The sequence below is a fragment of the Cucumis sativus genome, chromosome 3 (assembly GCF_000004075.3).
Source record: "Cucumis sativus cultivar 9930 chromosome 3, Cucumber_9930_V3, whole genome shotgun sequence".
Taxonomy (NCBI): Eukaryota; Viridiplantae; Streptophyta; class Magnoliopsida; order Cucurbitales; family Cucurbitaceae; genus Cucumis; species Cucumis sativus.
Genome location: NC_026657.2, coordinates 25906745 through 25978777, shown reverse-complemented (window position 1 = coordinate 25978777; position 72033 = coordinate 25906745). Strand labels below are relative to the sequence as shown.

Here is a 72033-nt window from a genome sequence, read left to right as displayed (position 1 = left end):
AAATAAATGTGAATGAGGAAATTGTTCCGACAAATTCCCAATAATTCTCAAAAAGTTACTAAATTATGTTTGTAATTAAAGCATGGAAGGTCCACCCCCACTAAGGCACTAACATCTCCCAGAACCACATTCTCTTTTTTCTATTTCTATTTCTTTCTCTCTCCCTCCTCCCTCCCCTTCTTTCATTTTTAGTTCTATCTCAAAATCAATTTACAAGTTTGAAGTCCCTATTTTAATATTCTCTAAAATCCTAATTGCAGCTTTTGTAATAAAATAAAAAAGAAACATGGTTCATGTTTAATTAAAGTTAATCTCAACAATAATTGATTATATACTATTTTAGCTGTATATGGTAGTTGAATTAAAATATTTATTTTGTTGGTGTGTGTGTGAGTGTGGCTGTAGGAGTAGGGGAAGTGGCACTTACATTAAAATGAGAATATATAACTTTGGTGGATGAGATTATATTGAAGAGAAGATCCCATCTTTTCAATATAGGAAGTAGGAAGGTCCATGTCTTGTGCACAATTACGGCAATAAATTATAAATATTCCTTTGCAATTATTTATTATAATTTAGTTCTTTTAAAACCCTAGTCAAACATGTTTGTATTTTTGTCTCCTTTCCTATTTTAAAATATTGCACGAAAAAGATAACTGCATGATTTTTTTAAAATTTTTTGTTTCTTTTTTATAACCATTTTATTCCTTGTCTTTGTTTTAAATTTGATAGGTTTTGAATTCTTGGCTAAATTTCAAATAAAAAATAATTTCTTTTATTTTTTAAAATGGAGTGAAAATAGAGGTAGAGGGCGTAAATTTAATTTGATTTTTATTTGATAGGTTTGATAAATTGAAAGAAATATATTTAGAGTTAAATATTAGGTGGAGGAAAAGAAAGAAAAGTGGATGATAAAAGAGAGAAATTTTAGAGAGAGAAAAGTTAAATAAAAAGAAAAAGAAAAAGAAAAGAAAGTTAAAGAGTAAAAGATAGGTAAAGATAAACGAGAAAAAATAATCCTTGACAAAAAAATATATAGATTTATTGGGGGAAAAATAACTTTATGGAGAAAAATTATAAATAGATTGTCCTAAAAAAAAGTTTATAAATAGATAGGATAAGATAATATAGAGAGAGAGAGGTAAGAAAAGTTTAGAAAGAGAAAATATTGTTTTTATTATTTTGAAGAAATTGGGAATAGCATAGAGAAATCAGTTTTAGGAGACAGATGAAAGAAGGAAAATTTTGTTTTTGGAAAAAGAAAATACATTTTTGAACTTTTGTGATTTAAAAAAAAATCTTAAAAAATACAAAGAAATAAATTAACAAATTATCAAATGTGATTACTTTGATTATTATTACATGTGTTTTTGGGAATAGAAAAGATAACGAGTTGAAAAAAAGTAAACACTAAAAAGAATTGAAATTATGAATTATATATTGTTCCTACAAACACAATATCACCCATATCTCAAGAACACAAAATTTCACCAATAATTTAATTTGTTTTTTGGCTTCTATTTTGTAAATGTGACAAATCCAACACAATAATTCATAACAACACCAACACATTTTACTTAATAAAAAGATATTGATTGCTCTACATTGTTACTCCAATCCATTATAAAACCAAAAAAAAAAATGTTGGATATTTGGACAAAATCCAAATTAAATAGGTTATTGAGTATTATAACAACTTACAAAAATTGCTCTTCAAAGCCTACCTGTCATCCATGTGAGTGTTTCATTGTTAAGCCATAGGGCAAAATAAAAATAAAATTAATAAACAGCATCTAATGATTAAAAATCATCCAATTTTGGAGTGTAAGGACAAGAAAATAAAATTAAAGGTTATTGAAACAGAAAAATAAAACTTTAATTATATCTCAACTGGAAAATAATTAATTTCTTCCATCTTTAAATAGGCTAAGTATCCATTTTCATTATTGCTTTATTTAAGTTCGAATTTTACATCATTGCTAATGAAATTATAATGTGCATGACTTTCTGCTTTCCAATAATTCATTAGAAATTTGTTAGATTTTTTTATATATACATATATAAAAATATAAATCAACACAATCTACTTGGTATTTTACTTATTTAACCTAATATTCACCTAATTATATTACTTCCTTTTGAATGAAGACATGAAGTGTCCTTTTTTTTTAACCCGTTGGAAGGTTTTATTATTATTATTTATTCTTTTCTTTTTGACTTGCTATGTAACGCTTTTGGAACTTTATTAGTTCTTAAAGGTATAAATATATATGCATGGCCTTAACTTATAGTAGGAAACCTTATGTTATATTTTCATTGTTTGTATTTGTATATATTTTAGTCAAAAAGTGAATAAGAACAATAAAATTCCAGAAGAAAAAACAACAAAGAATTGCAATTAAGTAAATTCCTTTTTTTTTTCTTCTTCTTTGGATTATTCAAAAAGTGAATATTTCATCAACATCAAGAAGCTGTTGGAATCACTATCAAGATAAAGATAAATAAAGCTGACGAAGGATTTTTTTTTCTTCTTTTTTTTGTTTTTTTTTCTAAATTTAAAGGATTTTATATATGGTATATGATTATATATTTTGTCCATTTCAAGTATAATTACAATATTGATACTAATATTTTCATTTTATGAATATATCTCTCTATCAACTAATAGTTTTGTAAGTAAAAAATATGTAAATTAATAAGTTGTTTTTAAATATATTATCATAAATATAACACCATATATTTACTGTCCAATAACAAAATAAGGTGGGTGGTGAAGTTGACCGTTTGTCTTTCTTTTTATCGTCTATCTTCTTTTATTATTCTTTTTTTTCAAATTGTTATTTGGTTTAAGATCATGTACCAAATATAAAAGATTTATTTATTTTACTTTTTTACCATCTGTCCAAATCTACAAGAATTCTTAAAAAGTTATTTAGATTTGAATAGTTAAATTTATACTATGAAATCTAAATGATTGTATACGAAATATAAATCCATGTTTAAAAAAAAATCCAATTAAATTTAAGCAATGTATACCAAAAAATAATGAAAAAAATTGTTTAAATTTGGCTATCCAAATTTAAACACTATACCATATATAAATGTAGCAAAGAATCTTAAAATATTTATTTGCCAAATATATTATGTTTTGTTTAAAAAAAGATCACTGTTTTTATTTTAAGCCAAATAATAAATATTATATTAAGCATATATATAATCATACGGGATTAATATATTACTTTTCAGTTTTTAAAGGATATATTTATAAAATGGACTATAAATATTGATTCACTTTTGATATATGTAATTTTTTAATAAACTAAACTATAAATGGCGAAACTTAAAAGTCATTTTTATGATTAACCGACACAAATCTTAAATAGGAAAAGGAGTAATAAGAAAAAGTGAAATTATAAAATATGCATGTCATTGAATTCTTTAATCTGTATAAAAATAATATTCAAAATTTTCATATAAAAAATACTTTTACGTTTAACATGAGATGAATTTGTTGTATAGTGTACATAAATCAATGCTTTTAGTGTTGTACCAAAGAAACTGCTTCAAATATTTTGTTTTTATAAATACAACAAAATATTTTGACGTTTTTGTGAAATGCCTGTTTTGAATATTTATTTTATTATATTTTATAACATTCCTAAATACAAAGTTAGGAGATATATTAGACTTTGTATAATAATTTTAACAATTTAATAAAAAAAAATAATAATATCAACATAAACCATAAATTTTGAGAGGTTTCAATTTAACTTTTGGATGGTATCGATTTAAACTTAATCAATAAAAATAAAAGGAAAAGAATGTGAATATGAGTATGGGTAGAGCCATTTTGAGGCCTGGGTGTGGCTTAGGCGTAGCACCGACGCCGCCTTATGAGACTTCTCAAGAACCATTATTAATATTAATAATATAATGCCATTTTCTCTATTATAATTGTTTTTTAAATACTATGCTATCAAACTACTTTCAAATCTAAATTTTTTAATTCATATTACTTTAGAAGGAAAGAAAAAGTTATCTTTCTAGAAAAGACAAAGGAAAATGTTTATTTTATTCTTATTACTACTCATCGCTGCTTTATTATTCATTACTTATTTAATTAATATTTTAACTCTAAAATGTTAAAAAATATATACATGAAAATTATTAATATTCTTTATTCAAATTTGATGAATTAAAGATAAGATTTATTAAAAGTGGTATGAACAAAATTGGACATTTAAAATCTACTACAAAATAAAGTATCAAATATAAAAATAAAAATGATGTTTTGTATTAAGATTTTTTTTGTTTAATTGATTTTAAAATAAGAAATATATAAAAAATGTTTAAACTCAAATAATTGATCTCAAATTAAGCTACTAGTTAACCTAACGGTTAAATTATAATATGATGGAAGTGACCTTTCCATGTGGCTAGTGTATACGAGCCCATTCAATCTCTCTTAACTATTCTCAATCACGTGTTAGTCTAACAACTGCTCAACTATATATATATATATAAAATGAAAAATGTTGAAAGTGAAAATAGTCCATCAAAGTTTAGGTTTAAATTGATACAATTATTAGTTAGGATTTTACTTGATTCAACAACTCATTAGTGGTATAAATTGTGGACAATTAATTGTAATTTGAGTCTTTTAGTTTATCAAGAGATATTCTACTTTTTCTAGGAAAAAATGTCGAATAAAAGTAAAAAAAGTCGGAAAGACTTTTTCAATGCTTTTTTTTACCATTGACAAGGTCGTCCGTAAAACCCTACTTAACATAAAAAAGTTCCCTTCATCGGAAAAAATTGAACTCATGTTGAATAGAATTGGGAGGAGATATGTCAATGCCAAAATGGTTGAGCAAGCAAAAGTCGCATTTCTCAACATCAAAAATTGGTTTATCGATGTTGGAAGAAATATACGTATATTTGGAATATAACCTTTCTCGACGCCAAATTTAAATTGTTTGAGCAAGCAAAAGTCGCATTTTTCTATCTACTTCTAAGACCAACGAACTGTTAAATAGTAGTTTGTTTTTTAGGTTGCTTCCTAAAAAGAACTGGGTTTGGCTCCTTGCTTAACATCCGATGAATGAAGGATTCAATCCCCTTCCACCTGCAGTAAGAGTCTTTCACAAACTCGAGTTTAGAACCTCATGTTCTTTCAAATATCGTTTGGTTTTAAGCCTTCCCCTCCTAACTAATGCCTACCGGTAAGCAGAGGTGAGTCAAGGGACGAAATAAATTGTAGTAGATTTATGTTTTGAATTTTTTGGTGCGGGTATTGGTTTTGAATCAGTCCATCCTTCTTTTTGAGAGAGACAAAAAATAAAAGCACTAAAGACAACAACAATTTTCAAAGAAAATAGAAAGTCCACGAAGATGTTGAGTAGTGTTCATTTGATCATCCTCCACTCGGGATTAAACCGATCAAATTAAAAAAAAATTTGACCGCTTGGTTGACCCAAAGTTTAAAAAATCATAGACCAAGATAAACATATCATCCTATGGAACTCCAGTTTTCAATTAATTCTTAATCAATTATTCCACTAATCTTTTCAACGATACAAACGCTAAAAGAAGATGGATGTAAGCATGAAATTGATATTACAAATTTATATGAACAGAAGGACACTGACGACTTAAAAATATACATGGGAGGTTTTGGTGTAATTTAAATGAATGGTCAATGTCATTGTGGATATTTTAGAAACTAAGCTTTAATTAAATTACTATTTATTGCAACGACTAATGCTGCTTTAAGAGTATTGGTGAAGTACAAATAAATGTGTCGGTGCACGTGTCTTCATGTACTTTCTTTCATAATTGCATTAATTTTATTATTTAATATTATCTCACACTCTTTTACATCCCTAATTATTCACCAAAATACATACCTACACAAATTAATCACATTCATTTGATTTTATAATCATACCATTTTGATTACACTGCCATGTTTCTTTTGTTTTTCATATAATCCCATTACTTTAAATAAAAACAATTTACAAAAATCCATTTTTATTATATCTGTTAAGATATCATAAGCTACTACAATAATAATTTAATCTTTAAATTTTAGTTTCTAATAAACTTCCAATTTTATGACAATTAATTAGGACATGTTAAGACACATGAAGTTATTTTAAGGTGGGAGAAAGGAGAATATGAAAATAATTTGAATGAATAAAAGGGTTAATTAAGTAGGGATTGGTTGTAACTTTTAAACAAATTTTGAAACTAATTAAATTTAAACTTTAAACTTGAAAAATGGAATATAAGGTTTGATAGATAATGAATGCTAAATCAGTGTGATTAGCAATGCCAAAATTGATAGTTAGGGTCTAGTAAATAAAAACTCAATTATATTATTTTAGTTATAATAAGCAAAATAAACCTATCATTAGATTTTATAATTTATAATTTAAAATAATATATTGTGTCCTCTCCATATTAATTATAAAATATGCAAAATATATAGTTATTTTGAATATAAAAAAAAAAACATCAATATGAATTTAAAAAACAATGGACACATTCAACTCATGAAAGTTTAAAATAGATTTGAATAGATGACAAAAACAATAACAATAATTTTAAAATGTACATAATTTTAAAATATAAAGCTAGACGAAAATTAATTTTTAGAAAAATGTGAAATAAATGTAATTTTAAGAATGATTTTAACCTATCCTATCCAATTCTTTTAAAACAAAAAGTTAAAACGATTAATACTTATTTTTGATGATCGATTCACTATTAAAAAAAAAGGTTTTGTTAAAGTCAACACTAGCAACCCTAAAAAATGTGTCGAGAGGAATAAATGCTAACGACACAAAGGGTGTTGACTTAAAGGGTCTTTCTCAATACATTAGTTTGAAAGAGTCGGAATAAGTAGTATATTGACATCGTACAATAGGTGTTAAGATAGATTGGGTGCATACCGACACAGATGATGACCTCAAAAAAGACCTGAAACTTAAATCCCTAACTATCGAGATAGCCTATTCCGACAACCCTAAATCGACGCATAAGACAATTTATTCAAATTGTGACTAAAACCATTTTTTAGGCAATTTATTCAAAGTCTAATGAATGGTTTAGGCAAAAAACCAATTTTTTTTTTTTGTAGTGATTGTATGTACTCCAAATCTATTCAAATTGTGACTAAAACAAGCATAAAGTGTATAGTTTAGATTCTTACATGTATGATATCAGATTGTCCAAGTAAAGAAAAATATTTAGAAAAATGTGAATATGTATCGTCAAATTACTTCTTATTGTTATTAATATATAGTATTATTTTTGGTTGGTGGTGGGAGGAAAATAGTAGATAAAGGGATATATACTTTTGTGAGGTAGGATGTTTTACTTTTAAATGTGTGCTTTTAATAAAATTCCATGCTTTTGATGTGCTTTGGAAAAAAAAGAAAAGGAACATCCAATGGTAGTTCATAATTATGTAATTTACACATGGCTTGCACCTTGTTTTGTCAACACACTTTTTTTTTTACTTTTCATTTTCTAGACAATTTATCTTCATTTCTCATCGTCCATACCCACCTAAAGTAGTAATAATAACAATATTAAAAGTTGCTCATATTTGTTGCTAAACTATTAAACCAAAAAAGGATGTACCCATCCATTAAACCTATTCAAACAAAAGTCATATTTGAATTGAGCCTACTTTTAATTTCAATCAACCTTATTATCATTTGAATTCTTGTCATATATATTGATCACACGTAGAAATATAAGTTATAATAATCTTTATATAGAATAATGAAGTAGAAATGAGATAGTACGTGATAATTCTTGTGAAAATGTAAAACTATGAGATCCATGAACCGCAAAAAATGCAACGTCTGTTTATCACCACTTTTCTTTGTCTTAACGCATGATTTTAGCATGAAGAATATAAAAGCGAAATAAAGAAGTTGTCTTAGGCGATAGAAGCTCTTCGCATCACTTAACCATGCGATAAACACGGAGATACCAGGTGATGCAAATCGTTAGATGACAAACGAGTTGGTGAGGATGTTAGCAAAGTACACGTGGCATTCAAAATGACACAAATTAGAAGTAGAGAAGCGTTGCAGTGTCTCAGAGCATCAAAAGAATCTATTGAGCCTCTCACCTCTCATTTTTAATCCTTGCCCATCTGCCATTGTCATCCTCAACTTTTCTTCTTTGTATCTTTAGGTGAGAGCTTCGAGCTTAGAGTAAGAAAGTAGAAAGTATGAGTGTTCAAATTGTTGATTTTATTATATTAATACCAATAACCCAACGACTCGAACAATCCAAACTATCCAATCAAAATTGTAAGGGTTGGGTTTGGTTAGTTTTTATTTTAGGTTGAATTGAAGTTCATGCTACATTTTTTAAAATTCGGGTTGACCCAACCCAACCCGAATTTTTAGTATTATTAAAATATATATTACAACTTATAAATATTATACTTCATACATATTATTACGAACTTTTTTAAAGTTTGTAATAAATATGTTGAATTTTGATATTTAACATGTTTCATTTCAGTTATTTTATGAAATTTTAGTTATTAAAATGTGTTGTATACAAATTTAAGTATTTTAAGTTAATAAAATAATATACTTCAAAAAGAAAATAAAATAAATAAATAAACCAACAATCCAACCCAACCTAACCTGAGAATAAATAATAATAAACAAAATTCAAGTTGAGTTTTAATTCAGATTTGAATTTATTATGTATATTGTCGTCTCAAAGAAATATATATTCTTTTTATATCGTCTAGTAGTATATAGTTAACTTTCCTTTATTACTTTCGGTTGCTAAGCAAAGTAAGTTCTAACAACATCCATAATCCTCCATAACCATACCACATCTCACATCACACTAGCAGTCATGTTGATCATAATAATAGTTAGATAATTGATATTGTGAATACTAAATATAGATATTTGATATTGTAAAGTACTTAATACTATACAAATACAACATAGTTCTCAATGGACGTTATAAACCAATTTAATCTGAAATCCTTGTGTTCGACCCTAACTTATCTAGGAAACTTCTCTTTTCGCTTGCACTTTGAAATCCATTTTACTTTTTAGGTACATAGTTCTAGATTTGATACTTTATTCGTTTGAAACAAGTAATTAAGATTTAGTATCTCTGGTTCTTATTCATTTTAGTATACCTTTTTCAAGTTTATGTATTTTGAAGATGTCAGGAATGACGTTTTTGTGAGTGAATACAACCTGATTGGGCTAACCATTTTTTTTTTTTGTGTGACTAATATTTTTTTGTTCATTTTGGTATACCAAAATGAAATGGAAACTAAAGAATTGTAGTTTGGTATATTTTGATAACCATATTAATGATTGAAAATATATATTTTTTTAATTTGTTGTTGCAATGTTCGATATATTTTGTTATAGAAAATTCATTCTCTATTTGAAAATTAATCTAGAAGCATATAATACTAATAAATACATGTGAAACAAATTAAAATAGTTTTTGTCCACTTTTTTTTTTGTGTTATGCTAGAAATATGTTGGTGTCATGCCCCGCCCCAAATGTCACTCTACGCAACCAAGTGGACGTGACTGTCTAGATACTCAACACGTATCTTTCCACGAGATAGCACGCTAAACGTCTAATAAGTGGAATTACTTCATCAACCAATCTCAACGCAACTTGAACCTTAGCTTTATCGCCTAGTTCAATTTAACTCTTTTAGCTATACTAAGCAATAAGAATAACTCAACACAATGAAAATTAACAAACAAACTCTCTTTATTAACTTAACTACTTGCATCCTATAATACAATAGACATGCTCTCTTTACAACAAAGCTTAAAACATAAACTACTTTAGGCCTTCAACGCCTAGCACAACTTCTAAATGCTTAGTTTTCTCGCCTCAACGCTTAGTAGCTCGTCTTACCCTTCTTTACTTGGCCTCAACGTCTTGATACCCGGGGAAGGAAAACTTAACACATAAGTCAAATACTTAGTGAGTGATGATTTTGAAATTTTTTTGGCGAATACAATTTAGTAAAAGAATTCATTTCCATTTTCATAAACAAGCTCTCAGAACCTTATTTCAATAAAACATAAATCACACAATGGCCTCTACTTATTCCTTTTTACCAAGAACATGAATCATTCCTACATGTAGTCCTGAGATTCATTTCACCAGCATCAAGGTGTATAGACCCGGAATTCACTACTTCACTAGCATCCTAAGCTTAGACCTAGGATTCTTTTCACAGCATCATTTGAAGAATTTTTCTGATTCATTTTCCGTTGCTTAGGTTGTTGACTCAAACGCCTTATCATAATAGTTAGCTCGTTAATAGAAATAAGGCTAATGGTTTACTCGCATACAATCATCACAATCATCATATAGAAACTTTAGTTTTCTTTTCAAATAACAACATCAACATCAACTATATATAATATAAAGTATTTACAACAACACAAAGACTCAGAAAGAATGTTTTCAAAATAATTCTTTCATTTAGAAAATCACTCACAAAATACTTAGCCTTAGTTTCCTTCTTTTTAGAACGCCTAACTTTAATCTTTTCAATCTTATTTATACTACTCCAAAATCGAATTAGTCATATTCTTTAACTTTTCATAGCTCGCCAGCTTATGTTTAACATTTTAAATGTGTCATCTTATAACTCATCAACCCATGCTTAAACTTAAACTCAACACGTAAACAACTGTCAAATCAAGATTAGACATTTTCTTGAAATGCTAAATCCTCAACACCGACTTTTGTATTGTGTTACACCAAAACGATTAACTCTTCTGGCATCAAAATGCCTACTTCCCCACGTCATTACTTGGATGCATACTTCTTCTCATCGCATCGTCTCAATTCAACGCCAACTCTCAAAACTCATACTTCTTCTTAAAATACCCACTTTTCATATTTATTCAAAATGAACTTTCTATTCCAGACTTTGACCTCATAGTTGGTAGTTAGAAAACTCGAATGATTTTGTACATGGGCAAAAAGGAAACAAATATTGTCTGTCCAACACATCATTATTCGTGGAAAAAATATGCAATTTCTAAAATAAATTATTTTATGTAGGCATATATTTATTTTTGCTTACGAATTTAGTGTGGAGAGAAGTCTTCTTTTGCCAACAAAAACATTTGCATCGGTAGAAACAGTTTTTACCCATAAAAAAGTGAGTAGAAATGCAAGTTTTGTCAACGAGACGATGTTTTCGTGGGGCAGGAGTTTATTTTGCATGGTCCTTTCTAAAAAAGACGGCCACAACATGGGAAGAGAACAAGACACAAAAATTTGGCCATGATGCATGTCCACGCAAAAATAATGTCGACAAAGGCTTTGTCCACGTTTCTTTGCATCGATAGAGACCAAAAATTCTTGTAGTATTTGTGTGTAAAATTATAGAATTGTATGCAATCAAAACCATAAAATTTAAAAACTTGAATTGTTCTAAAGTAGCACACTTTTGGTTTTCGTTTCCAGAAGTAGCACAATTTTTTAAAAAATTCGTAAGACTATTTTTCTCGATCCATCTCAGGCGAGATCGACTAGCAAGATTTTCCTAAAATATTAAATATTTCAATTTACTTTTAGGTTTTCTTAATGCATCCCGATAGACATTAGAACGAGGTTCTACCATTTTTCAAATATTTCCAATTTCTTTTAATCTTTTTTAAAAAATGATTCAAATCTTCCCAAATCTTACACCAAATCTTAACTTATTTTTTCTTATCTTGAATTATACTTAGAAAGCCTAAACAAAGTTGATTAGTTTACCGATAAAAAAAAATTAAGATTTAAAAAATTATTAATCTCAAAATTTTATTCAAATTTCCCAAAATCTTAACTACCTCTTTTATACATAAAATTTGAAAATATAAATTTATGTGAACTTTTTACATTTGAAAATGACCAGTTTTCTCTCTCTAATTTTATACCTAATCTAATTATCTAATTTTATAGGATTCTCAAATTTATATTTTCTACCATTACGTTGACAAGATTATAGTAAAAATCTTATATACAACCACAATTTTATATAAAATCTAGTAAGGTTATAATAGAAAATTTGGCGAACGTTAGGTAAAAGATTTGGTTGATCTAAATTCATCTCAAATAAAATTGCACTTACTTTCTCGATATAATTTTGCTCGAGATTATCAAGTTTCTAGGCTTTTTCGGTACAATTTTACTTAGACGAATCGAGATCTACAATTTTTTGAAAAGATAAAAAAAAAAATAGTTAAAGTTAGGTGTAACATTTGAGAAGAGTTGAATAATTTTTTTTGAATAAAAGAATAAATATGATTTGAAAAAAATATGAATAATGGTAGAATCCTAATCCAGAAAAATTTGAAAATAATAGAGTTTTAGGAGTTCGAAAAATAAAAACAACAAATAATGGTGGTGGAAATTAGAGGGAAATAAAAGGAAAATTTGAGATGGTGGTGAAAGAAACATATTTGTTGAACAATTTATATAATTTAATGGATGGGGAAAGAATAAATAGGAAAAGAAAGGGGAATATTATATAGTTATAGAAAAATCAAAGACTTACAAACGTCAATGTCCAATAAAAGAAAACAGTAACACCACCACTCACCTTCCTTTTCAACTCTCTCTCTCGCTAACACTTTATTCTTATTCTTATTATTATTATTTCTTTTTATACATATTATTATACTTTAGGTGTCACGTAGCATACTCATAATTAGGACATCTTTGAATTCATAATACTACCAATCTCAAATCATCTAACTATTATTCAACCATTTTTCAAGACACACACTACCAAATATACACATATACCATCAAGGTGGGAGCAACAAAATCATTACAGTGTAAAATCAATTCATTATCACTCTCCTAATTAATTGCCCATTCTATACCATCATTTTTAACACAAATTTTGAATGACAAAACTTCTTCTTGGTACTCTCTTTTTATATCATAACAATTATAGATTATTATACAACCTAATACTACTTTTAAATTTAATTTAAGTTTTGTTTTTTATACTCTAAAAATAATAATGTGCAATTTAAAAGGTAACTATTTTAATCCTTTTTTATTTACTTTTGAAAATAACAGTTTTTTTTTTACTGCTAAAATCAATCATCTTTAAAAATACAAAAATTAAAACCAACCTTAAATGAATATAGCAATCAAACCATCAAAGTAATATTTTGCACTAAAATATATATATTGTTAAAAAATTTAGAACACAGAAAAGTGAATTCAATGGCGGTGGCTGGTGCGGTCATCTGCCGGCGTCGATTGCCGAGGAGAAGACATTTTCGTCGGTGCACTCTCTTCAAAGTACCAAAATGTATATATATAATTTTTTTCATCACAGGAAAACATTAAACATATATTAAATTTTAACAAGGAGTCTGAGTTATTATAATTGTTTGTATTTAAGTGTTGGTTAGAAGAAACCGTAGTAAATAATAAAAAATAAAAAAATATCGAATTATAAGACAGTAGTAAATTAAGAATAATGTTTAGGATAATTAATGAATTAATATAACTAAAGTGATTATAACCTTCTCAAAAAGTTGGTTAAGATTCAAAAACAAAGAAATATTGGTCGAAACATTGCAAGAAAAAAATTAAAAAAAAAGGTCTATTACTATATACGTAAAATAATGGAAGGGGAATTTTATTATAGGAATTATATATTTTTGTTTCCATGAAAAGGATAAAAAGAAAAGGTTGAAAGCAACCTATATAATAAATACACTCTTTTTGAAAACGTATTGATTTTTTTTTTTTCCCCTAAAAAGGGGCATATGAGATTTATTTTATTTTATTTTTAATTTGAGTCTTAAACAATTAGTAGTAATCATGGCATTGCCATTTTAAAAGGTGATTTAACACTCACTACTCAAGTTACGTTTTTTTCTTTCTTTTTATGTTTTTTTAACACTTTATTCATTTACATCCGCTTCACTATTGGAACTTTACTTTTATTGGTTCTCATACTAATTACCTCCAAATTTAAGCTCGTATTTGTACTCTAATCATTTTCTTTCTTAATCTTTCAATCTTCAATCCTAATTTGTAGTCTAATCATTTTTCACACAAGTTAAATATAATTCAAGTTTGAATCTACGTTGTACTAATTTAATTTGGTTAAGTTAGATTATGTTGAAATAATTTTTTCAAGATAACCGTTGAAACGATTATTTTTTTTAGAGCCCATTGCAAAAATAGTAAAATAGTTTATGATAATAGACTCATGTGACATATTTTTTATATTACAAAAAATAGCAAATTTAAAAACAAAAAGTCATAAGATTATCATTTGATAGTGTTTTATATCATTAATTTTTTCATATTTTCAATATAGAAGAAAAGTGGTATGAGCACTTCTTTTTTAAATGTATTCGTCATTTGATGTAACTATTTATTTAACAATTAAAAATCAGTAAACAAATTATTGTTCATTTTGGATTTGGACTTTTATTATAGGTATGTTATGTTTAGGGTCTAAGAGAGATGGTGTGTATAAACTCGGACAAAAATTGTAGTGTATCAGTGCTTAAGATGATATTCTCTTTTTAGTGGGTGAATATAGTTAGGAAGCATAATGATATACGTACTGATTTGTTGTTGATGAATGTTTAATAAAGAATGAATTGAAGTAATTAAGGATAATGAAAGTAATTATCCATCTGTTGTAGGGATTTGAATAAAGGAAAAATGGAGGAGAAGAAAGTGAAAAGGGTATAGAAAAAGAAGGAAAAGAGAAAAGAAAAAGAGGGAAAAGAAAGAAGATGATGAAGATTGATGTTGAAAAACAATGGAGGTTAAAGATGATGGAAGAAGGAGAGAAGAGAAGGCATTAGAGACGAGACCAGCAGAATCTTAGCTGGATGCATCTCCCCCACACCCATACACCCACTCAGAAAAAAAAAAAAAAAATTACTCTATTATAACTTTTTTTTCTTCTTCTCACACTCTATGATTCCACCTTTTCACAAAATATTATCACTCACTATCTCTCTTTCTGTCTGGTAAGAGAGAAAATGAAGCAAAGAAAAAGAAAAGAAAAAGTGTCCCACACAAATCACTGAACCATTACTGCAAAACCTTCCTTTCTTCTTCCATTTCTCAAACAATTTGTCTCACAATATGTTTAATTCCTTCTTCTTCTTCTTCTTCTTCTTCTTCTTCATTCTGTTTTTTCAATGTAAATCTTCTGAAACTCCTCGTAGATTGCTTCACCAACCATTTTTCCCCCTTGATTCTGTTCCTCCGGCGGAGCCACCGTCCACTCCGACACCCCCGCCCCCCAATCCCAAATACCCATTTTCCACTACCCCACCTACTAATCCTGATGGCTCTCCATTTTTTCCCACTTATCCCGGAACCCCACCTCCTCCGGCACCGGCGAGTTTCGCATCCTTTCCGGCTAATATCTCTTCTTTGATTTTACCTCATTCGTCTCAGTCTGGTTCAAGTTCAAAGAAGGTTGTTCCTTTGGTTATTGCGGGGGTTGTTTCTGCTGTTTTGGTTCTCTGCATTGCTGGGTTTTTGTACAGGCGGAGACGGCGTGCTCGTGGGTCGAGCGATGACAAGACGTACAGATCGGAAAATAGTAGCCGGTTGTGTCCGGTTACGAATGTTGAAGTCGGTAATGGAATACCTAAGTTGAGACATCCCTCTGCTACTAGCTCTGAGTTTCTGTATTTGGGTACTCTTGTGAACTCGCGAGCGATCGATGAGCGTTCTGTTGGAGGAGCTCGTGTTGCTGATCCTAGACCGTTGGATTCGCCGGAGCTTCATCCGCTTCCGCCGTTAAATTTTGGTCGGTCGAGTGAGAAGCAAAATGGTGGAAATGGAGAGGAGAGATCGATGGGAGATGAGGAGGAAGAAGAATTTTACTCGCCTAAAGGTTCTCTTGGCGCAATTGGCTCGGGATCTCGAAGAGTTCTTGCAACAATGGCGGCTGAAGAGTTGCTTGGTAAATCCAGCGACTCGAGTACCACTTCGTATTCCACATCCAGCGGTTCCGTTTCTCCGGCTAGATCACGTTCTAAGAGTCTCTCTTTATCTCCACCGGCGAGCTTGAGCCCTAGAAGATCTGTTCAAAATGAATCTTCTAATTTCTCTGTTTCTGCTACTGTAGCGACGGAGCAGCATTCGCCACCATTAACGCCGCCCCTTTCTCACGGCGAAGTGGAATCAGACGATGGCGTTAAATCCCATTGCCCATCTCCAATGCGTTTATCGACGGACAAAGTTCCGGAGAAGAATTCCACCGCATCTTCATCCCGGAGATATTCTAATGTTTCTATTCACAGTGTGATGTTCCCAATTTTAACAACCGATAGGGATTTGGTTAATCATGCTGATACGAACAATAGTCACGAAGAATCTCCAAGACAATCCGATAATTCAGATCCAGACGAGCCATTTCCCTTTTCTCCTTGCTTATTTCCTCTTTCAGATGGAGTTTTAGGGCAAATTCAGATTCAATTGCCCACAGTTTCAAACATTCCCGATTCGGATTCTGATGCAAAACTTAAGCAACTTCCTTACTCTTTTACTTCATCTTCACCTACATCATCACCGGAGAGAGTTGTTATGGACTCATCTCCGTCAAGAGCGTCCATTATTTCAGATCAAAACAGGTCTACTCCACTATCACCAGAGAGAATTGTGTTGACTGATTCAGATTCATCAAAGAAAACTTTAGACCATCTTGATGATGTGGAATCTTCTCCTAACATCAACACCACTGATTTGGGTCGTCTACAATTGCCTTCGGGTTCATCCGCGGCTCCTCCACCACCTCCACCGCCTCCGCCTCCGCCTCCACCACCCCCGCCACCCCCGCCACTGGTAGCTCCTCTGCCAGAACGACGGGACATACCTGTTTCTCCTTCAACACCAATGGACCAATCCATTTCAAAGACTCCTCCTCCATTAATGCCTCCATTAAGGCCATTTATAATGGAGAATGTGAATAATGTCTCACCAATTCAGTTGTCATCCTGCAAAAGCAATGGTGAATCGTCTGAAGACACCCCTAAGCCCAAGTTGAAGCCATTACATTGGGACAAAGTAAGGGCTAGTTCTGATCGTGAGATGGTGTGGGACCAACTTAGATCAAGCTCTTTTAAGTAAGTTTTTTCATATTCTCTGTCTTCCAATAGCTTTTTTTTATGGCTTTGCTTTGTTCGATGAAATAGTGTCTTTTATTGTTGATCTTGAGCTTACTAGAATTGGTTTTGTTGCAGAGTAAATGAGGAAATGATTGAAAGTTTGTTTATTGTGAACACTTCCAACTCAAAGGAGACAACTCCACGCACTGTTCTTCCTCCACCTAACCAAGAGATCGGAGTTCTCGATCCCAAAAAGTCTCAGAACATTGCAATTGCATTACGGGCGATTAATGTGACCATAGAAGAAGTTTGTGATGCCCTTTTAGAAGGTATGATAAAGATTTCTTGACACCATGCTAAAGGTTTTGCATCTTTCATTTTGCTTTAAGAAAGTGTGCTGTTGTACATACTAGATGTTATGGGCATGCTAAGAGTAAGTTGCATGTCTGTTGACTTAATCATTTAAGAAACCATTTAGTTTCTGAAACTCAAAGCTTATAAACCTCCATTCCACTTCTTCATTTCTTGCTTTGTTATCTACTTTTTAAAAATGCTTTTAGTTTTTGAAAACTTTTATTTGTTTTTGGAATTTCACTAAGAATTCAACTTTTTTACTCAGGAAAGATGAAAACTGTAAAAAATTGAGAAGAAATAAATTTATTTTTCAGAAACTATGAACCAAAATCCTGATTACCAAATGGAGCCTTAGAAGATGGATTATTGTTTCTGATTTCTGAACTTGAAGAGAAAAAAAATCTTTCTTTTCTATAGTAAATGTTCTGGTTAGTAACAGCCGATAGGAAATCTACAAGTTTCTCAGATCCAAATAGAAGTCAGCTTCTAGAAAAAGAACAAGCCAACTCTCGATTTCTAATTTTTGCTTTTCGGAGTATCTGATTTTGCATTAACGATCAACACCATGAAACAACACTTCCAATCGGATAGTGAGGATTAAAACTTGAGTGATATGGATGCAGGTAATGCAGAAGCACTTGGAGCAGAGCTGCTTGAAAGTTTATTGAAGATGGCTCCAACAAAAGAAGAAGAACGTAAATTAAAGGCATCCAAGGATGTCTCGCCTACAAAATTCGGCCCCGCTGAGAAATTTTTGAAGGCAGTTCTTGATGTTCCTTTTGCGTTTAAAAGGGTGGATGCATTGCTTTACATTGCAAATTTTGAGTCTGAGATTGAGTACCTAAAGAAATCATTCGAAAATCTCGAGGTAAATAAAGTATCATCACGTCGTTTTAATCCCATAGCCTCTTGAGAAATTATGATGGTCACTCCTATGATTGTTGGACGCATATCTAAAATGTACTCTGACATCTCTTCTGGGTCCTATAGTTATAAAAAGGGCGACTTCTCTCTTCCTTGTGAAATACTTTGATGTCCTTAACGTGTTTTACTTTTAGATTTTGATGTCAATTCGTTATCTCAAATTGTAGACTGCTTGCGAGGAATTGAGGAATAGCAGGATGTTCTTGAAACTTTTGGAAGCTGTGCTCAAGACCGGGAATCGCATGAATGTTGGCACCAACCGTGGCGATGCCCATGCCTTCAAACTCGACACACTTTTGAAGCTTGTCGATGTCAAGGGTGCAGATGGAAAAACCACTCTTCTGCATTTTGTTGTACAAGAAATCATAAGAAGTGAAGGAGCTCGTCTTTGTGTTACAAGTCAAATTCCAAACTCCAACCCGATTGATGATGCCAAATGTCGGAAACTCGGCCTGCAAGTTGTTTCAGGTCTCAGCTCGGAGCTCGCCAACGTAAAGAAGGCAGCTTCAATGGATTCCGATGTGCTTAGTGGCGAGGTCATGAAGCTTTCAAGAGGACTCGACAACATCAGAGAGGCTTTACGTCTAAACGAGGCCGGTGGGCCAAACGAAAACACGGTCAAGTTCTCGGATTCAATGAGCAGATTCTTGAAAATGGCAGAAGAGGATATCATCAGAGTCCAAGCCCATGAAAGTGTTGCTTTGTCTCTAGTAAAGGAGATCACAGAGTACTTCCATGGCAACTCTGCCAAAGAAGAAGCTCATCCATTTAGAATTTTCATGGTTGTGAGAGATTTCCTTACAATTCTTGATGGTGTCTGCAAAGAAGTCGGGATGATAAACGAGCGGACAATTGTAAGTTTGGCGCATAAATTTCCAGTTCCAGTGAATCCAACATTACCACAAGCATTTCAAGCTCTTCATAGAGTGCAGAAATACCATTCTTCTGATGAAGAAAGTGAACGATCCCCATAAGAGGAGCTGTAAGGGGAGGTAAAATATGAAGATCAGATAGCTTTTTCTTCTTCTTTTAGCTGTATCCTGTTTTCTAGAAAATTGTGTGGAAGTTGGTGGTTTGAGTAAAATTCCACTTTCTCCTCAATTTCTACTTGTATAAATGCATAATGTAAAAGATTTTGAACTGAGTTATTTGTAGAAGATATATATAAAGAAATGATATAATACCAAGTTCCTATTTGCCCTTCCTTCACATTTAGGTTGGATATTGACAAGTGCTCAACTTGTTGGATTTACACAAATCTAGAGGTCTTTTTATAATCCTTACAAAAACAAGGTTAATTACTAAGTGTGATCAAATACTAATCCAATAATAAATTGAATCATTGAACCAAAAGAAAGATATGAAAAAACCAATATGAAAGGGGTTGAAGAAACACAGTTTTGGTCAAATCAATACGAGTTTTCAACAGCAATACATGCCATTTTGAAGGAACTTTCAAAGGTGTAAGAACTCAAAAGTGATTAAAAAAATTAGCAAATGAAAAGGACAGAAAATAAGACTTGGGAAACTGAAACTAAGTTGCACATTAATTGAGAAGTTAAAATACAAAGCTAAAATTGTAAAATTGCCCCCAAATTGAGTTGAATATCTCCTTAAGAAGTCTGCATGTTTGACAAAGATTGACAGAATGAATTCTAATGCACTGCACTCTTGACAACACTTCCTACACAATATATGTACATTTTCTTTTGTCCTTTGAGCCATCTTCCAAACTATACGTTTTTTTATGTGTCATCTTCACAAATTTACGTGTAATGCACAAAGAGGAAAATAGTATTAAGCTCAAATTTATGTCTAATGCAATGAGTGTAGAAGATAACTACAACTAAAAATGTCGACATGCATTACAATGCTACCAAACCTAAATCTAATAGCTTAAAATGTCTATTTGAAAATTTGGATCAAAAGTTTACACTTCACTCAAAATTATTTTTGGCAAATATTTTTAGTTATGTATGTTTTCTTTAGTTCAGTAGATCAAATCATAGCTTTTTCGATGATATTTAGTGTATTTTCCATGAAGCTACAATTAAATGTACCAAAAAAGATTTTTTTAAAATGCTTTGGTCTAACTTTTAATTTTTTTTACTTTTAATTTTCAAGAGAAATATGAAGGAAGATAATTAAAATTCATTTAAATAAAAAATTACTTTGAAGTTAGTTTCTATAGTTTTAAATGTATCACTTCAATCATATTTTACAAATTGTATTAGAGTTGTTACATATCTCATATTATTTGACTAGTATTGTTAATTATTATAAAAATTTAGTGATAATTTAAACTCAAGATTTGTTTTTCATTATTCAAGCATTTATAATCCCTTTTGTTATACACAATGACAAAAGCAATGATATATATATATATAGGTTTTAAGTGGAAAATTAAAGTTATTCTTATGTTTGCCCCAATTTCAATCATATTTTCTATTTCACCTATTTGGAATCCAATTTCCATTAGAACTCTCCTCCTTCTTTGTAGTCCAACCCATCATGTGCAAATTTGAGTATGTTCCACAAATGATCACTTTCAACAATATTTGGTTTCTTTTATGTAAAAAAAAAAGGGAACAATTAAATTATATAATATTTGGTTTCTTTGATAATTATACAAGGGTTTTGAATTTTGCATGATAATAGGTTGAAATTCTTGAGCTTATTTAACCTTTATTTAATCCAAAAATAAGTTGCTATGATTATCATATGATTAGGATAAGATCACATACTATCTAACATTATTAGATAACCAAACTTCAACTTTCATAACTTCATGTTGAGGTTCTTAAGCTTAATTCTTCCTTTGTTGCAATTTTAGTGTTAGAGAGTTATCTTTGACATGACAAAAAAAAAAAAAATTAGTAAATTTGGATTTTTATTTTATTCACCATCTTCCTCTCTTCCTTTTTCTTCCCATTTTCCATTTACATGGTCAATAATGACAGCAAAAATTGCAACTGCATTTTTCTTTTCTTCCATCATATTACTTTGTTCCTTTCTTGACGATTTCAAACATCATACCAATCAAATAATGGTTTTGGATTGAATAGAGAAACAATCTTCTTTAATCATACATTTTTATTTTAAACCTTTTTTAAATAAAAAATAAAGGGAATTATCAAAAATAGAAAAATAGACAAAAACTCATTAAACTTATGTAACTAATTTAATTTGTTTTTCTCTGTTTTTAAAAAAATCCTATATAAAATACACTTTAAAGTCTTTCAAAACTTAATTTAATTGGGTCCCAAATATTTCAAATTCACTTATTTTTAAAATTAAAAGCTTCAAAAATTTACAACATAAGGATGCATTTAATTTTTAACTTTTCAAATGTAATTTTGAAAACAAGTCACTTTGAAACCAAAATTTTCAAACTTTAACTTAGGCCCTAAGATTACATACCAGGATACATATTTATGCCATTGGTCTATGAAAATTAAGAGAGCAATGCCTTGTGAAAGCATTAAGGAGTATATTCAAGGTCTAATGTCACGTCCCGAGAAACGTTTCCAATTTTTGCGCCAAGGAGGAGTATGTTTATGAGGCGTGGCCTGCGTAGGCCGCACGCACATGGTGTCGCATGTGTCGTGCTTTGGCATGTTGTGGCGACCATCTGGTGAGATGGTGGGCTGACTGTGTATGTTCAAAAGGAGTATGTGTGCGTGTGGGTGCATGGTGGGCTGGCTGTCGAGACATGCGCACAGTCCGTGCGCATGGGCTGTCTAGGTGGTTTAGTGCCTAGTGCTTGTCTAGTGGTGCCCATGGATTGTGCGTCCGTACATGCACATAAGATTATCATGGGCACGTGTCGTGACATGCATACGTGGCTCGGGCACTGCCTTCTGTGGGCACATGCTAGTGGCATGGGTATGTGTCACGGGCACATGTGGGCTATCACATGGCCATGTTGGACTGTCAAATGGGCATGTTGGACTCCTCTTTGGCTTTTTGCTACGGGAGTTTTGTGTGAATTAATTGTATAAGGGTAAATCACCATGTAATCTCTAGAATGTCCCATGGCCGACCTTCTAATTCTAAGGCCCTAGGTCGATTATGCAAGTCTATAAACACTTGTAATGGACCTCATTTTTATTCACCTTAACTTTGCATAATCAAGGCATAAACCTTATACACCCAAACTCTCTCATTCTCTCAACTCTCACTTAGTCACTTGCCAACTTTTTCATAACTCCTAAGTGCCTTTGTTGCACTTAACTACTTCCGCTGCCATTCTAATCTATATTTTCTCACAGTGCTTAGTACACTAACCTTCTTAAAGGCTTACTTGGCTATGCAGATGTTATAAATTAGTCAAGTGTCGCACGTTGGGTTAGCTTGAAAATATAACCACGTGACACTAATTTAAGCTTTGAATTGTGAGTATTTTCGGTATCTAAGAGATTTATCACATAACTTAGAATTACATGTTTATTTGAATTGATTTATTTTGGTATGCTTAAGTTGTTTCTTGTAATGATGAAAATGGGAAAATGACAAAAACAACACAATTTAGGTTTACATTTCAAAAGTAGCGCACTTTAAAAAACTTACATTTTTTTTTTTGTCAAACAATCTCAGCTAAAATCAACCCAAGATATAATGTAATTTTGTGTGTTGGATATTTGTCTCAATATTTTGTGAACATAGTAAAATGCATCTCAGGTTAATTTTTCAGTTATGACGAAAAGACTCTCGTAACCAAATATATTATTATATTAAAAATCAAATGACTTGCTCAAGAAGTTTTGCCACCAACTCCCAAGAAACTTTTTACAATTGTTTGAGCTTTCTCTCATTTCTCTCCTCCCACATTTCATATATTTGGAAGCCATCAAGGAAAATAGGGTGAATATAGCTTACTTTTGTTTACAAATTACGTTTTTATTCTTATTTTCATACTGATTAGCCTAGCAATAATTTCTTTTAGGTATTTTCATACGTTATCTCGGTTCTTAATTAAAGATTTCGATTGAGTTGTTTTATATTTACCCCTAGATTAATATAGAGGTTTCCAATCTTGACCTAGTTTAAGTGATTTCACCTCAAGATTTTGGTAATTGTATTTGTTATTTTTCTTTACATATTTGCAGAACGTCTCGTGTATTTGCTTTTTTTGGTGGAGTGGAAAAAGATTGAGAAATAATATGTTAAATGTCAAATGAAAGAGTTGAATTTCAACGTAAGTATAAAATTTGAAGAGTTTTTAAGAGAAATTTATACAATTAATTAGTGGCAAAAATCTATGACTACTTCAATATCATTTACGATTCCAATGGCAAAAAACATTAAATTATCGTCACTTGAGCCCAACGTTCTATTAATTTCAAAGTACAATGGTGTCTTGAATGAGGTTTGGGATTTGAGTCTATTGAGTATTAACGTGCGTCCTTTAGAGTTGGGAGAAGATACATATGGATTAGCTAGCATGGTACAAGTAGAGTCATTAGACGATTATGATGTTGACGTGGATGCTGAAGCATTTAAGGTATCTGAGGTGGATACGTACTCATCCTGCAAATCATATTCAATTGATAGTTTGCAACAGAGGTTGAACGTACATTTGATGTAAATCAAGTGAAGAAAGACGACATGTGGGTGATAGAAACTTGGCTTGTGATCATCAGCGAGAGTGTCTAGTGGACAGTGACGACAAATAATCAGTCATTGTTAAGAAGTGGAAACATATTGAAAAATTGATGGATTGCACTATTGATACCTCAAAGATATCCAAGCTGGTTATTTGTTTCTAAGTAAGAATGACTTAGCGAATAAACAGTTTGTATTTTCCATTAGGAAAAATTTTAGGTATTGTGTTCATAGATCGAATAAGAAGTTATATATTGTAAGATCCATTGATTCAGTTTATTTATATTAACTAAGGGCCACTAAAATGAAAGATTGTGATATGTTTAAAGTTTCTAAGTATGATAGTACTTACATGTCAAAAGATTTTACGAAAGCAGAATCACAAGTAAGCCAAGAGTTGGATAATAGCCACTTTAATTATAAGTTGAAGTACAAAGATGTTAGTCATGGTTATATGCCAAAGAAAATAATTCAAGATTTTTGAAAGGAATACGAGATAGACATTACTTATGTGAAGGCATGGAGGACTCGGGAAGTTGCATTGTCCATGATCAGAGGTTTCCCTAAAGACTTTTACACTTTATTAGCTCAATATGGGGAGGTATTGAAGATTTGTTACCCTAGTACTTACAATGATTTGGAGACAGAGCCCAATGATCATTTAAGTACATGTATATGGCACTTGGGGCATCTATTAAAGGTTTTTTAAATTGCAGTAGGTCAGTCATCGTGGTTGACATTGAACATTGCAAGGAGAAGTATAAGGGTATCATGCTCGTAGTGGTATCTATTGATGCTAATAAGCAGGTATATCTGATGGCTTTTGGGTTGGATGATAAGAAAAATGATGAATCTTAGACGTCGTTCATGAGAAGATTACGAACAATTATCGATGCTATCAATGAGCTAGTGTTTTTATTCGATCGCCACAAGAATATTGCTAAATCCATCACGTTAGTCTTTCTGAATAATTTTCATGCATTGCGTATCCATGATTTGAGCTTGAACCTGATGCCGAAATTCAATAATGATAACATGTGTGCAAATTTTATGTTAGTCGTCAAAGCATTTCATGAGTCAGTGTTTTAGTCTTACTAGAACAAGTTGGCTCTGTCAGGGAGTTCAAAGACATCTGACCAAAGTAGGGTTGTCGAGGTAGGCTTGTAACTAGTGTGGTATGTGGTACGATCATATGACTACTAATATCGTAGAGTGTTTTAATACAGTTTTAAAGGACTCGCAAGCACTACTTGTCACACCACTTTCTTTGACCACATTAAAGGTATGCACGAAAAATAGTTCTCTGAATGTAGGAAAATAGCATCAAAATGAGATTCATTATTGTCTGACTACGAGGAGCCCTGATTAAGCTAGTTGATTTAAAGTCTAGAGGGTAGGGGTGTTCACGGTTTAGTTTCAAGCTAAAACGCACGAAACCGCAAAATGCAAATAAATCTCATACGAAACCAATCTGAACCGCATATTTGTGTCAAACCGAATCAAAACCAAATCATGTATATGGTTTGGTTTAAATCCCATAGAATCTTAGGCCACCAAAACATTGAATTCGATAAAATTTGTCTTTTTATTTTAAATTCCAAAAAATCTTGGGCCACCAAAACATTGAGTTTTATAAGATTTCCTTTTCTATTTTAGATCTTAGTGGATATCGGGTCAACATATTTAACCAAGCTTTAGAAACAAAACTTTTATGAACGTTTCTTTAAATTTATTTAATTTTTTTAAATGAAGCGGTTCGATTCAGTTTTAAAATCAGTTTAAAATATTAAACCGAACCGAACCGCATAAGAAGCAGTTTCAACATAACACAACCCGCACCCAACGACATTCAATCGATTTTGGTTCTATGTTAATTCGGTTCGGATTTTCAAATATTTTATGAACACCCCTACCAGAGGCTATGTAGTTCGACCTATTGACCACCCGAGTTAGAGATTATAAACGGTAGTCTAAACCCTCACATTAATTTACACGAAATAACTTGCATGTGAGGGAAGTTTGGTTACTATGAAATCTCGTGTTCACATGCACTCCATAAATAGTTGGTTGACCAGTTACACCGAACCTATCTTTTCGATTTACCATGCTTCTGAATGGAAAACTACATAAGATTTGTCGATAGAGTCATCTTACCATGACAAATAGTTGGTCATCGTCAAACGGTGCGAATTCTATCGACTGGTGACATAGAGAAAGAGATTCACTGATGTTCTCGTTGAAAGGCTGTAGGTCACAATCGAAAAACATTTAGAGTTGAACTTGTGGATAATGCATAGTTATATTGTTTGGATTTTGAATTTTTGTAAATAAATCTACATTCAATACGTTTACGTGTGTTTTTGTAAATAAAATTTATATCATGATGCACATGTAGTCGATCGATTATCTGTTTTTCACTTCATTCATATACATTTTCCAGATGATCACTGGCGAGAATACATTGAAATCTCTTTCAATATGTTTTATATGTGTTTCTGTTTAAATTTTGGGCAAACTTTATCCCTAGACCAAACGAGATTTTAACATGGAGATAAATTTTGTCATAAAACTCGGTCTAACTCAAGGTCACCTTCCATCGAGATTTAAACATAAAATCATGTGTTTTTCGTTATAGTGGATTTCGAGAGAAGTTTGGCCTGAGTTTTAATAACCTAAAGCCTTCTATGTTTTTCATCTTAGGTGATCTCGAGGAAACTTTGGCTCGAATTTTAATAATCAATGCCTTCTATTTTTCATCTCGATGGAATTTTGGCTTAAGTTTTAATTAACCTAAACCCTTATGTTTTTCATCCCGAATGATCATGAGAAAATTTAGACTCAAATTTTAATAACCTAAAGCCAAGTTTTTCATCTTGGGCGATCTTGGATAAACTTTGGTTTTGGAATTTAATAATATAAAACCTTATGTTTTTCATCTGAGGAAAACTTTGGCCCAAGTTTTAATAACCTAAAGGGTATTGTTGTTGGTTGACTTGTTTTCTTTATTCCATTCATTGTGTTTGGTGTTAATATTATATATAACCAACTTTCTCATTAGTTACATCTTTTCAATCTTCTTTTAATCTATTTATACTACCAATTAAATAGATTAAAACACAATATTTACTTTGAAAAGTGGAAATTTGACGAAATTATAAAAGTAAATGTTTTTTCATTACAATAAGGCTTTATTAATCCATAGTTGTATTATTAATTGTCTATGCAATAGGGGAATGTTATATGGAATTAGGGTTAAAAAAGAGGAGCGGGTTACATCGTATTCAAAATATTTACAATAATAAATCCTATAGTCACCCGTCAATCAACCATCCACCATGAAAACATTCTAGTATAACACACTTCCAGTCAATTTACTCAATCTATCACAATATCAGTTGAACGTATAACAACTAGTTAGACAATCAAGCTATTTATACAAGTACATTGTTCATATTTGACAACCACATATTCGACAACCACACTCTACATTTGTCATCATATCTATACCTATATATATCGGTCAACCATAGTATACATTTATCATTATATCTTACTTTTATATACACCAATCAACTTTAGAGGTATTCATAAGTCAACACATTTCAAACTTATTAAGGAGTCTAGTAGTAGAAACCCTTTACCTTATCATTACCTGAGATCCTTAATCGAACTAAAGTCCAACGAAAAAACATAAAAATAAGGATAGGAAATTCGATTATTTTCACAATACTTTCTTCCATTTAATTTCCTCAAAAAAAACTTCTACACTTATCCAAGTATTAGCGAATTGAGCTCCAACTAAATTTAAATTTGCTGTGAACTCGTGGAATTCAAGCACTACTTTCAATACCTTCAATGATCGAACAACAATTCAAATAATTAATCCAAAACACTTGAATTAGTTATGAAACTACTATGAACCCAACTTAAATTTTAACAACAAAAACTTCGACGATTCAAGCAAGACAGAGGCAGCGGCACACAAACCTAAACGAAAAAGATCGTAGAAACAGATCAAAGTGTGAGTCGGCTTGCGATTCGCGGCTGGGAGACGAAGAGTCGCACGGCAGAACAACGATGCGACGTGACCTTCGGCAGGGAGACTGTGCGCGAATGAAGCTTGAGGTTCGACTTGATGTTGAACAAAATGTGACGTGCGTGGGCAGTTGACAGAGGTAATCGAACAGAGAAGAAAAGAAGAGAGGGGAGGGGTGGCGATGTTAATTGATTTTTGTTATTTTTTCGATGAAAGTCTCTTTTAGATGTTAATTGACATTTATTTATGGTTTATTTTCATAAATATAATAAAAATATCAAAATGTTAACAACCAACCATTTTTTTAAAATATTGCAGGTTTGTCATTCCTTTCCATATTCTTTAATAAATTTATATTAAATAGTGGATGAATACATTTGAGATGAATATGGATGTAGGACCAAACAAACATAAGTCTAACTATTATGGTGAATAAAATGATGATTCTCAACAAAAACAAAAATGAAAAGATTGCTCCATCCTAATATAAAATATGAAGTTGAAGTTAGAGTTTAGATTGCTCCATCCTAATTGTCAACAACAAAAACCAACAAATATAATCCATAGCTATATTAAGTCTTTAGCTGCTCTCCATTTTCTCCCTTCACTCAGAGAGAGAGAGAGAGAGAGAGAGATAAGTGTTTCCATTCCAATGGGGGACGCCACTGACAGAGACCACCCTACACCTCATATCCTCATCGTCACCTACCCATCGCAGGGCCACATCAATCCAATGCTTCAATTCTCAAAGCACCTATACAAACGAGGTCTCAAAATCACCCTCATCTTAACCAATTTCATCGCTCGCGTTTCTCACTCCCTTCCTCCTTTCCCCATCCTCACCATCTCCGATGGTTACGACCACGGCGGTTTCGCCTCTGCCGAGTCCGCCCAAACCTACCTCGATTCCTTCCGCCGATTCGGTTCTCAGTCGCTGCGGGAGCTTCTCCGCCACCTTTCCTCCTCTGCTTCCCCTGCCGATTGTCTCATCTACGACAGCTTCCTCCCTTGGGTTCTGGATGTTGCAAACGAGCTCCAGATTGCTACGGCGGTGTTCTTCACCCAATCGTGCGCTGTCGCTAACATTTATTACCACGTTCATAAAGGATTAATCGATTTACCACTTCCGAATAGAGAAATAGAGATTCCTGGGTTGCCGTTAATGAAACCGGCGGAATTTCCGTCGTTTATTTATCAACTAGGAACATATCCTGCATATTACGATCTGCTTGTGAATCAGTATGCGAATGTTGATAAAGCCGATTGGATTCTGTGCAATACGTTTGAGGAGTTGGAGCGAGAGGTAAGAAGAAGTTGGTTACTGAAATGGGCGAAATCGAGTTCGAATATTGGAGTAATTTGGTTGAAATGATGATTGATTTGTAGGTTTTGGAGTATTTGAAGAAAATATGGCCGTCGATTAGAGCGATCGGACCGAGCATTCCTTCAGGATACTTGGACGGGAGGATTGAAGGGGACAGAGAGTACGGGATGAGTATCTTAGATCTGGATGGCGATGTTAGTCGGAAGTGGCTTGAGGGCCGCCGGAAAGGGTCGGTGGTTTATGTGTCGTTTGGGAGTATAGGGAAGGTAGCGGCGGAGCAAATGGAGGAGATGGCCGGATGTTTAAAGAGCATTGATCGGCAATTTCTATGGGTGGTAATCTCAAAATTATTATTCTATTTCCCCCTTTTTTCTAAAAGTAATATTATTTCTTTATTAAAATAGAATTTGGTATTCCAACACATACTTAACCCCACATTTTTTAATTTTTTATTCACATCACAAAATATAATTTAATACAATTATCATATTTTGTTTCCATTTCAATTGATAACTCAATCTTAAAATGAGTTGAGTTAGTATGATATATCTTTTATTTATCAAATTTTAGATCGTGATCAAATTCATGAACAACAATTAGGAATACTTTTTATTTTTATTTACATTTTATTTATCTATACTACTCCAAAGAATGTCTTCTTTTAATTGTTATTCTAAAAAAATAAAAGAAAAAAATGTCCACATTTATTCTAGGAATGATTATTGGTTATAATATTTTTTTAAAAAAATGGTATGAAAGCAGATTATTTAAAATTTTAAAATTACACAAAATCTCTCACATATGAATTCAACTGTGTATAGTTCAAACAAAGACATATGAAATTAGACAAAACAACTATGCACTTTTAACACAAACAAGTTATAATTGAATTGTAATGATTGATATTTCAAACGATTATTTATAGCTACAATTAATTTTAGTAGTAAACTTTTTGTTTCTATTTTATAACGTTTACTAAGACTTTAGGAATAATGTTTTTTTTTGGAAAGTAACGACAAAATGAAGGTAGTTAGAAAAGAAAATATACAAATTGGGTGTACAAAACTATTTTTAAAAAATAGATTAGTTTGAGATTTGGAAGAAAATGGTATATAGAACACAACTTCCATTTATGTAGTCACAAATATTTTGACTAGTTTGACAGTCTTCAGCCATGTGAAGTGTAATAGTTTAAAACAAAACTAATTCTCTAAATTAACCCATATGATACTTTTTAGATTTGAAATTTGGACTCTAAGAGAAAGAATAATATCAATGATATTGAATAATAGTGAGCTCTGGAACTTCAAATCTATATATTATGAGTATTCTGCATACAACACATGTGTTAAATATAACTAAAACAAAATTTAAAAAAAAAAACCATTAATTATATAGACTTTTGGAATCTTTTTGAATTCATGTATTATGTCAATCAAATACTATACGAACCATTGAATTCTTTTGATTTGAGACTTTTGAAGGCGGGGTTTCAAATTGCAGGTGAGACCATCAGAGGTGGTGAAACTTCCAAAGAATTTTATGGTAGAAACGGAGGAAAAAGGACTAGTGGTTTCGTGGTGTCAACAATTGGAGGTTCTAACGCACGAAGCAATTGGATGTTTCGTGACACACTGTGGTTGGAACTCCACATTGGAGGGAGTTAGTTTGGGAGTTCCGATGGTCACAGTGCCTGGATGGACTGACCAAACAACAAACGCTAAGTTCATCACCGATGTCTGGAAAGTAGGTCTCAAAGCTCTTGCTAACAGCGACGGAGTTGTGAAACGAGAAGTTCTATTGCAGTGCATCGAGGAAGTGATGGTTGGAGAAAGAGGCAGTGAGATTAGACAAAATGCCACCATATGGAAGACGATGACCCAAAACACATTTGAGTCTGGCGGAAGCTTCAACGGAGTTGTCGATGAATTTCTTGCTAAAATGGTTAGATGAAATGTTCTTTTCTTTTTTTTATCCTTGTACTAATTATTTTCATTTTTGAAAATAGGAGGATGAAAATGTACCAAAATCTAAAATTTACTTAAGCACACCTATATTTTGTTTCCAAATTAGCTTGCCACCACACCCATTTAGTCTAACTTTTGTTTAAATTTTATAGTTTTGCTTGTTCGAGACCTTTTTAAACACAATCTTAAAAACTTATTTTCATTATGGACTCAATAAATTTATTCTATAAACACCGCAATAAATATGAGCTTTGGTAACACAAAATATTCCTTGCAAATTCTACTTTTTCGTAGCAAACAATTTTTAGCATAAAAAATATTCTATCATATGCACTTGTCTCCCAAGGGGTCGGTGATAGTTTTCTGCAACGATTTATCGTAAATTTTTCACCGTGCAACGAATTGATAAACGTCGCATATTCATGTGACGAATAAGGAACATTGCATTATGTGACATTGTGCCGTTTGTTGCATAGTACGATGTTTTGTAATTTATCACATTATGTAACACCTCATTAAGCACTATCTCTTAGTGGGTTAGGTGTGATTATCTCAAGCGTCCACTTAAACTCACTAGTGTTAGTGGGATTATCCAACAAAATGTTGGTTTTTTTCACTAATTTTAGTTAAAGGGTAAAATGGTCTTTTGTTAATTTAGTTAAAGTTAAACTTTGACTTTTCAAACCAAAAAGTCAACATTTTGAATTTTTTTTCCTTCTTGCTAATTTTGACCTTTTGAACATGAATTCATGTTCTTTTTTTCCAAAATTCAAATCACATTTGAATATTAAGCAAATCAAAAGTCATCAATTTGACTTTTTATAACTTTGACAATTTTCATCATTTATGAGCTTTCAAATATGAATTTGTTTTCATATTCTTGATATACAAATCATACTTTAATAGAAAGCTCTGTATCTTATCCAAATAACTGATAGCTATATCAACCAATTCGAATTAATCATATATATTGTTCTAATTATTCCATATAAGCTAGTAGAGGAACCTAATGGACCTATAGATCATGAATTCAAACGATCTAAAATTAGTTGGCTAGACTCTTTAAATTGAGTCTATCAACATTCGTTAACTGACGGATCATTCCATTAAAGTCTCGTAGTTGCACTCCCTCTCACCATAGATATAATTATGTCCATCTGATATAACCATGATTGGTAAGTTAATCATTCACCAGTTATTCGTTATCTTGGCTACTAAGTCAAAATATTGTTTTACTCTAAAGATCACATCTTGTTCCTTAAGTCTCATTGATCCTCTAATGAACAATTGGTTTTTGGTTAAACCTATAAATTATATCCCTCTTAAACCAACAAGAGGGTGGGGCCCTTGTTCAAGACTTGGATTTAGTACTTAAGAGAACAACCTATCTACTGAACCTATAAAGGGCATGAGTGAATTCCATCTTGCACCATATGTCTCTGACTGTCCACTCAATCTCACCCCTAAGTTGGGAAGGTTATAGATCCAGTGCTAATGAGCTGCCCTCGCCTATGAAGATTTAAAGATAATCACGTGTGAATAAGAGTTCATAGTTAGCTTAGGATTCAGATCAAGTTATCTAGGTAATCAATAGAAAGATATAGTCACTTTTAGACAGTAAAATGACTATTTCATGGTTTAGTCTTATGTAAACTCTTTAAATATGATGCCCCGCGTCTTCATGAACAAATTCATAATTACATCATTTGTACAAATTACAAAGCGAACTGTATCCAAAGTGTTACCAGAATAAGGTGTCCAGTCGTATTCGTACTACAAACTGTTTAGACTATATACTCGAACTTAACCCATGGTTATATCTATACATAAAGTTCAAGTTTACACAAGATAACCTTGAGACCTTAGTTTATTGGATTCAAGAATATAAAATTTTCACTTACAACTCTTTAATATAACCACTATATTTGAAAAACAGAATATGGTTACAAACTACGAGTTTTAGAACATAAAATCCAACAAAAAGAACTTGCGTCTTTATTGGAACGAGTCTGAATCTACAAAAAAAATTTTTCAAGAAACTCATCATATTCTTATTCAAAGAAATTTTCATATAATTGGAAAATATGTCACCATCATTCTTCCACACCAGTAGTATGAAAATTGATGTATCCATAACATTAGTTTGTATGCTAAGTGAAAATATCATGGAAACTACTATACTAAATAAACTTAAACTTAAGTAGACTTGTTTCAACTTTACGTTTTCCTTCAAGCTCATATTTTCGTGCAATATCATATATTAGTGAAAATGTGTTTAGTCTAGCCTATCAATTTTTGTGTACAGCTAATCGTATACAATTTTTTGTTGTTTTATCCTGAGGACATCGTGGTACCTTTAAAACTGCTTGCTCAAACATGGGTAGAGTTGCAAAACGTCTTAAAGAGAGCGACCTTCGACACTTATCCGTTAACAAATTTTTGTTTTCCAGTTTTTCATTATTGACAGTTAGTTGTTGCTTCCAATTGTTGACGATTATAGATTCTTACAACAACAATTTTAAGACGAATTCATCTACTTTGATTCGATGTTATGTTTTTCAAACTCAACCACCCATTTTATTTTGAAGGGGCGAATTTCAAAAGGTGGAGAAATTTTTCCTTTTTCTTTGACTTAATGGCTACAATTCACTTCACATTATATTTTCTAAACTCAACCGTTCATTTTGTTTTGAATGGGTGAATTTCAAAAGATGGAGATAAAAAGATTTTTCTTCTTCTTTCTAACTGTCAAGAAGGTTATTGATGCTTGTAACATATAAAAAATGAGGTTCTAGAGAAAAATCCCACCAACGAACAAACCAAGGTGACTATCAACTAGAAGACATATTTTTTATGAAAAAATTATATTAAATGGATTCATTCGTGAGCTATATGATTATTATAGCACAATGAAGACAGTGAAAATACTTTGTGATGCCCAATGAAAAAATGACATCGAGGAGGCTAGATCAAACAAATACATTGTTGGCCGTTACCTGAGATTTCACATGACGAATTACAGATTAGTGGAGTTTAAGTCCCATGAAATGCAAAAAATATCCCATGGAATAAACTGCGAAGTTATTGATAACTTGTAGAAATACGAGTTATTATAGGTTTTTATAAAGAATAGTGAAGCATATACACGATATAAAGAAGGATAGTGCATAACAGAATAGGTTGAAATTAGATAAAACTTCACCATATACGCGATAGTTGCTTTTGCTTTTCCTTTTTTAGAACAAACCTTCACCATTTGCTTGATCTATTTTCTGTGAATTGAGCTCTAGTTTTCTAGTTTTTATTGCTATAATAACATCGTCTGTGGTGATTGTTTGCCTTCCATATTTGAGAACCATCTTTACTTCTTTGTATGTTTATGGAAGTGAGTTGAGTAGAATAAATGATTCATTTTCATCATTAATCTTGTCTCCCAATTCTTTGAAATCTGAAGACAACTTCTTGAATTCTCCAAGATTTTCTATCAAAGATTTGTTGCCATCCATCTTGAAGGTAAAGAACATCTCCCTTACGTATACATGGTTAGGTAGATCTTTGGACTTATAAATTTTATCCAATTTTGTCTACATTTCATAAGTTGTTTCTTCATCAATGACTTCCCTAAAAACATTTGTCACTTATGTTTAAAACTATGGCACCATAGGCTACATTCTCCATAGTTTCTTTGTCTTCTTGAGTCATTGTTTTAGGTAGCTTTTTTGGATCCTTGAGGGCTTTCAATGTCTTTTGTTGGTCAACTATGGCTTTGATCTTGGCTTTCCATAAGGTAAAATCTCCCTTACCATCAAACTTTTTAATATCATACCTTGCTAATGCCATCTTTGAGTTTCTTGAAATCAAGAATGTGATTCATGGAGTTGTCTTGAATCTTTCTGTAGGCTCTGATACCAATTTGTAAGGGAAGCTACGTGTATGGACACAAAGAAACCACCTATTTGCATGCAATGGTAGGTTTTCTCTCCATTTGTCTTTTAGTTTCCCTTTCTTTTCACTTTGCGTGTAGATATTGATAACATAAGATTAAAGAATTCGTCTCCAGGACTTTCTTCTTATTTCTTTCTTTATTATATTTTTCTGGGTTCTGTTCTTTGGAGCTTTCTTTTAGAAGATGGTGAGATGAAGAGAAGATGAAGAGAGGAAGAAGGAGAAGATGAACACACAGGATTTTAGAGTGGTTCAGCAAGTGCCTATGTCTACTGTGCTTGAGAGTAAGATATTATTTCAGTTTTTTTTTTTTTGTTATCATCAAATATCATAGTGATATATGGTATTTGTAAACTTTTCTATGACTCTTAGTTAAAACTCTAGTTAAATTAAAAGTTAAAACTAACAAAGGATAAACTGTTTTAGTAAAGGGTCTCCCACAAATGGTTTGGTTCCAAATTTGAAACCAAAACATTTTCGGTTTCTGTGGTTCAACCCTATTAAGAACTGTCTTTTCAGTTTGTTCCATGGTTTGGCCCAAAATTAGATTGAACCGAACCATGTAGACCTGTACCTCCTAAAAGACTCACTTGATATACATGGTATACTACTAATATATACCTTTTACACTCGATATTCTTGATACCATTGATATATTACTTATACTGCTAAAAATATGTCAAGATATTTAAGGGGTTGTTTGCCCCTCAAATTAGCTGGAGGTAAACTAATCTAATACTAGGATTATGGTTTCCCTAATTTATCTCACTCATCTTTCTCTTTTCTTGCTACAGACAATTGTACTTATTCTCCACTCATTTCCTTTATCATTGTTCTTCATTCTCCATTTCTCCTTTGTCATTGTTCCTCACTCCCCCCTCTTTTATTCTCTCTACTTTCTCCATCTTTTCCTTCTTCGAATTGCTTATCTCCCTCTATTTTTTTCTGTTTACTTTCTGTCTTTCGCTTCTTCGAATCGTTCATCTCCATCTTGAATCGTTGGCCAAATCGTTGGCTATTTTATACCTCCCTCTTGCTGCTCCTATGGAAACCCCAAAACGATTGTTAATTTTTGAAATTTCTATCGTTGGTGTTCATACCATGGTGGATTCAAAGAATGGTAGGGTTTTGGCTTTGGTTTAAGCAGGGTTTAGGGGAAGCGAGCACGGTAGGAATGCAAGGTCCATCACTTCTTAGTTTGTATCCCAAACAATTATCGATGATGAGGTCGATAATTTGTGAAATTTATTTTTCTCTGTTGTTATATTTTCTGCCATTTGTTGTTTTTGTGATGCCAATGATAAGTTTTTTTTTTTCTTCTGAAAAATACTTCATTTCATTTTTGTGTATTTTATTGATTTTTCAGATGTTGGTAATTCATTCATTTTGAGTGTTCTGTGCTTTGGGGATTTTGATCAATGGATCGATATTTTATATTTGAATTCAATTTTCTTTCCTTCATCAATTCAAGTTTTTCATTAGTGCTCGAAAATATGTTCAACTTTAGATTTACGTTTGAATTAATATATGATCTCGACTAGAAAAATTCTTTCGTGTTGAATTGATAAATTATATTAAAATGATCTAATGTGGTTATATTTCTATCATAGTTTATCGTACAATATATGATCTTCGCTTACTTCAATTTTGTCGTTTGATTTGTGATTTGTTCTACAATAATTTGTTCATCTTGTTTGACATTTTTTCCTAGAGGCACTTGCAAAAATAGCAAAACAAATTATAATGATTAAGTTCATAGCACACACTTTTATTATTTGCAAAAATGGTAAAAATGAAGCTCAGTCCACACATCAAGAGGTAAAATGCCACAAATGCCCTCGTTACTAATATACGTCTGATACACCTAATATACCCTCTGATACACATGATACTTCTTAATACACCTGATACATATTATTGATACACTTGATGCACTTGATATTTTTTTATACACTCGATACCTTTTGATACACACCTGAAACACTACCTAATATATGTTTGATACACCTGATATACTATAGATACATTTAGTATTCTTCACTTATACAATTGATTGATTAAGTGCACTTGATATGCTTGAAGCTCTACTTATATAATTGATATACTATTGATATACACTTATAAACTTGATTCATATACTTGATAATGATTCACTTTACTGATATACTTTAACAATATATTGTGTTGATATACTTGATAATGATACACTGAGTTACATCATTCATATACTTAATAATATTCTAATGAATTGCATAAAATTTGAAAAAATGAAAAATCACGTAATAAGTATATTAACCAACTAATACATATAATATAAGTGTATCACAACACTGATATACGAAATTGAGACAAAGTAAAACCAAAAAATTAATGTAAAAAAATAAAACAAAATCATTTGGAATCATATTCAACTCAAAATACACATCGAAGAAAGTAAAAAAAAAAAAACAATCACAAATGAAATTAAATTACTTCGATCAACAATCATTATATTATATTTCATATTGCAATTATTGTACTATTTATATTTTAAAATTAAGATTAAGACAAAAAGAATAAATAATTTTTCTAGCATAAGAATAAACAAATAATTATGACCTTAAAAGTGATAAAATAAATAAATAATGAGTAGAACATTAAGAATAGAAAGATAAATAAGTGATTGACGAGTAGTTTAGGAATAATAACAAATTTAAGATGGAGAAATGAAAATTTTGCCATATTTGCAAAATTCTAAAACAATGTACTAAAATTGCTATATCATATTCTCAAAATGCTATCCCATGTAATTTCCCTAATTCTAACCCTTATCTCACGTGAATTTTAAAATTGACTCTACCCTTCCATTTCCTGAGGTACGACCCTCTATTTCCGATATCTAACGTAAAAAGTAAAGGACCTTAGTGCTAAAAATTAAACCCCTTTCACTTAATATGTTTGAGTTTCACCACTTTTCCACAATCTTTTTAACCATTTGTGTATCCCTATATATTGTAATGATTTTGTTTTTTTTTTTTTACGTTTCGAAAGTTATTTTTAAAATAAATATTAGTAGTTTTCATTAAAACTAATGAGATATTTTTTTCTTTTGCATTTTAAAAGTTTAATATATTTTAAGGGTTCTTCAAAAATAAAACAAAGCACAAAAACTATACCTTATAGAACAATTTTAAAAAAAGAAAAAGGTCAAGATCCACAACGTGAAATAACAAAAATATTCCTACTATTAATCGGTCACCGGTCTAAATGATCTTGTACTAGTTGTATATGATCTTGTACCCTTATATCAAGTCTAAACAATTTTGTACCATTGTACATAGTCTAAATGATTTTATATCAAATTTAAATGATTTTGTACCAAATCAAAACGATTTATTAATGATAGTGATCTGTCTCTGTCTATTTGGAATAGACAACCGATTGTTTAGATATTGGTACGCGATCGTTTATTAGATCATGTAGCAATATTATTTAAATCTAATTCCAAGAAGAAAAACAAAGATGAGAAATGAAGAAGAAGGAAGAAATTGTGGAAGAGAAAATGAAAAATTGGTAAATATTTACCTAAATAATCATAATATTGTAATTAAAGAAGAAATTAATAATACGAAAAGAAGAAAAATAAATAGCAAATAAAAATAAAAAGAAGTGAAAAAACGTTTGATGCAAGAGGAAATATGAAATTTATAAAAGTAGTAGACACCTTTTTGAATAATTGAGTTATTTTTTCTTCTTTTCTTTTTGGTAATGGTTTGTCTTATTGGTGATGCACAAAATAAAAAGAGACCATCTAACTTCCATAGTCACCAAGTGTCCTACGGAACTTCAAATTCAAATTTAAAGAACACAAAGAAAACTCAGAAAAGTAGTGCCAAATTTGGAGTACCATAAATTAATATATTATTTGATCATTGTGAATGTTACTCATTTTATTTTTATTTTTCTTTGAGATTATCTTTTCCATGTTATCACGTCAATTATACGTGTTTGTATTTATTACCAAGAAAGAGAAACCACATTTTATCCTATAAACTATCAAATATCCAGAGCGTTGGAAAGAATAAAGCTTGAGGACCATTTCCATGGCTGACGGAGACAGTAAAATGGTCGACAATGGTAAAAGAGTTCATATTCTAGTGGTAACATACCCAGCTCAAGGCCACATAAATCCTCTTTTACAATTCTCCAAACGCCTCCACCACAAAGGCGCCGCCGTCACCTTCGTAATCACTAAATACCTTTACAACAACAGCCCCGCCGCCGACAACCCTCCGCCCTTCCCCGTGGAGACCTTCTCCGACGATCATGACGACGGAGGATTTCTCTCCGCCGTTTCCGTCCCTGACTACCACCAACGGCTGGAGCGCGTCGGGTCGGAGACAGTCCGAGATCTGATCAGGCGACTGGAGGAGGGAGGGCGGCGCATCGACGCGGTGATGTATGACGGATTTATGCCGTGGGTATTGGAGGTGGCGAAGGAATGGGGGCTGAAGACGGCGGTTTATTTCACACAGATGTGCGGCGTCAACAACATTTACTTCCATATTTACAAAGGGGAAATTAAGCTTCCATTGGGAGTGGAGGAGGAGATTAGGATGGGGGGAATGCCGGCACTGAGGGCGGAGGAAATGCCGTCGTTTGTAAAAGATGTGAAATCGTGTCCGGGGTTTTTGGCTACGGTGGTTAATCAGTTTCGGAACATTGAGGAAGCCGATTGGTTACTTTGCAATAGTTTCTATGAACAAGAACAACAGGTTATCTCTCTGCCTAACTTATATTTATCTCTTTCCTTTTGCCCTTTTTCTTTTTCTTTTAAAATTATATTTTTAAAATTACAATAATACCACTCTATTTTCGATATCCTTTTTAGAATATGTTTAATTTAGAGTGAAAATACGTTTGATGGAACGTTTTGATTGTAACATCTAACATCCAATATTCTTTTAGACTCCATTTTATTCTCTAATTCTTTCTCCTTTTTGTGCATTAATTACTTCCTATTTTACATTTTCAAAACTTTTAAACTACAAAAGGATAAGTGGTTAATCAAATTTTTGTTCTACATCATTTTATATACTTGTTTTTCTTCAATATTTTGAAGAAAAAAAAAACTATTAATCTACTTTTTCAAAACATTTATGAAAGTTAGGAATAAGTTTGTAATGTTTAAAGTATATAGTTCTTTTTTAAATTTTTTAAATATGTCATAATTTTTTTTGGGTGTTTTCTTTTGAAAATATAACCATATCTTTTTATTACAAAATATACTTCAAATTGTAAAAGCTATTTTTAAAATTGTAATAATAGTAACATTTGATGGTAATTTCTCTTTTGAAAAGATAAGTACAGTTTGAGAAAGAATTTGAAATCAAAATCTTTCGTCTTTACAAAAATACCATCTTAGTTGAGTTTTAATTTTAAAGGTGAAAATTGATTTCTCAACCTATATAAATAGTAATACGTAGGTGGATTAATTTAAGAATTGAATTGTGTGGAGGATTAGTTTGTAAGCATGGTAAAATAACAATTCATGAAGTTGGTTTTTTGTTTTTTTAAACAAACCAACAATTGTAAAACATATATAGCTTTTTCTACAAATGTCTTCTCTTTTCCTCACTTAGTTCACTTGGCTCAATCTCCTTTTTCTATCTTTTCATTTTCTGGGGACAATGTTCAGGTGTTAGAGTGGATGGAGAAGGAATGGAGGATGAAGACGGTCGGACCAAACATACCGTCAATGTATGCCGATAGGCAAATTCACGATGATAGGGAGTATGGATTCAACTTCTTCAAACCCATTGACGAGGCTTGTCGAAAATGGCTCGACAATCGTCAGAAAGCGTCGGTGGTGTTCGTGGCATTTGGGAGTTTTTCAACTTTGAGCATTGAGCAGATGGAGGAATTGGCTTGGGGTTTGGCACAAACCAATTGTTTCTTCCTGTGGGTGGTAAGCTTTATCCTAAACCTTATGCAAATTTATTCAGTCATATCTTTTATAATAGTTTTCTAAAAATGAAGTTTGGTGTGAAAGAAAAATAATCTAATTTTTTAAATGGTAAAACTAATATTTATATTTATCAGTTTATATAGACAATATCACTATATAGATAATAATAAAATTTTGCTATATTATAAATATTTTGGTTCATCTCATCCTACTTAAATAATTGAAAGCGTGGATTTTATAGATTTTTAGTTTTACGTTAAGGAAGCTTTTAATAAGCTTATAAACATTTTATTTTTCTTTGATAAAAATTGAATATTGTATCTAGTTAAATTTTTTGTCAAATAAATAGTTTATATGAATTGATTTGAGAAAAAAAAAACTATATATAAAGATTTTCAAAAATAGCAAATCTCTATATCTTGTTTAAGTTTTTATTTTATATTTTGTAAATAATTTTAATATTTTATCATTCACACTATAATTAAAAATAATTATTTTAATTAAATTTTTTTATTAAAGTTATTTAAAATATATCCCAAAATGGTAACTTAAAGTATAAGAGTACATTACAAATTTACATGTTTCCTCAAATAAAATAAGTGGATAGTTTTGGAAGGTCATGGGGTGGAGTTTAGGAAATTGTTTAGGGATAGTTGTAAATTTAGCAATTAGATTTGAAATAATTAAGTATATAAGAGCATTTTAAAGAATTTGTAGATATAGACAAATTTATCAAATTCTATTAATGAAAGAAATCTATCACCGGTAGATAACTGATAGACCATACAAGTCTATCAACGATAGTTTTGCTATATTTACAAATTTTTTAAAATATCAATATATTTTAAATTATTATTCATTAAATGATCATCAATTACAAATATCCAATTGTTTAAACAAATAAAATTCCTTACAAGTTGGTGAAACATAATATAAACCACCGTCAGAAACACATCGTTACCCTCAACTCATATATCCCAAAGAGAGGAGACAAAAGAAAAGGGTTGCGCTCTTCGCCTTCCCAAGGCTTAGCTTGTCCTTGGGAATCTTTTTTCCTTTTTAATAAAAAACAAACTTCATTATTATTTCTATTTCTATTTTTATTTATTTTAAAAGCACTAAAATATTTTGGGAAACTTTCAATCCTATCTCTTAATTTTGTAGTTTTTATCTTTAAGTATATTAATTTAAATTTTGAACTAATAAATTTGTATAGACTCTAAACTTAAACTAGTAATTGTATCAATTTAAACTCTAAATTTTTACAAATGTTTTAATTTAAACTTTAAATTTATATGGTGACAATTTAAATTCTTTTTGTGTTTTACTTGGATACACTTATGAAAATTGAGACTTTTATTTTATGAAAGTTTAAGGTATGAATTGATGCAACTATTAGTTTAGGGTTAAATGAATACAATACTTAAAGTTTAGGTTTAAATTGATATTATTACTAGTTTAAATATATGAGTCGATATTCGTTCTAAAAACTATTGTAAGATTTCTACAATAAATATTTAATAATTATCTAATAACATGTTAAATAATCAATAAAGGTAGTAGGTACCATAATAATGCTAAAATTTTCTCCTTTAGTACTTGAAAACTTTATCTTTCTTGTTTGTTTAAGGTCATTTGGATTGAGAAAAATGATGTAAGAATAAGGATGGTAATTATGTTGTGTGACAATTAGATTGGAAGCCAATTTAGATTGAGCATACTAAACCCTAAATCCTAAACCCGAAAAAGTGAAGTGTAAAATTAAATTTCTTTTAAATTTTAAAATTTAATGGATACAAATTATAGGTTTGAACTAAATCTAAAAACTGTTTTTATAACAAATAATTTTTATTTATTATGAAAAGATTGAAAAAAAAGTGATTGTGAACAATTTTCTTAAACTACCCTAGACCTGCAAACATTGTGTTATTAGCACACATGTACATCAATCGAACTCACGTATGTGAATCGATTTGTGTTTGTTTGTCTTAGTATATATAAATAAAAGTAGGACAAAGTTAATGGTAGAATTGGGACAGGTAAGGGATCCAGAGGTGGCGAAGGTTCCAATAAAGTTTGTAGAGGCAACAATGGAGAAAGGGCTAATAGTTCCTTGGTGTCTTCAATTAGAAGTTTTATCTCATGAATCAATAGGTTGTTTTGTCACACATAGCGGTTGGAATTCAACACTCGAGGCTCTAACCATTGGCGTTCCAATGGTTGCAATGCCACAGTGGACAGATCAAACTGTTAATGCCAAGTTTGTAATGGATGTTTGGAAGACGGGACTTAGAGCTTTTCCTGACCCTACTGGAATCGTGCGACGAATGACGATCGCCAATTGTATATTGAAGATAATGGATGATAACGTTGGAGGAAAGGAGATTAGAAAAAATGCTGCTAAATGGGGAGCATTAGCAAGACAGGCGGTGAATCAAGGTGGAAGTTCAGATCGAAATGTTGATGAGTTTCTTACCCAACTAGCTTCTGGTTTAAATATTTAATAGAAATGAAAATGAATAGAGTTTGTGTTTGAATTTGTCAAAATTGAATTATTTCCTTTATTACAAATTCAATCGCATACAAACGTGTTAGTCCTAAATGATTTGTAGTCACCATGTTGGAGATAAACATTTATCAAAGTGGATATCAACATAATAATTGTGTTTGGTTACGTTTGAGACTATTATTTTATTTCAACTTTAGGTTTTTCTCTTCCTATTTTTATTATATACGGTTTCTTAAATATGATATTTTGTCCACCACGTAATTTAACCAAACTTAATTTTTAATTCGTGCACGGTTAGACTATTTAAATCATACATTTGTAATTGTGACGTAAAAAAATTAAGACATTAATGATTCGTTTAATAACATTTATGTAATATATTTGAAGAAGAAAATTGTTACAACATTTTTGTGTTTTTGTGACTTACTGTAACATCAGTTGATTGTCTAATATATGTCAATTAATTTTAAGATTGAACACAAATCCTATCAAAGATATAGTTTATCCATATCCAAATTCTATCATCTAACACTTTGAACTATATTTACAATTGTCCGAAATTGAATTGATTAATAGTTTTTCTAACTTCTATCAATTGAAATGTATGGTTCTAATAAAAAATTGAAATTACATCTCATGCGCTTGTTTGAATTAAATTCACTCCATAACTTCTTTCCAATTATACTCCATAAAACAAAATTTTAAATTATTTAGAGAATAATTCTTCATATAAATTTGAAACTAATAGTTAGAGTAACTTCACAAGTATTCATTAGTTGAATTGATATAAATTTACCCTTATTTTCTTTTTTTTTTTTCTTAGTATAACATTTTTTTTTTATCATTTTATTCAAGTCCAAGAGAATTACGATTCTAATAATTGAATTAGATTTAATAACAATAATGAAAAAGAACTCTCTTTCGGCCTAATTGCAAGTGCCTATACCATAAGAATGTCCCATATTGAAAATATAGGATAAGACTATGCACTATTTAAACGAAAAGATGATGGTGAAGGGGCACGACCTTACTTGAACAGGATCTGTTCTATAGGTTGTACATCTGTGTCCTTGAGTTCTAGGGAGACAAGAACCAAAGTCTGGTGGATGAATAGCTACCCTGTGGCTAGAGCGTGATTAACGGTTCAACAGATCTTGGTCTGGCGACTGTAGAGGATCGTTCTTGGCAGGCTTCAACTTGCTGGGATGGCCACAAGGTGGTCTGACAGACTAAAAACAATTTTTTAGCCTCTTTCAATTTATTCTTCTGCTTGGGGCTAATTTTTCTAGACGTTTTTTGTTTTCTGTTTTCTGTGTTGTGGTTTGAATTTCTGTGGTCAATATTGTGTTTTTGTGTGAAGAGATTTAAAGAATGGGGACTCGGATGGTGGGTATTTGGTTTATTTAGCCTCTTTCAATTTATTCTTCTGCTTGGGGCTAATTTTTCTAGACGTTCTTTTGTTTTTTGTTTTCTGTTTTCTGTGCTATGGTTTGAATTTCTGTGAGTTGGTATATTGTGTTTTTGTGTGAAGAGATTTAAAGAATGGGGACTCGGATGGTGGGTATTTGGTTTATGCTCACAAGGTGTTTGATGATATGTCTATAAAATTTGAGGTTATTTCTTAAAAGATATTTTCTCTACTTTTTGTCTTCCTTGGGTTTGGATTTCTGCTACTATCCTCTATCGTGTTTACGTGCAAAATGGGGAATTTTACTTAGATGCTGGGCATTTGGTTTTTGCTCCTAAGGGATTTGAAAAATGAGAGACTTCAGATGGTGAGTATTTGATTTAAGCTCGCAAGGTGTTTGATGATATGTCTAAAAAATCAGAGACCAATTCTTAAGGTGTTTTGTTTATTGCCTAGTTTTATGTGTTCCTTGTCTGAGGTTTGGATTTCTTCTGCTAACATATGTTGTTTGTGTGAAGAGATATGAAAGATGGAGGATTTTACTTAGATGAGTGGGTATGGTTTTTGCTCCTAAAGTGTTTCTCCAAAACAAATTCTTGAGTTGCTTTTGTTCTTCTAGTAATAGAAAATAGTAGGAACCATTCACATCCCATAACATTACAACAGCCATATCCTTATCGGTGCATGAATTCCCAAGAACTCCATCTTTTTCCTCACTCCCTTCATTTATGCAAATCCATATCTCACCTCAAGCAAATCCATGGCATAAGATTTTGCAATTATTATTATTTGTTTCTCTAAATGATGATTGAATATAAATTTTTTACTTTCAATGCAGTTTCTTTATTTCTCTCTCTCTCTTTTTAAAATGATTTTACAAGGGTATTGATCCTACTGATCCCCACATGTTGAGGACGATGAAGAAGAAAAACAGACCATGTGCTCTTGAGTTTCAAGTAGTTAGTAGTTTTCTATAAGTTTTTTTTTTTTTTTCACTTTTAAATTTTATTAAATATAAATGTAGGTCAATAAGTTAAGCTGTAAATACAAACTATTAATAAAATAATAACATTTTAGGGCTTACAAATTGCTTTCAATTTTTATAAGGTAGGTTAATTTCTTTCTCTTTTTTCTAATTTTTAGCTCCTATTTTTTTTGTCCAAAAAAAATCTTCTTGGAAAAAAATACATACTATCTAATTCTAGATTTTTGAAAATAAATATATAGAGAAGAATAGTAAAAAATAGCAAATTTGATAAAAATATTTATAAGATATATCAAAATTTTAGATTTTATCAATAATAGACACTGATATTCTTCTATATTTATATTGATAGACATTGATAAAAATTATTCATTTCTATAGTTGATAGGATCTAAAATTTTGATATTATTTGTAAATATTTTAGTTTATTTTATTATATTTAAAAATGTTTCAACTATCTAAATTTAAAATATTTTTTGGAAAAAAAAAACCATCTACCCTTATTTTTATTCATACACGCATAATTTTCTATTTTATAAAAACATATCTTAATTTTATGAAAAAGAAAATCACATTTTATTCGTAATCGTTCACTTGAAAAAGGACTAAAATACTAATATTTTACGAGTTTTTTTAAAAATATAACAAATCGACAAAATATTTAGACGATATAAAATAATTTCAAAAATGGAAAACACTCACCATGAGAAATACTAAAAATGTATGTGATTAATTGGCATCTAGTGCATAATATATTTGCGATTTTTTAAAGATATTTTTGTTCACAGTCCTTTAGATTTGATCGCTTAAATTTGAGTAGCTAAATCTAAATGACTTTTTTCATAATTTTTTAATACACCATCGATTTGAATGTTTAAATTTGGTTAACCAAATCTCAATGATTTTTTCAATATTTTTTTTGTACACGATTGTTTATATTTGAAACACAATCATTTATATTTGAAAAACAATAGTTTATGTTTGAAAAATAATCGTTTTGATTTGAAAAACGATCTTTTAGATTTGGAACATGATTGTTTTTATTTGGCTACCCAAATTTAAACAATTTTTTAAAGATTAGTTTTACGTTTAGATTTGGCTATTTTGGTATACGATCATTTGGCTATCCAATATCCAATCATTTGACAATATATACTATTTCATATATAGAATATTACAATAACGGTGACACATATCTTTTGATCATTTTCTATTATGTATGGACAAAAATGTAGCATATTCTCGGTGCATTTTAAACAATTCCTTTAATTGCATATTAGTTTCATTACTATTATATACCACTCCATATTATAATTTTGTTATATGATTTACTAGATATATACACCTGTATATTTACCGTCATAAATAAGTTTTGTCACATATGGTTCTATTATTTCTTGTCAGGTATGACCAAAATTGCTATATTTTTTTATGGTTTTTTTCAATAGTTTTGATAACTACATCAGTTGATTGATCTAAAATGATTAGAATTTGATCTAAAATGAAATTCAAGAGACGTGTTAGATGTGGTCATTATAGACGTTTTGGCCATAACTGATAGAGATGCAAGATTTTCTTATTTGAACTAGTTTTTCTTTTTCTTTTTAGATTTTTATTACATCCTTTCATACCTTTATTTCAAATATTCATATTTCAAATATTTTTCATAATTTACTTCCATATAATTCACATATATACCAAAAAAAATACATTCCCATCAATATGTTTCTTCATGTATACAACTTCTATTATTTCATCTGTAACTACACTATCCCTAAACATAAGATATACATTGTATTATCTTATATACATATTATACATAAGCAAACGTAACATATTCTCCCCATTCAAAAAGCTTCTCATCAAACTCTCTTAATCTTCAATTCTTTTATAAACTTCTATGCAAACATACTCAATCTTCCCTCTCCATCTCTCTCTCTCCATTCTTTCTTTTTGTTTTGCATTATTTTTATTTATTTCATCTGATTATAGTATATATTGAATAATACGATCTATATTTTAATATATTAATTTGTTCATATTTTAATATCAATTTGTTCATAAAAGATGGACCGACAAGAAAATGAATAGGTTACGATTTAGAAAATTAAAAAAAAAAAAATTCTTCTTCAAATATGTTGAATATTGATTATATTTTCTTTCCAAAAGACGTCAAATAATAGAAAATTGAGAGGAATATAAGCGATAAAAAAAATAACATCGACGATCAACTGATACAGTGATCTTTCGAAATAATTGAAGAAAATTTAAAGTTGGTAATAATTTTATATTTAATAGTCGAAATATATTAGATTATATTGAGTATATTCAAAATAACATCATTTATGTATTATCGAATATATGAAGTATATATGTAACAAATCACAGAAAACATATGCATTATCCAGTAGTATATATATAAGAATTTAAAAAAATTGATCAAATACTATATATACAGTAGAATATAAACGTAGTAAGAAAAAATCACAAAACATTATTGAATATATGCACGACTATATATGTAACAAATCACAAAACATAAATGAATTACTCAATAACATAAGAAAAAAAAATTAAATGATTAAATGAATATATAATCTGTGTATATATTGATATATATACGTAATAAAAAAAACAACATGAAAAGAAAAATATATGTATTATTGAATATATGCATTAGTATTTACGTTACAAATCACAAAATATAAATTTATTATTCAATGGTAAACCATAGTATATACAAATGATTTGGACGTTTTATAAAAAATTCTATGTCAAACACGACAGTAAAATGAACTAAATAATAAAAAATTAAACAAAATAGAAAAACATGATTAATATATATGCTACGAAACGGAATGACAAATTTTAAATATACATATATACGCTACGAAATAGAAAAAGAAAGAATATACAAAACGAAAGGAAAAAAAAGACTAACCATATATATTCTATAGGAAATGTAAAGAGAAAAACAAAGCAATTTTTTGAAATACAAATCGAAGAAGAAAGCCAACACGAAAGAAAATAACAAAATTGAAGGAAGAGAAAGAGAAAGTGGTCGCCGGTATCAGAATAAATTTCACACATTAATGATGAAAATAATAATATGCAATTATATTAAATTATTCTATATTAGAAAATATTTTATGTTATATTGAATTAATAAACTATTTAAGCTATACATTAATTAATAACATAAATAAAAAAGCTATCATTTAGATAATTTAATTATGGAAACAATTTGAATTTAATTTAAAAAATCCTATATAATTCAAATTTCAAAAATCTTATATAATTAATAATATAGATAAGTTATAATTATCCTTAAAATTTCATCTAGATTTAGGTCCTTTCTCTAAATCTCTCTTACCATTATTAAGATGGTTGGTGAAAACCAGGCAATAACAATGGAGGCCTTATTCCTTGAAGATGATCTAAAATGGTTACGCTGTAGCTACCTCCCCGTTCAGGAAATCTTTTCTTGAAGAAACCCATCTTCGGCTGCCTCAAACCGTGCTCGCACTGGTATTAAAAGGCGCTCTACTTCCACCTTAGATCCTGCCCTTCCTTACTCTAAAGACGCTGCAAAACACCAAAGATCCAATGTGAGAATTTGGTTGTACATGCACCACCATACATCAAATCCAATACTTCGTAATAACAAGAGCACAGAATCAAAATTGATGTCCCTATAACGCTTTCCCAGTGGCTTCTTGCTTCTTTTGGATTCCGAATGTCGATTGATTCAGTTCAGAAGAAAGCACGCATAATCCAAACGCCCAAGAGTTGCAGCAGTGTAGGGTGTGAGCCTTCCATTACCAAACCTCCACCTACTAGAGCTTGAGGGTTCTACAAGCATCCATAACCAGTCAATTTAACGCGTAGTCCATTTGAGCTAGAACCACAAGAAGTCAGAATAATGGAATCCTCTCTTCAACATTTCACTTCTAATCAAGCTAAATAGATAGTGAAATCTTAAAGGTTCAGTAACAAAATTCATTCCAGTATTCAGAAGACTTACTCAAGATCTAATCCTAAATGGTTAACATGCATAGAACCAAGCAAAGAAATTCAATGGAATATGCTGAGGACAATCCTCATAAACTAATCTCTACCAACAGTGTGCAGTCCATTTAATAGAGTCTTGAATGTTTTCTCATTCATCAGTTTATCCCTCTTCCTCAATTCATCAAGCAAATCAAATGCTTCACTATCCCGTCCTTCCCGACATAATCCTTCTAACAAGGTTCTGTAAGTAAGCAAATCCGGTGCCATGGAATTACACAACATATCAAAACAAATCTCAATAGCTTCCTCAAATCTGCGTTCCATTGCTAGACTACAAATCAAAATCATATAAGTACTGCTGCTAGGAATCAAGCCTCTAACTCTCATTTCCTTGTAAAATTCCAACCCTTGTTCAACTCGTCCTTTCTCACACAACCCTTTTGCAATGTAGCCATAAGTATACGAATTCGGTTGGCAAGCATACAACCCCATTTCTCGAAAAACCCGAATCGCTTCATCAACTTCAAGACACTTAGAATATGCTTTAATGATCATGTTCAACACAAAAGTATCGGGAATCACACCCGACGATTTCATTTGCTTCGTTAACGAACGAACCGAATGTAAATAAACATAAGAAACACTCAACTTATTGAACCTCCTAAGCAGTGAATTGAACAGCATTGCATAAGTTTCAAGCGTGGGTTTACAGTCATCAGATTTCCACATCTTTTTGTACACATCAAAAGCTCGATTAAACCGACATTTCCGGGCACAGCAGAACCTAATCACGGAATTGTAAAGCGGCACACTCATTTCACAAGCACCAGCAATTACCTCTTCAACTAGGGTTTCAGCGAGGTGGCATCTCCGGCGGTAAATTAGGATCTTAATGATTGTTAGATAGGTTAAATGGTTGTGTTTGTAGCCGCGCTGCTGCGCCGTCCACCGGAAAAGGTCGAGGGCGAGATCGGGGTCGGATTGGGCTTGTAGAGCCTCGTTGACGTCGGAAGGGGAGAAACCGGGCTTGAGCTTCTGAACCCATGATTCGAATTGCTTCTCGAGAGGAGTTTGGGTTCGAACTTTTGGGATAGGGAGATTGAGGTTGTCGGAGTTTTGAGGAGGAAGAAGAGCGGATGAAGGTGGGGACAGGGAGCAGAGAAAACGGTGGTGGAGATGGGATGGAAGAATGGGGTTGAGAAGTGATTGAAATGGTGATGAAAAGAGATGAGGTCTGCGGCAAGATGAGAGAATCGGGCGGAGAAATTTGCTGAGCATGGTGTGACGGCGGTGGAAGATGACGGGAAAAATGGATGGTGGAGGGTGGGTTATGTGTTAATTGAGAGATTTAGAGGGATGAAATTGAAAATATGGGTTTTGAACCATTGCCAATGTTGGGCTTTGGGTTTTGTTGGGCTGTGGCCCAATTGGATGGGTGGTTTGGGATCATTGAGGTACTCTTTTTTATGGGTGGTGGAAGAGTTATAGATATCATGCATGTGTTTGCATGGAGGAGAAGTTACCTGCTATATGAAATTTTGAATTAGGTGGCTTTCAAATTTAAATGTAACCGTTTCAACTTTTATAACCATTATAAACTAAAAACAGAAGGAAAAAAAAAACTATACAACTCTAAATCCAACCCAACCCAATTCATAATGGAATCACTTTTTTATAACCATGGGTTGGATTGGATTGGGTTGGGTTAGAAACTAGATTCGGGTTACTCACGTTGCTAAACCAAATAATTCAAAAATATGAGTTGGGTTGAAAATGTTTTTCAATCCAACCCAATTCGATTTCACCCCTAGTGTGTAGGTATTTTGCTTAGTCAGAACGCCTTCTTTATTTAGCTTGTGAACATGTCAAAACACCTACTAGTCCAAATGCCTAATGATTAATTCGTGTATTTGTTAACTTGCCTAGTAAAAAATAATGCTTTCTACAAAATAGAAAAAAAGTTAGAATATCATGGCTGAGTCGCAGACCTTGCTCTTTTTAATATGTTTCACGACTTTGCTCCTTTGTGCAAATAGATTGTTATTGCCTCGTCGTATTAAGGATAAAATAGTTTTGTTCTTCAATTAGTTTTGCATCCCAACTAATCAAAATCTCAACACTCAAATGAACACTTTGTTTGCTCGAAAAATTTACATAAAGAAAATTTGAAAGAGAGTTTTTGCTTATTTTTCTCACACCCAAGATAAAGAGGGATAAAGAGGTAGAGGTGTTTATACAGTGTGAGAAAATAAATAGAGACGTTGGAAATTAATTTTAAAAACATTTGTAGTTATGGAAAGATTACTACAACATTAAAACGTTTGATTCTTTAATTATGGTAATAAAACGTGTGATTATTTAATTATGCGATAAAAAGCATATCATTCATTTCATCTCATCTCGCTTGTCCATCTTGTCTAAGATGTCAACATGTGAGATGAGATATTCTAGCATTTCACATAGTTAGTATTATCGCATAGTTATGATCAATATCACATAATTGAAAACTATATCGCGAATGACTCTTAAGACTATCATTCACATAGCTTAGTTCTATCGCTTATCGCATCGCCTAGTGTTATCGCGGGTAAATAATTTTTCATTCAACAAGCTTTCTAGAAGTTGTCTATTATTTGGTTAATGGAAATTGGTGTAATGATCAGTTGTGTAAGTTTTCCTAAAGTAAGGAAATTTTAATATTTGAGATAGTTATCTCAATTCCATTGTTTTTGTTAGTTAATGTTGACATGGAGGGTTAACTCTAAAAATAATATAGTTGTTTAAAAAAATGACAAAAAGAAAGTCGTGATCAAATTTATTCTAAAAGTAACGTGAAACTATAAATAAATGACAAAAATAAGGTAAAGTGAAAAATATTGACAAAAATAGATGTGGAAATGATGAACCACCTAACATAACTCACATTCCACCCTAATCGTCACATCAAAGGAAGGAACTCGTGGACTTAGTCTACGACTTTTGGAACTCGTGACTAGATGCATGATTTTCATATATGATTTATAAATTTTGTTACTTAAAAAGTTTGAAAGGTGCCCATGGCTTTGTGGTTTTTTTCCATTAACAGGGTGAGTGCCCCATCTTACATCTTGGGTTAAATTCCTTCAAGGTTTGTTTGTTTTTCTTTTACTAAATAAGTTATATATAAAAAGAAAACAAATAAATTTATGTGGGTGTATGGGAAAAAACTACTCAGCCAATAACACATTTAAAACTTATAGATAATTGTAGAGATAGCAAAATTGTAGGTAGCAACTTGAAAAATGGTACCAATTTATTTAATTATACTAATCCTAAATCTACTCCTAGTTATAGGAAAAATAGCAAAAGTTGGGCGTGCCCATTTATTTAATTATATTAATCATGAATCTACCTCTGGTTATACGATAATTCATAGATTCAAAGTACACTTTACTTTAATAGCTCCAACCTAAGGCATGATGTTGCCGATTTTACAAAAACAGTCTATTTTACAAACAACGTCCAATTTTAGTAAATCCTAACTAAATTTGGGATTTTGTTGGTGGTAAAATTGCAACAACCTCTCCTATAATACAAATATATCTACAAGATTCTCAATTTGTTATATTTTTAACCATTTATGAACAATACCGATAATTAGAATTAAATAATACATAATATATATTTTTAATAACAATTTGTAACAAGTTTTTGTTATAGCTTTATAACAAGTAAAGACTGTTTTGGATGGTAGATAGATTGAATCTTCCTGGTATAGGTACACAGAGTTGCTTGTTTGCGTGGAAAAAAATATATGCTTATGTTCACTAAAATACATGTATTTCATATATTTTACAACCACCTACGTATATTGACTTTGCAATTATACTCTAATGTAGATTATCCATATTAAACTCAAGTATCTTTTTTTTTCTTAAAATTAGATACATTCAGGTTGTCATAATCAGAAATTCATGTCATATAATTATCATTTAGGGTCAGGATATATTATGTATAGTTTGTAACCGTAGTTGCCTTACGGAGTATTTATCTTTTTTGTATTTGTGCGTCTGATTATTGTAAATCTAACATATTGGTTACTTCGAAGGGAAAGATTATATGTTGGTACCTAAGCAATGTGTTGGAATTTAACACTGTTAAATACATCCTCATTATCTCAAATAAGTTGGGATATGCTTCTAATTACAATGTAGTTCGTGTAGTACAAAAATACAGTGTAGTTCTAAGAACGACTTGTCATGGGCATGATTTAATTCTATTAATCCTGACTCTGCCCCTTATAGGATAATTCATAGACTCAAAGTACTGTGTATTTTAGTGGATCCACCATGAGGCAAGATATCACACATTATTTGATAAAGAAAGTGCATTTTACAAACAACCTTCAACTTTAGTAAATTATAACTAAATATGAGATTTTGTTTTTAGACGAGATTGCAGCAACTTCTCCTTATAACAATGGCAAATATATCTTTCAGATCCTCGATTTGTTATATCATAACTGTTTATTAACAATTTTGGTAATTTATATTTAAATAATACATAATATATATTTTTAATAATAATTTGGAATTGTTTGGTTAAATAAATACATAAGATCTATTTTAGATTAGATTCCAAAAAATCAGTGCACATTTAGTATCCAGAATACATTCATTAATATTTTCTATTTCTATTTTTATTTTAGAATGTATATTTTGATGGTAGTTATATTTATTTTAATAAAACAAATAATACATAAATATATAAATAAATAAATAAATATAAATATATATATATATATATATATATTAAAATGTATATGAAAATCATTTTTTTTATAATATTTTGAAATATCATTATTCATGTTATTTGTTTTTATTATTCTAAATGTTGTTTTTTAGGGGTGTTATCAAGCATCAATTTCATTAAGTAGAAAAAATGCTCAAGCGAACGAAACTGGAATCGTTTTGATGAAGAAGCTCCTCTCAAGAAGAACAACCTGAATACTTCCTTGCCTTGCGCTGAATTTATGAAGAGTTTGAAGAGGACGAAGCTAGAAGTTGGAATCATTTCTGTAGAGAACGAAGCTAGAATCGTTTCGCGTTTGAAGAGTTTGAAGGATTTGAAAGGTGTGAAGGATTTGAGGGTTTGTAACGTATGATGAGGCTTTTTTGCACACACGTTAAAGTAAATATGAAACGACTGCCCAAATTATGTTTTAAACTTTTTGTTTTGATAGATATGAATTTTGGCTTTTGTGAGGAAATTAATATTTTGATAAGTTTTAATTGATTTGATTGTGTTGATAAGGGTAAATTAGGAGATAAATGTAATCATTGCTTTTTGGGAGTTTGAGTTAATTATAGGGTATTTGTGGTTAGTGAGATAATTGTATTTGAGATGCTAGTTTTTTTTTTTTTTTTTTTTTTCATATTTTTTTATTTTACTATTTTATCAATTTAAATTAAATTTTGCTACATACTCAAAGTAAATTGTTTGAATCAAGATATGTGGTCTAACAAATTGTTTGAATCAAGATATGTGTTTGTTTTATTGAATGTATCAAGGTGAGTTCTTCAATCTCTAACATTTTGTCAAAAACATATTATTAACCAATTAAGCTACAAACTAACACATAAAAAGAAAAAGAAAAAAAAAACAAAGAAAGCAATTTAAAGTTGTATTTTTGAGGGGCATAAACTCTTTTTTCATTCTTCTTTAAACCCAATTAAAAAATTTCTAACATTAAGTTAAGTTAAGAAGAACATCATTTTGGTCCCTATACTTTCACAGTGTATCTTTAGATATTCAATGTTAAACCAGTCTTAAATTTGGTCCATCAAAATTATTTTTTATTAAAATTGACCAAATAGTAAAAATAATTTTCATGTAAAAATATAATATGTGGATTTGCTTCCAAATTTTAGCTACTAAATAACACAATGTTCCTTTTTAAAAAATCTATTTCGAATGACTTAAAAAAAAGTTTTTCAAAATAAAAACTGACAATTTTTTCCCAAAGTATTTTTAGGTAAAGATTTGTTTGATTTTAAAAATGTTTTTATAATTTCAAGTTAATATAAAAAGAATTTGTCCGTTTGAAGTTTTCATAGGAGTTGGCTAACAAGCATCGACAATGGTGGTTGGAAGAGGTGAACGACGACCACCCACTTCCGACCACTGTAAAACGACAATCATGTTGGCAACAATGATCGTTGAAAGTCAATAGACAATTATCACCAAAACACGATTGTTGACAATAGGCCAGTAATGGTCACTAGAAACTGGTAGACGAAAGTTGGCCTACAAAAGTCATAGAAAAATAGTAGATAAAAGTAAACCGACAACGATCACCAAAAGAGGGTCAACAAAAGTTGACAAGCAATACTTACCGAAAAATGGTCAATGAAAGTTGACCGACATGGTCACCAAACAACAGTCGATAAAAAGTTGGTAAGCAATAATCATTGAAAAATGGTCGTTAGTAGTTGGCCAACAAATTAAATGTTATTGAAAAAATATCAATGAAAGTTGTTCGACAATGGTCACATAAGAAACGATCGACAAAAGTTGGCTGACAAAGGTCACCGAACAACCATCAACGAATGTTGGCTGAGAATAGTCACCAAAAAAAGTCATCGATAGTTGGCCAGCAACCGTTATAAAAAATGGTCGATAAAAGTTAGCCATCAATTGTCACAAAAAATGGTCGACGAAAGTTTACCAAAAACGGTCATAAAAAACAATCAACAAAAGTTGGCCGACAACGGTCACTTACCAAAGATAGAAAAACAAGTTGATCGATAACAATCACCAAGCAACAATCAACAAAAGTTGGTTGACAAAGGTCACTAAAAGCGATCGATGAAAATTGGTTGACAACAATCACCAATTAACAATCAATAAAAGTTCACCAACAACTGTCATCAAACAACGATTAACAAAGGTTGACAAAAAATGATCAACAAAAGTTGGCTTGCAACGGTCACTAGAAAATATTCGACAAAAGTTAGCCGACAATGGTCATAGAAAAAAATCGACAAAAGTTGGCCAACAATGGTCACTAAAAATGGTCTATAAAAGTTGACAAAAATTGGCCATTGAAAATTGTTCAACAAAAGAAAGTTGGCAAGACTCACTAAAACCCATTGACAGAAATTGGTAAAAAATGATCATTGAAAATGGTCGACAAAAGTTGACCAACAATATTGGTCGAAAAACGGTAGATGAAAGTTGGTTGAGCATAGAGTATCTTTCTGGGTCAAACACGGTTTCTGAAAAGCTATCATTGGAGGTTGGTTGATGCAATGCCAGAAATGACGATCGAAGGTTGACAATAGTATCTGTTAGAGGTTGGCAAACAGTTGTCACTAGAAAACGATTGTCGAAATGTGGTTGGACGACGACTATTACAAAATAGTACTCAAAAGTTGGTGCATGATAATCACTAAAAAGTAGTTATATTTTTTAGGAAGGATCTAAGCTACAAAGGTATGAACTCTAAAACTAAAGTTTTTATAAATTTGCAAAGAATATTTAATCCTTATAATTAACGCATCTAGGGTAATATTTGATCAAATTACTTTCACTACATATGGTCATAAAAAATGTCGTCAAAAGTTGGTTGGCAATGATTTTCGAAAAGTGGTCATCGAAATGCAATGACAAAAGGATGTGGCAGGCAATTGTTAAAAAACGATCATTGAAAGTTGGCAGGGGCAAAAACTTCAAAAATTGTTTTTTAGAAGTTGATCGACGATGGTTATCCGAAAGAAATTGTAGGAGGTTTGTCGACAACAATTATAAAAAAACAGTAAATGAAAGTTAATCGCCAGTGGTCAACAAAAAACAGTAGCTAGAAAGATGATGATAAGAGGTTTGTCAACAAAGGTGAATAGTGGTTGGTAGTTATCCTATGACGATCTCCAAAAAAATGGTCATCCAGAGTTTGGCTAACAACGATTGTTGGAAAGCAATCATCGGAGCTTGGTTGGAAACAGTTGTGGTGAAAATGGTAGAAAAATATTTCAACGATCGGGAGAGATTGGGAGGTGATAATTGTAAAAGGTGGTAGGTGGAGTGTTTCATACAAATTAGGAAAATATTAATTACTTAAAATTCATTCATTTTTGTAAAAGTTGAGTTTAAACGTTTATCCTAAATCATATTATTTTATAAAATGATTTTTGTAAATTTATTTTAGGGGTGTTTTGAAATTGAAAATAGAAATAGGATGGTAAGTAAATTTAAGATAATTTAGTGAGAGGTGGAAAATGAAATTTTAACTAAAAAAAGAAAGAAACATATTTGGGCGTGGGAATTGATTGTGGACATCAAATTATATGGGAGTTGAAAGAGAGAAAAGTGACACCATAATTATGTATCTCAAAAAGAAAAGAAAAAAAAGTAACACCATATTATTATCTTTAGAGATAGTAAATAATAACAATAATTAAGTGAGGAAGAATCTCTTCTTCTTTTTTTTTTTTCTAACTTTTTTCTTTTTCTTCTTTACTAGACAAAGTATGTCATTTTTAAAAAAGAAATTACCTTTTCTTTTCTTCTTTCATTCAATTTTAGTTTTAAATTTCCAACTTTTTCTTTCCTTGGGAATGAAAAGAAAATGACTTTGGAAAATAGAAATGCAAAGATACAATAGGTGGGTGTTGGTGTGGGTGCTTTTTAATTCCAACTTTTCTTTTCCAAACAATCACTTTTACTTCATAAAGTTAGTTGATAACTTTTTGTTTAAAATATCATTTTATTTGCCTCTAATATTATTCTATTTTTATTTTTAATGTTCTAAATTTTGTGAAGTTACTCGTTGTTCACATCTATTAAATAATAATAATAAGGGATAAGAATAAGAATAATAAAAACAATCATATCTGCAAATTTAATTATTTTTCAAAAAGAAAAAAAATATATCAATAAACTAATACGAAAGAAACAAATTTAAGATTTTCTTAAAATATTTTAACCAAATTTTGAATATTTAGAAAGATAAAAAGTGGATTAAATTATAGAAAATGTCTCGATAAGGAAAGATTAAGAAAGGAACTCAAAATTGTCTCATACCAAATATACCAATATGAAACTAGCCCAACATAGATGCTAATATTCAAATTAAGTTGTGACCTAGTTGGCCTTCATTGACCTCGAAGGCTAAAGCCAACTCTCCCTTCTCATTTTGATAATATTAAAGATGAGAAAGCAAATCAATTAGGCCACTCGACCTCGAAGGTCGAGACCGAAGCCTAATTGCTATTTGATATTGATTGTGTTATCTAATTGCTATTCTACGTTTATTTGAGATAAGCTCAATAAATAATGTCATAAACTATTCTACCAAAATTCAATCAATCGTCTTATTACCATGTGATTGATATATGATCAAGCTTTTAAACATTAAAGACATTTAATTAAATTAAAATCAATTGCATTTTAAACATTAAACCTTCATAATTTTTAGGAGTCGGTTGGGAAGAAAATGAAATTGATGTTTCAAAACACAATTAGAAAGAAGAAGGTGTTACCTGGGACAACCACCCACATTTTTCATTTATTTTATTTTATTTAAAATTAAATAAATATTAAATTAATTTATTTAATCTAAATTAATGAGTTTCTTTACAAAAATATAACAAAGCTACAAAATATTTTTTAGTCTATAGAACAATTTCAAAAACAGAAAAAGACCATATGTTCGTGATTAATTAGCATTTAGCCTGCATAATCTATTTAGAAAATGGTTGTTTAAATTTAACTATTATTTTCTACACGGTCGTTTTGATTTGGAGTTAAATCTAAATCAATTTTTTCAAAAAAAAATTGGTGTACGATTGTTTAAATTTGGGTATCTAAATCTAAACAATTTTTTGGTACATGATTGTTTAGATTTGAAAAATGATCGTTTGGATTTGAAAAATGGTAGTTTAGATTTGAAAAATGATAGTTTAGATTTGGTATACAATCTTGAACCAAATAACAGTTTGAAAAAAATAAAAGAAAAACTGCGGAAGAAAGACGATGAAAATGAATGACAAATCTAAAATATTTATAAAAAAAAATGGCTAGTTTCATAGGTTTTTTCATTTTATTGTACGGGCTGTAAATATTTTTCTTGTTTTTTTTATATTTATAAAAATTAATTAAATTATATTTAATAATATTTCACTTAAATCATATTTAAATGAATAGCTATGATATAACCTATATTTTAATTTAATTAATTTAATTAAATCAAATTAAACTAAAGTATAATTAATTTCTAAATTAAATATCTTACCTTTAGTTTAGTCCAAAATTGAATCATATTCAAATATAAATTTCTCTCATCACCTATAGGTTTAATGTGTATTATATATATTAAATTTTAACCTATAGTTTTTGTATGAAACTAATTCATATTAATATTTGAACTCATTTAAACATTTTATTCTCTCATAAATTAATTTTGAATTATATCCAAAATTAAATTTATATAATAAAGTTTAATTAAAATATAAACTTTATATTATAATGTATCACCATACATTATATTAATTTCAAAAGTAAATTTGAACATTTCAAATTATAACAAATATAAATAAATATCATTATACTTTATGAGCTAGGAAGGGGACCTAATGGACCTACATATCAAAAGGTACAACGATTTGAGATTAATTGGCTAAACTCATTAACCAATTAATATTCGTTAACCGTGTTACACTTCACTAAAGATTCATAGCTTAACTCTTCTCACTATTCACATATTTTTGCATCCACAGATCTAGACCAATAACAGTAAGTTAGTCTTTCACAAGGGTTCGTAACACTAGTTAGGTCAAATTACCGTTTTACCCTTAGGTTAGTTCTAATTATTAATTAAATACCAATGAGTCTCTAATGAACAACATGTTTATGGTCCAACCACTAAACATAACCCCTCTCGTGCTATTAAGAGAGTATGACTCTTTGTTCAAGTTCCACAGACACCATTTTGAGGGAACACTCATCTACTTTTCCTAAAATAAAAAAATGAGTGAATTACATCTTGTGTGATTATGTTCTCAACTCCTCACTCAGTCTTATCCTCTAAATGATAATTAAGCATATTAAGTCAGAGATCTGGCCACTTTCACCCATACAAATCAAAAGATAATTTCTCGCGAATAGAAATTCATAATTCACTCAAGATTAAGATTAAGTTACCTAGGTCATCTAATGAAATGGAAATCTATATAGTTAATGGAGTTACATCTAGTGGTTACTATTTTGTGGTCTGATCTTATGCAAACTCATTGCATAGGATACCGTCACTCGCATGTTACCTACACGAACGCGTTAGATCATTGCGTTTGTATCAAACACAAAGTAGATCGTATCCATAGTGTTACCAAAATAAAGGTATTCAACTTTATCCCTATATTATAGACCCTTTAAGTTGTATATCAAACATCGATTCCTGTATGTCTCTACATACTATTCAAAACTCATCAAATAGCTTAAGATGTTAGTTTATTGGATTTAGGTTATTAAATCAAAACTAATAATATAATCAATAACGTTATATTGAAATTATAATAATAACACCTGATTAATAACAATCAATGAATTTCATTTACTATCTACGAGTTTTAGAACATAAAACCCAATAATAACGAGATGCCCTAACTTACCATTTGCAGCCTTATGCAAACATCTGAACTAAACAGACCTCAAATTTGATATTGTAGTTCTAACACTACTACAAAATCTACTTTACTTGACACTATGTACTTTTACATACTTGACATTTTTATTAAAAAAACGTCAAGTAATGATCATTTCAAAAGAAAAGCGTCAAGTATAGTTTAAAAAAGGGGAAACTTTCACGAAAGTTTTCAAACTATTTTACATTAGTTTTTACTTGACGTTGTTTTCGCGTCAAGTATAAGAGAGATTTTACTTGACGTTTTATTCGCATCAAGTATAACGAACTTTTACTTGACGAGAACAAAATGTCAAGTATAACGAACTTTTACTTGACATGAACAAAACGTCAAATATAACGAACTTTTACTTGACGCGAACAAAATATCAAGTATAGTTTGAATACAGCAAAATTTCATGAAATTTTGAATTATTTTACGATAGCTTTTACTTGACGTTTTTTTCCACGTCAAGTATAGTGCATAATTTACTTGACAGTCTTTTAGTGTCAAGTATAATGCAACTTTTACTTGACATCTTTTTCATGTCAAGTATAGTTAACATTTTTATTTTGTCAAGTATAAAAATATAAAAATACTTTTTATTTCCCTCTTTTAAATTTTTTTAGTTGGATTTCTACCAACGTTTATTTTAATTTATGGTCAAGTATCATGTGTGGATAAATATTTTAAACATTTGTCGACTTAATTTACGTGGCGAAAGATCCCACGCCTTTTAGACATATTTATGCCAACGTAATTTACGTGACGAAAGACCCTAAATTTTTTATATGCATTTATGACGACTCAAAATTTATACATATGACAACGAAAATAACATGAGCATATGTTTTTTTTAAAAAAAAATATAGAATTTCAGTTTTTTATGTTCTTTAAAAAAAAAAACATAATCATTTTTTTATGTTTTTTTTTTTAAAAAAAACATAATTTCTTTTTTACTTCTTCCTCATTTTTTACTTTTTCCCTCCAACATTTCCCTCCCACTTTTCTCTCTCCCATACAAAAAATTCAAAGTATGGGAATACAATATAATCGTTATGTAATTACGATGTTAATCTAGTATTTTTGCTTCTCATCTTTGCCTCGATACTTGGAGTTTCATTATGGTCATCAACTCATTCACTTAGTTTAGTGTGTAGTTATGTGAGCCCTAGGTTTCTTAGAGATTATGTGTTGCATATTTTGTTAGGATTTCTACGTCTACGCTTAGCAATGCTCATGCATAAAAGAGAGAAGGTACGTGATTTTTTCTAATCATTTTGTTTCTTATATGAATTGTTTTTGTAATGGCATTAATGATAAATTTGGCTTAAGACTACGAGGATTTGTGCTCATTTTTTGGTTTGTGCTCATTTTCAAATCCATAAAATAAGTGCATTAAGAATTTTTATAAATGGTTATATATATTATTTAACTAATTAAACTTGTTGATTTAGTGGTGATCCAATATTTGAGCCATGAAATTAATAGTGTTTAGACTAGATTTGTGTTCAAGTATGTGAATTATCATCACTTGTTGTGGCTGAGAGAAAAATGCAATGATCCTTTCTCTTGAATCTTGATTGTTGTATTGTTGTAGGAAGAGAAGGCTATTGACCGTGGAATTCTTTCCTTGCTCCAACCTGCAACTTTGGTTCAAACTTTTGGACAAAGGAACCATGTTTGCTTGAACGAGGGTCCATCATTGTTCCTCCATACTGTCCTCCCTAGAAAATGAAAACCCACCTAATCCCCCTTGAAACTCCTTGCTCTATCATCGTCTATTTTCGTGGATTGTTTTATGATGTTAACAATGACCCAGAAGGTGGTTATTACATAAGGTGCATGTTGGTTATGTCATTATTAGTTTTTTACATTCCTAGAATAGAACAGGTTTGAATACAACACTAATAGGGTATAGAAGTTTGACTTTGTTGTGTTTTGACAATTTAATTGAACCTACAGAGGTGCAAGAGCAGTTGTGTGGGAGAACTTGAAAAACAATCCTCTCTTTAATATCTTTACCGACCATCCAACGACTTATTATGAAGATATGCACAGGGAAATATTTTGTTTATTCCTCTCTTGCGACATCTCTATCGACCATCCAACGACATATTATGAAGATAGCTATTATTATTGATTTAGAACATGCCACATATAGTAAATTTTAGCTAACTATATTGGATTGAAATTGTGTAATTGTTGATGACATTGTTGAGATTAATGAAATTATTGTTGGTTTATTAATTATACTAAATTATTCATCATTTTTTTGTTGTAAATCTACTAGTTGAATAATTTATTTTGTTGATGGTTTGGTGTTTTATTGAAATGAATGTACCTAATGCAAGAAATGAAAAATTGTGTATTAAATATATTAATAAATGATATACTTAACATTAAATACATGTCAAATATACTATTTCACTTGAATTAAATATAAAAATTTACTTGATGGATAAATAGTGTCAAGTATACTATCTTACTTGATGGGTAAATAGTGTCAAGTATATTATCTTATTTGACATGTAAATAGTGTCAAGTATATAATCTTACTTGACGTGCAAAAACCGTCAATTATAGGACTTTATTTGACACGTAAAATGCGTCATTTATATGACCTTACTTGACACATAATAAGCATCAAATGCGATAGATTACTTGACGTTAATACAATGTCAAGTAAATGTATACTTAACATTTTTTTAGTGTCAAGTAACGCGACTATACTTGACAGTCGATTACTTGACGCTTTTAAAAACGTCAAGTATACGTTTACTTGACAATGTATTCACGTCAAGTAAACCAATTTTTGTAGTAGTGTAAATTGAAAATTGTTCTTGACTATTATTATCTAAAATTACTTTGAAAGCATTTCTTTACTTTCTCAAATACATTTTTCTCATTTAAAGCAGAAGAAGAACCTACATTTAACATTATATTACCTTATTTTCATACACTACTAACAACAGTAGAAAACCATTCTAAAGAATTAACACTTACATGAACAACTAAGGATGTCCTACTAGTTGCATTTTTAGCAAAAGTCCGATACCAAGATCAACCGATTGTGCTGAACCCTGCATCACAACAAACAAACTCCCCTAAGTGTGATTCTACCAAGTTTACTTGTCTTGTTGGGCTCCCCTAATAGTTGTGATGTCCACACTCTCATCCACTCCTCAATCAACAACCTGAGGTACAACATACATTCTACAAGCACAAAGGTTTTCTTTAAGGACTCTCTGACTATATGACTTAAATCAACTCTAGGTCTTCGACACAAAAATCACCCCCATACCGGTCCAGTTGATCGTATATATGTGAAGACACATGCATGTTGTAATCACATACAAAATCTAGAGAAATAGTCAAATCTCCACAAGTCAGAAAAGGGTTGAATAATCTACATAAAACTGTTAATGAAATAAGAAGCTCAAATGTCATAAAATTAAACTTACCCAAACAAATAACAAACTTTTTTTTTAAAAAATTGAAGTGAAACACTATAACAAAAGCTTTAACTAAAGGGTTGATGATGAGATTTTATTTTATTAATTTGAGTCTAATCTGTATGTATTTCTCACATAAATACGCCTCTATAGCTTTAGTGTAGCTTTAATGTATTGAATTTTATTTACGTATGTTTTCATTTTGAAAAGGAAAGAACGAATCACTTACTTTATACGAGTAAAGACCATAAATGATTCATTTCTTCTTTTAAATAATTTAGTTTTATAAAACTGGGTAAGAAATGTTGGATATATGTGTGTATATATTTCTATAGTGAAAGAAATTTGGCACTCCTCTCACATATGGGCTTGAAATATCAAGCAATACCCAACAAGTGGAAATTTATATTAAATGGAGAGGAAATAACGTTACAAGGGCTTGAACATAGAACCTCCTTATACCACCTTCTCCGATATCATTTTAAATTACCAATTCAACCTAAAATCTTATGTTGATAAGTGAAGGTAGATTTAGTATAGTATCCAACAACTAGTCTATATGTAATGCCTCGAGTTTAGGAGGAGAACATGAATGAATCGGCATCACATTTGAATGGGAGTGATCTTGAAGTTTGCTTATTTAGTATAGTATCCAAAAAAAAGTTTTGATGCTTTATTTAAGTATTTGATTGTATTCATATCCAAGCCTTATTATATCATCTACCTTAAATGTATTTGTTTCCAACTAAGTTGTGATAAGTTAGCTATAATATATCTAAAGTTTTCTCTAACAATATACTTAAGATTGGAAAAAGAATCATACGTAAAAGATAAAAAGAGATTGGTTTTATAATAGGTAAATTGTTAGGAAGAACCCAAGTATTTATAAAATAGAGGACAAATTATAAATGATAGTAAAAACCATTAAACTAAATTTGTTTAATTTGGAGTAACATATTTTAAAATTGAGTGGGTATGCGTTGGCTCCAAGTAATATCAATTATATATTTAAAATGGAGGCAGAGGAGGAGAATATCCAAGGGAAGGGAGAAAACAAATTTTTTAATGAAAAGAAAAAGATGAAGAGAAGTGTTTGTTAAGACGTAATAGGAAATTTAGATATTTAAGAAAGTAAAATAATGTAGACAAAACTTATAGACTTGTGTTTTATATATTGAAAGAAAGAAAAGAAAAGAAAAAAAAGGTTTGGATACTGAAAAGGTAGGTAAGAAAGGTGAAGAAGGCAAAGTCTGTCACTGCACACAAGGGAAAAGCCCTTTTTCTCTTACAAAATTTTTCAATGCTGTTTGACTCAAGTTTTGAAAATGATGAAGATAATAACCTTTCACTCATGTTCCAAACTGTTTTTCTTTTTTTGGAAGAAGCAAGTGCATTGAGGAGAGAGTAAGAGAGGATGGGCTGAAACGAAGAGGAAGTCTGAATGTGACAGTGGGTCCCTCGGATACAAACAATAGTTTGTACCCTCTTATTTTCACCATTACTTTCCTACATACCTTCCTTTCAATTGCAAACAAAATATTACTTAAAAAGTTTTTTTCTTTTTTTTTTTAGTTTTCTTTTGTCAATCGATAATTGGTGACCGGATGCTTAGGTGGAATAAAAATATTGTGATCTATCACTAATAGATCATGTTACAAATGTAGTAATATTGGTCTATCAGTCATATATCATAAGAATCTATCCATAATTGATTATGCTATATTTACAATTTTTTTATAAATGTTATTATATGCTTAATTATTATTACTGAGATTTTCCTCAATTCTAATTTCGGAAAGAAAAGTACATGTATTGATTTTTTTTCGAAATAGGGGTCAAATAACATAATTTTTGGTAATAAAAAATGGGTTATTTGTATATAAAAGAAATCTATAAATTTCGTAAGTTCTACGAACATGGATAACAATAGTAATAGCTATAATGACCATTTTAATGGGCATGAATCATAAACATAAATGGTTTCATTTTGTTCGCATTTATTTAACTTATGAATTTTTATCAAATATACTACTAATGTTCAACCTTTACTTTTTAGGGTCAAGCGATAATAGTAACAATGAAGATGTCAAATTTTTTATAACTTTTTTCAACTATAAGAACAACAATATTTATAGTCGTAATTGTTTGAATTAATGGGTTTGGTCCAAGAATTTACCCTAATATTTTTTTCTTTTTTTTCTTTTTATCATAACTTGTAATCTATTTATCTTTCCTTTTGTATCTTTTGTGAATATGAGATATTAATAAGAAAGTCGATCGTGGTTTTTCTTCCGGTACTTGGGTTTCCACGTAACTCAGTGTCTACTGTAGTTCACTACTTTTAACACAACATGAATATCTCTTATATTCTGTGTGCTGGTAATGAAAAGATCAAAATATAGTGGATGGTTCTTTAGCCCAATTGTTGGAAAGGGACAAAATTTTCCTTATGAAGGGCTTGGCGGAAAGAAGGGAAAAATTAATCTTGCTTATGGATAGTTGATGGTTCTTTAGTCCCAATCGCCAAGTTCTCCGAAATGTTTTGCATGTGTCTAAGACTTTCTATAATTTGCTATCCATAAGCAAGATCACTTGTGAATTAAAACTACAAAGCTATCACTTGTGAATTAAAACTGCAAAGCTATCACTTGTGAATTAAAACTGCAAAGCTACTTTCTTACTTGAATCTGTTTCTTTTTCGAACTTGAGCTTGGGGAGAATTATCAACACTATCCGACATAGTAGGAGACTTTATCTCCTTGATGATGATATTGTTGATAGCAGTATCTCTAGGACTAGTTTATTGTCTTCACATATTATTATTTTATAACAAGATTGAATGTTATGGCACTTTCAGTTGGGCAAGCCAAACTCTAAATATATGAAGTATTTATTTTTCCATCTTTTCTCTAAAGTTGATGTCTCCTCTTTATCTTGTAATGTGTGTATTCAGGCCAAACAACATCAGATCTCATTTCCCTCACAACCACATAAACTAACTCAGTCGTTCACTCTTATCCATAGTGACTAGGGGTGAAATCGGGTTAGGTTGGGTTGGGAGACATTCTCAACCCAACCCATATTTTTGGGTTATTTGGGTTGGCAATCCGAATAACCCGAATTTAGTTTTTAACCCAACTTGTAAAATATGGGTTGGGTTGGGTTTTGCATGGTCAGATTGTATAGTTGTTTTTAGTTTCTAATGGTTGTCGGGTTGTATGAGATCGACTTGCGGAGGAGACGGACGGACAAGTCTTGAAGACGAAGAAGAGTCAGATAGGAGAAGGAGGAGGGATTAAGATATGAGATCGGCCTACAGAGGTTGAGATCGAAGATGAACGAAACATACAGGTTTTGTCGTCTCGGGTTCAGACGATAACAAATGTGTCTTGGATTGGATCTGAGATGGAGGAGGAGACGTCGGAGAGCTAAGAAGGAGGAGGAGACATTGGAGAGCTGAGACGCTGGATGAGAAACGCGAGGTTGTGCGAGGAAGAGGCTGACTGTGCGACGTTGTGTGAGGGAGAGGCGAATTGTGCGTCTGCGTTGCGCAAAAAGAAAACCCTAATTTGTTTTTTTTATTATATATATATATATATTAATTTGGGTTGGGTTGGGTTTAACCGAATTTTTTAACCCTCCAACCTTGTGAGAACCAACTCTTTCTTTTCGTTAGCCATCTTTAGGGAGAGAGTGTGAGTGTAGAGTCTAACTGTACATTAGAGTCTACCAATTCTACTCCTAGTACCTTACCTAACTCCAATCTTCATCTCATGATCCTACCCACAAACCAAGTTCCCTGGAAAACTTATTATAGAGGAAATCTCAAAAAGGAAATTGAGTCCCCTGCTGATCAGCCATCTCCGATCCAAGACTCAACCTCCTTAAAATCAAGGTTCTCACTAAGGGACGTCTCAAACAAAGCTTTGACTTTTGTGTTAGCAAGTTGGGTCTCATTCCAACTTGAGAGGGAGTGTTAGAATTAGTGGGCTTGGTCCAATAAAGGATTTATCCTAACATCCTTTCCTTTTTTTTTTTTATCATAAGTTGTAACCTATTTATTTTCCTTCTTGTATCTTTTATTAATATGAGAAATTAATAAGAAAGTCAATCGTGGTTTTTTTTTTTTCTTTCGATACTCTGGTTTTCATGTAACTCAATGTCTACTTTATTTCACCCCTTTTAACACTAACGATAATTATAATGGTAACAATGCAATGTAACTCTCAAACACATTTCAATTGAGCACTCTCAATCCATCAATTTAATTGTGTTATTTTGTTACAAACTTAAATGTGTGTCTCATGAGTCAAAATATAACACAAAAAAACAACATCAAAAGTAATCAAACGGGATTCATGTTTTTTTTATTCCCATCGATCCATTACGTGTTTTCACTTGAATAAATGTGACCTAATTACTTGAACAACACAATTATTTTTTGAATAATTCTAAACACAATTATTTTTTTGAATAATTCTAAAAGATGCCGTGGAGGAAAATTATTTTTAAAGGATGACGAAATATTTAGTTGTCACTTTTACAATATAAGGTTTCTAACTTTTGTATTTATAGGCTTCGTAATATCAATTAGTTATAACAACCAATTTAAATAATTTGGAGATTTGTCATCACATTACCCTTTAAACCTTAATTAATATGTTAACAACTAATGAATAATTATTAAAAGTTACATCTCTGTCACTTTGTTAAACAACAATTTATTTTTCTTATTTGTGTTTCCACGTTTCATTTTAACTTTTCAAAAAGTCAAGCACTGTAGCTAAAGTCTAGAAACAAAAGCAACTCATAAGTTTAACTTATGAGTTGAAGTATAATGTTTAGAGACTTTATTTTAAAAAACAAAGAAAATATATATATAAAAAAAATCAAATTGTTGTTAAATAAGACTTACATAATTAAATTATCCCATGTAAATTGAAAATTAATTCAAGATAAGAAAGTAAAGTAAAAATAAAATCAAAACTTAACATTTAACATTAAAATGCAAAGATACAATTCAAACAATAACAAGAATAACATAAATTATATTGACTTATATAAATATAAACTTTTAACCAATTATGGTTTCAATTTTAACTTTTAAAAATCAATAATTTTTATTTTAAAGAAAATGGAAAGAGTATAAATAAAAATCCAATATGGGCAATTTAACTTTTGTGCTTTTATTTCATCTCACTCAGCATAGATTCCCTCACTCTCTTTTTGAAACTGCACATGACCCCAATTTCCTTCTCTCTTCCTTTTAACAATAATTTTTATTTTTTCTAAATAATAATAAAAAAAAGAACCTTTCTTGAATTTAACCATTTAAGACATAAATATAATTATAAATTTAAAAGGGTATAGTGTATTAAATTTGATATGATATTTTTACAATTTTGATGTGGAACATAAAGCCCTAATATCTGTCAATTAATCCAACGGAGGTTTTTTATTTTATTTTTTTAGTTAGGGTTTGCTTATCAAAAATAAAGTAAATTATTCCAATTTTGTCCTCCACGAGTCATTGACTCTCAAGTCCCACATCTACGTCTCGGTCTCCTATATCACCATCACCATCATCCTCCATTAATCCCCACTCTCTCCATTTCCTCCCATTCTTCCTCTTCCTCTTCTTCTTCTTCTGCAACAATGCCCATTCCCTTCCTTTCTCTACTCTTCTTTCTCTTTTTCCTCTCACTCTCAAGTAAACTCCAATATCCTTCTTCTTCTTCTTCTTCTTCTTCTTCTACGTTTTTGTATTTCTCTCTAACCTTCTCCTCCTCATTTCTTGCAGGTGCAGAAATCTCAACCCTCGTCGGAATCAACTACGGTCAGCTCGGCAACAACCTCCCTCCCCCCTCCCATTCCGTCAATTTAATCAAATCCCTAAACGCTCAAATCGTCAAAATCTACGACGCAAATCCCCAAATCCTCAAAGCTCTCAAAAACACCGATCTACGGGTCTCCGTCATGGTTCCTAACGAACTCATCATCAACATTTCTTCTAGCCAGAACCTCGCCGACCAATGGGTTCGGACCAATATCCTCCCCTTTTACCCCCAAACCAAAATCCGTTACCTTCTCGTCGGAAACGAAATCATCTCCTCCACTGGAAATCAAACCTGGTTCAGTTTAGTACCGGCGATGCGCCGAATCAAACATTCTTTGAAAACTTACGGGATTCATAAAGTGAAAGTCGGAACACCCTCTGCTATGGATGTTCTTCAGTCGTCTTTTCCGCCCTCGAATGGGACATTCCGGGCGGATATTGCGGATCGTGTCATGAGACCGATGTTGCAGTTTCTTAACCGGACGAAATCGTTCTTCTTCCTTGATGTGTATCCCTATTTCCCTTGGTCTTCCGATTCAGTTAACATCAAACTCGATTATGCTCTGTTTGAATCGAAGAACATTACGTATTCGGATCCGGTTTCGGGCTTGGTTTACACGAATCTCTTCGATCAAATGGTGGATTCAGTGATTTTCGCTATGAAACGTCTCGGCTTCCCCGATATCCGAGTATTCATCGCCGAAACCGGATGGCCAAACGGCGGCGATTACGACCAAATCGGCGCCAGCATCCATAATGCCGCCGTGTACAACCGGAACATCGTGAAACGAGTCACTTCGAAACCGCCAGTTGGTACACCGGCTCGACCGGGACGGATGTTGCCAACGATAATATTCTCTTTGTATAATGAGAATCAGAAACCGGGTCCGGGTACGGAGAGGCATTTCGGACTGTTGTATCCGAAGGGAA

General features: G+C 30.9%; 5 protein-coding genes, 1 long non-coding RNA gene and 1 other non-coding gene across 7 annotated transcripts in view; 6 read left to right on the top strand and 1 right to left on the bottom strand.

The window, feature by feature from the left end:
- The first annotated feature begins 14783 nt into the window (after positions 1-14783).
- LOC101211678 (formin-like protein 1) lies at positions 14784-19628 on the top strand. Its single transcript, XM_011653370.2, has 4 exons — positions 14784-17159; positions 17277-17470; positions 18119-18363; positions 18587-19628. Exons 1-4 carry the CDS (start codon positions 15166-15168, stop codon positions 19391-19393), a joined length of 3240 nt encoding a protein of 1079 aa, XP_011651672.1. The 5' UTR covers positions 14784-15165; the 3' UTR covers positions 19394-19628.
- Positions 19629-28512: 8884 nt separating this feature from the next.
- LOC101211432 (flavonol 7-O-beta-glucosyltransferase UGT74F1) lies at positions 28513-31550 on the top strand. Its single transcript, XM_031881800.1, has 3 exons — positions 28513-29362; positions 29446-29718; positions 30887-31550. Exons 1-3 carry the CDS (start codon positions 28553-28555, stop codon positions 31334-31336), a joined length of 1533 nt encoding a protein of 510 aa, XP_031737660.1. The 5' UTR covers positions 28513-28552; the 3' UTR covers positions 31337-31550.
- Positions 31551-34804: 3254 nt separating this feature from the next.
- LOC116402618 lies at positions 34805-36760 on the top strand. The gene is made up of 3 exons (XR_004215063.1): positions 34805-35137; positions 35250-35318; positions 35477-36760. It is a non-coding gene; the product is annotated as an uncharacterized LOC116402618 (long non-coding RNA).
- Positions 36761-39120: 2360 nt separating this feature from the next.
- On the top strand, positions 39121-43942 carry LOC101216808 (UDP-glycosyltransferase 74G1). The gene is made up of 3 exons (XM_004144351.3): positions 39121-40049; positions 40973-41242; positions 43282-43942. The coding sequence occupies exons 1-3, from the start codon at positions 39378-39380 to the stop codon at positions 43744-43746; spliced, it is 1407 nt and encodes a 468-aa protein (XP_004144399.1). The 5' UTR covers positions 39121-39377; the 3' UTR covers positions 43747-43942.
- Positions 43943-44772: 830 nt separating this feature from the next.
- LOC116402988 lies at positions 44773-44982 on the top strand. Its single transcript, XR_004215719.1, has one exon. It is a non-coding gene; the product is annotated as a small nucleolar RNA U3 (small nucleolar RNA).
- Positions 44983-49414: 4432 nt separating this feature from the next.
- Positions 49415-51509, bottom strand: LOC101216572 (pentatricopeptide repeat-containing protein At3g25210, mitochondrial). The gene has a single exon (XM_004144350.3). The coding sequence runs from the start codon at positions 51431-51433 to the stop codon at positions 50252-50254; it is 1182 nt and encodes a 393-aa protein (XP_004144398.1). The 5' UTR covers positions 51434-51509; the 3' UTR covers positions 49415-50251.
- Positions 51510-70829: 19320 nt separating this feature from the next.
- Positions 70830-72033, top strand: part of LOC101216325 (probable glucan endo-1,3-beta-glucosidase A6) — a 2088-nt gene continuing 884 nt past the window's right edge. Inside the window, exons 1-2 of the mRNA XM_004144349.3 lie at positions 70830-70977; positions 71068-72033. The exon at positions 71068-72033 is cut by the window's right edge and continues 333 nt beyond it. Of these exons, the coding sequence (XP_004144397.1) occupies positions 70923-70977; positions 71068-72033 (1021 nt within the window). The 5' untranslated portion in view covers positions 70830-70922. The remainder of the gene's footprint in view (positions 70978-71067) is intronic.

Coding starts and splice junctions, on each gene's coding strand:
- LOC101211678 (XM_011653370.2), top strand. CDS start 15,166: ATGTTTAATTCCTTCTTCTTCTTCTTCTTCTTCTTCTTCTTCATTCTG. Junction 17,471..18,118: donor TTGTGATGCCCTTTTAGAAG/GTATGATAAAGA, acceptor ATATGGATGCAG/GTAATGCAGAAGCACTTGGA. Junction 18,364..18,586: donor AATCATTCGAAAATCTCGAG/GTAAATAAAGTA, acceptor CTCAAATTGTAG/ACTGCTTGCGAGGAATTGAG.
- LOC101216808 (XM_004144351.3), top strand. CDS start 39,378: ATGGCTGACGGAGACAGTAAAATGGTCGACAATGGTAAAAGAGTTCAT. Junction 40,050..40,972: donor TCTATGAACAAGAACAACAG/GTTATCTCTCTG, acceptor GACAATGTTCAG/GTGTTAGAGTGGATGGAGAA. Junction 41,243..43,281: donor ATTGTTTCTTCCTGTGGGTG/GTAAGCTTTATC, acceptor GAATTGGGACAG/GTAAGGGATCCAGAGGTGGC.
- LOC101216572 (XM_004144350.3), bottom strand. CDS start 51,433: ATGCTCAGCAAATTTCTCCGCCCGATTCTCTCATCTTGCCGCAGACCT.
- LOC101211432 (XM_031881800.1), top strand. CDS start 28,553: ATGAAGTTGAAGTTAGAGTTTAGATTGCTCCATCCTAATTGTCAACAA. Junction 29,363..29,445: donor TTGAGGAGTTGGAGCGAGAG/GTAAGAAGAAGT, acceptor ATTGATTTGTAG/GTTTTGGAGTATTTGAAGAA. Junction 29,719..30,886: donor ATCGGCAATTTCTATGGGTG/GTAATCTCAAAA, acceptor TTCAAATTGCAG/GTGAGACCATCAGAGGTGGT.